Source organism: Sinocyclocheilus rhinocerous, unplaced genomic scaffold (assembly GCF_001515625.1).
Source record: "Sinocyclocheilus rhinocerous isolate Xijiao unplaced genomic scaffold, SAMN03320098_v1.1 scaffold542, whole genome shotgun sequence".
Taxonomy (NCBI): Eukaryota; Metazoa; Chordata; class Actinopteri; order Cypriniformes; family Cyprinidae; genus Sinocyclocheilus; species Sinocyclocheilus rhinocerous.
Genome location: NW_015638928.1, coordinates 471,619 through 525,410, shown reverse-complemented (window position 1 = coordinate 525,410; position 53,792 = coordinate 471,619). Strand labels below are relative to the sequence as shown.

At 38.3% G+C, this 53,792-nt stretch overlaps 1 protein-coding gene across 1 annotated transcript; it reads right to left on the bottom strand.

Moving 5' to 3' along the window:
- Nucleotides 1-22,041: 22,041 nt before the first annotated feature.
- slc6a11b (solute carrier family 6 member 11b) lies at nt 22,042-50,495 on the bottom strand. The gene is made up of 15 exons (XM_016565275.1): nt 50,281-50,495; nt 49,364-49,599; nt 48,515-48,649; nt 48,208-48,348; nt 48,014-48,095; nt 46,928-47,060; nt 43,455-43,589; nt 33,227-33,330; nt 32,183-32,307; nt 30,886-30,998; nt 26,130-26,267; nt 25,225-25,327; nt 24,635-24,735; nt 24,375-24,545; nt 22,042-23,131 (listed from the first exon to the last, which is right to left on the bottom strand). The coding sequence occupies exons 2-15, from the start codon at nt 49,584-49,586 to the stop codon at nt 22,982-22,984; spliced, it is 1,854 nt and encodes a 617-aa protein (XP_016420761.1). The 5' UTR covers nt 49,587-49,599; nt 50,281-50,495; the 3' UTR covers nt 22,042-22,981.
- Nucleotides 50,496-53,792: the final 3,297 nt, after the last annotated feature.

Genomic DNA, 53,792 nt, shown 5'->3' with positions numbered 1-53,792 from the left:
CTGCTTTATCAGACATTACATGCAAGAAGAAATGAAAATGACATCCAAAATTGTCTGAAGACAGTCGGTTTCCTTCAGAAATACAGTGATATAAAAACACCTGCACCGGGTTTCGATTTTGAAACGTGCAGTGCTCATGTTTATTCAACATGTGCTAGCATGTTCCTCTCTTTAAAAAGTCAACCTGTTCTTTGAGTTAGTGGAGAACAGCAGCTAGAGGCTAATTTGGTTAATTTAGTGAAAGAGGCAGAGTAGAGAAGATAACTTACTATGCTTCTCTTTGTTCATCTAAGTTAGTTAACTTCGGCTAACTGACTTTATTAACTTACCAGTTGATGTTATCATCGATACTATGGCATTCACAAGAAGATGATCCAAAATACACCTCGGACATTGCAGACTACTGTACATCCAGACTAGAAATCTGAAAATAACAAACAAAAGAAGTACTAGAAAATACTGTTTAAAATCTCCACTGAAACAGTGGTTTGCCTAACGCACTTTACCTCAGTAATTCACGTTAATTCGCTGTTAAGGACATGAAAAATGACACGATGAATAATGTTAGTTTGCTGTTAACAAGTAAACACATCTTAAAATATCTCAGTTTTGCATAAAACAGAAATAATATGCTAACCGTTTGTCGAGTTAACGGTGCATTTCTCTTTTGTCCTTTTACAGCCACTTCCACCAAACAGTCAAAAAAGCACTCCCTTGGCATTGGTCAGTTTTTCGCGGGCAAGTTCACTACTGTAAATTGATTTACAGTAGTGAGGAAATACAGTAGTGACCGTATATTTTCCCATAATCCTTTGCTGTTTACAGTAAAATACTCTATACACATTTTACAGTATCTTACTATACATATTACAGTAAAATACTGTTCAAATTACAAAAATCGGTTACAGTGTACTACTAATAAGCTACTACTAAATATATTGTAGAAACTTAATTTTCTGTAAAGCTGCTTTGCAACGATTTGTATCGTGAAAAGCACTATACAAATAAACTTGAATTGAATTTAATTGAGTGATGTAATGCTAAATTTCTCCAAATCTGTTCCCATAAAGTAACAAACTCATCTGCATCTTGAATGGCTTGAGGGTGAGTAAGGTTTCCGCAAATCACCTGAGGTTAAATGCCTTGCTCAAAGGCTCAGTGGTGACAGAGAACTTCATCTCTACTAGGGACTGAACCTACAACCAATGATTAGCAGTGCAGGCTCTAAACCACTCCCCCACTACATCCTTATGCATTCTCACATTCTTACTGTTTTCTCTTAATCTATTACAGCATTCAGCCCTCAAGCTAGTAAAACTATTTTCTCATTTCTTATAGCAACATTTTATTATTATTGTTCCACTCATATTAATTGGCATTTGGGAATAGTTTAGATTTAATTATAGATTGTGTTTGTTTCTGTGACAGACACATATTATATAAATGTCTGCGATGAGGCTTTATATTCAAGAATATAATGCTGAAATGCCAAAGTGGAATTAATAAAACATACTGTGATGGTTTTCCATTTCATTGTTCTCCACCGCTCCACCATGTTTGTTAGGAAAGTCGTGGTGCAATGGTGTTGTGGGTGTTTGTTTTGCACCTGTTTTACGGTCCATCAGGTGAAAATGGTAACAGATGCTTCCCTTAGAAAGCACCACTGATGACAATAAACCTGTCGTTCACTCTGCAGATTCTGTGCGCACTTAGTGTTTTTGTGTACGGAGCACACTAAAACATTTATCTAAAATGACCATAATGTTCATTATCATCACCATCATCATCATCATAAAAAGGCCCAGGTGGATTCCTCTGTTAAAATCCCAACACTCTGAATCTATCTTTTTGTCCTCTTTAGTTTCCTGGTTGTAAGGGAGCTATTTGCAAGCCTGCCAGGAGAGATTGTCACAACCCATCATGTTAACCTTTCCCTGATGGAGACATGTGATGACTGCAGCCGCCAGCACTTCCAACTCTCTATGTCCTCCCCTTCTCCATTCCTCTGCCTCCTCCTTCTTTCCCTTTTGGCAAAGTGGCATTGCTTAAATAGCTTTATCAAGTGGTTGTCCTGATATTCAGATGTTAACAAAGAGAAATAGTGATGTGAACATCGGGGAGGGAGTGAATTATGGGGGAATGATGAAGTCAGGTCAGTAAATGCATCACGCTGCTGTGCGGTACACTGCCGCAAATGAGTCTTTGCCACTGAAAGGATTAATTATTGTCATCAATCACCCGTCTGATAACTAGAGTGGAAAATGCCTCTGTTTAGGGAGTTTGGAGGGAAAATCATGGAAACTTTTGCTGTAAAATGTTTCTCATAATAAATGAAGTTGTGTGAGCCTCGGTCAATTGTGCAAACCATACAAAATTAATCACGGCTGTGCCTCCAAAGCAAATCAAATCCCTAAAGGCATATTTTGATATCGGGGACAACATATGCGATAGATCAACCGAAAGCGTTCTTGTTTTACTTTGCTTAAAAATACTACGTGTAATTTTGCAATACAGGCCAAATATTCAGCGACAGCGTGTGTTTTAATGATGCCATTAGTGCTGGAAATACTAGAAATGATCCAAAGTGCATATCAGAACTGCTCATGAATAAATCTGATACAGATTTAATTATTATTGAAATATTATATCTTAGAGGCAGACAGTAGTGAAGTAGTTTTACTCTGCTTTAAAACTAAATTTTTCAAGTGTCTGTACTTTATCAGTGTTTTTCTTTAGAAAACTTTTACTTCACAACATTGCAAAGCATTATATTATATGCACCACGTTTCATATTAAATATCATTTAATACTTGATTACATTAGAAATCTAGTACTTTCTTACTTTTACGCAAGTACAAGTAATTCAAAGTTTTACTTGAGTACAAGAAAGTACTATATTTTTTAATGTTCTTAAGTATTAAAAGTACAAAAAAACACAAAAAAACTTTTATTTATGAAATGTAGTGCAGTGAAAAGTATGACATTATGCTTTGGAATGAATGACAGATACATTTGAGAAAAGCCTTTATATATATATTTATTTAATTATTTTTTTTTTTTTTACTGACACGAAACAGTTCACAAAGGCAACAAAAACAGAATTTGCGTAAAATGTGGCAATTCCACAGAAAGAATGTGATTTTCCACCATGGCCCTCAGATTATTATTAACATCATCCAATGTTTCCTAGAAATACTCCATATGCATTGTAATTTTTAGCACTTGTTTCATTCAGTTTCATTGCAATTTAATTCTAATTCCATAACTTCCACGAATTCTGAATCCCATTCAAACTGAATCCTCAAGTCATTCTAAATTAAATTCTGAATGATGCACAACCCTGTACCATACACCCTACTAAATAACTATTGCTGCATTGGAATGTATAATTATTTATAAACATATTAATGATTATTAATAATTATATAAAATATCATGTTATTTTCATCACATCATTCTTATGGTGGCCTTGGTACACAATTGTCATCTTATTCTGTTGAGTGTGCAGCTCTCAGGAGAGTTCTGTGAACTGGGGACAAAATAAATGTCCTTCAGAAAGACATTATTGTCTAGGACCTCAGTGGCCTGACGTCCTCAGGCATGGTGGAATGGATCTACGGCGTCTGTGGCAGCTGCTCTGCCTCTGTTACGTCTCAGCCAGCTCTCTCATTTATCTGCAGATGACATGCTGAATTACAGTGAGATCAGAAACCTGACAGCGGTGTCAAATCAAATCTGTCTCAATAATCAATGCAGTGCCCCCCACCTCGACAACCACGCAACATTATTGAGAAGTCATGCTCTCTCTCACTCTGTTCAGCACAGCGGACTAATTTACCCATGTAGGCATCTTCAAATCCATCTTAACCTGTTCCTCGTCCGGTGCTGTCTTCTGCAGCAGAGATCTTGGGCTGATGGTAGCTCGTTGTGGGTTGCATGGAGAGTTGCCTTCACTGATCCCCATGAAAAGCCCTTGGAGGCTGTCCTCTTGATCTGCCCTGGATGCATGGAAGATCCTCACCGGGGTCATTTCATTACTGAAGCTGTCATCAGCCTGGGCTCCAGGACCAGAGGGTGTGTGCGGTAGCATGCTTGTTTTAGGGCATCTGACTCATGTTCTTTTCAGTTGCATGTTTTGATTGACCATGGCTTACATTTGACTTTAGTGGAGCAGTCTATTACAGAAGCATTCTATTACAGAAATGGAGCATTCTGTTATAGAAATGTATTTTGTTTTATTTCTCTTGCTCATTTCTGTTGTTAAATGGGTCATTCCTACTAAGCTGGACGTTTTCATTCGCACCTCATGTCTTGATGTATTAGATAAAATGTTAAACTGAAATGTCCTCAGGTGCTTTACCAGTAATTTTAAAAATGGAAAAAGTTGTTTATTAAGAAATATTCCAAATGTTTCTTAATTCTTGATTTGATTTATTCAGTTTTGATCTGATTTGAATGTTTTTTTTGTTTGTTTCTTTAATAAACAGTTTGGTAATTTGTAGGTTTTTCTTGTGTCCTCAACATAACTTTCCGAACAGGAATTGGTGCCAAATCATTTTTGGTGCCAAAACAATGTATTCATAGCACCGTTTGCACATATATACAGTATACAAGTAAAATGAATGTTTTCAAATACAGTTCTTTTTACAGTTAAGTTCATCTTGAATCTTCAGTGATAGTCAGGATTTGATGAAACAGGTTACAGCAACACACACGTGTCAAAAGGGACAATTAACATCCAAAGGAAATCATTCCCTCTTACTGTTAGACTGAAAGAGAAAATTGATAGACCCTTTTCCCTGCAATTAAGCCATAAATAAGTTACCAAGTAATGCAAAGTGTGCCATTCATGTTTTCATATATAATGTAGTCTCATTAAATGTCTCTATGATGTTTTGATGATGGATTTGTTTATCAGCAAGTGATGTAATTCTAAATTTCTCCAAAACTCCTCTCTTTGATGGCCTGAGGCTGAGTCAATTTTCATTTTTGGATGAAATAATCCTTTAAGCATTTTGCAAAGTATTGATTAAAAAAAAAAAAAAAAAACATTTAAAAAATGTAGGCATTTGAAGACATCATGTCCAAAAAGTAGGTAGCAACATTATGATGCTTTCTAAGATTACCTGCTTTGCCCAAAATCTAGGGCTGCATTGCATGTTTTATTTTATAGATGAGGCAATCCCAGAATGCATCACAAAGAGCTTGATAAAGAAAAAAAAATTATGATGATTATGTCAAGACAAATTAGAAATAAAATTTTCATTCAATACCTATATAAAAATAGTTCAGTCTATACATATTTGTGCAAATATTGTGTACTTTGTATTTTAAACTTATGCAATCACAGTGTCAGCTTAGCAACATGCTTTTTTGACACAGAGTTTGTTGTCTGTTTAGAATAATCCAAATCAGTCATTTATGAGGTTCCATACGGGTTATGATGCTGCCTTAGAAGGGAATACTGTATGTACAGTAGTCACTCTAAAAAAATGCCGGGTTAAATACAACCCAGTGCTGGGTAAAATATGGACAAACCCAGCGATTGGGATGTTTTGACCCAGCGGTTGGGTTACTGCCCAGAAGGTTGGGTTAAACATTTAACCCAATTGTTGGTTGAAATTAACCCTATCACTGGGTTTGTCCATATTTTACCCAGCACTGTGTTGTATTTAACCCAGCATTTTTTAGAGTGCAGTAGACGGCAAGGCAGCTAGACTAGGGCTGTAGTCTTTGCAGTCATCCACTGTAAAGCTTCTTTCAAATAATATGCGTTGTGACGAGTGCTATGGTAAACTTCAATTCCTGAAGGCTTAGTCTTTGGACTGTCCTGTCGAGTGTACCTCGCCTCAACACACACCCCTTGCTTCCAGCCACAGTCTGTCTCCCATATCATCTGCCCTCCCCCAGTCCTGCTTGTTACACAAGGCTGACCGACCAAGATGATTCACGAGAAGCAGGCTTTTTTGATTAAATCATCTGCCAAGATGCATTTGAACAAAACCATTGTCTTCGCTTCAAGTGCATTCAGCTGGCCTGCAATTGTTTGGCTTTTATTCTTTTGAAGAGTTGCAATTGCAGATGGAGAACAGGCATGTGTTTATGCAGAAATATCATTTATCTAAAGTCTAAAATCTCTAAGATCAAAGTATTGTCAAGAGACTGAATTTGCAGTCCATGCCAGAGGGCATATAGAGGAACAAAAAATGTATACATTGACCTGGTTGGAATATGATGGACATGGTTGTTTTATGGACTCTCTGTTAAAGCACAGGTTTGGAGTCTAAATATGTGACTTACAGTGCAGTGAATGTCAAATTGGGGTTTGTTAATACAAGAGACAGCTCACACCTTCAAATAATCCAAAGTTAATCAAACAGCCCTCTTGCCAAACTTAATAACATGCCACAGGCTTTTCTGAGACGCTTTCAGAGAGCTTTTAACTGCGGTGGGGTTGCGTTTGTTACATTATCCTCTTAGTCTAGTGGGATGGAATCTGCAAGAGATTAATAACATTTCACACTTGAGTAGGAGAGGGTGTCAGCCGAGGAAAGAGGCACTTGGAGATTAGAATATACACACAACATATACCATGAGGATTTGGATAAACAAATACAGACCAGTTTAATACTAGATTGACTTGCCTCAAGGGATGAAACTAGGGGACCGGTAGAGATGAGCAAGCGTTCACAATATATCAAACTCTGCATGTAAAGAATCGATACATTTGACACGTTTTTGTCTAATGAGAGCCAGATGTCATGCTGAAATTTTTACATTACATAACAGAGCATCATCATATAGGTCACTATCCAAATATGGTAACAATGACAGTCTTAATGTAAATTGTACATCTTTTTATTTAAATACAATTTAAATTGTTTATCATTTTATTTTAAGAAGGACTGCTTTAAAGTGCAAATCAAATGTGATCATTGGCATGACATTGTTTGAAATGCATGTGAAAGATTTTAATTGAAGCGTCTTGAAATTATATTGATGCCATCTTTGCAAAATACATAAATAAATACATTTTACTGAAATTCTGCCACTGCTGGTGTTGCAGCCCTTTCTTGATTTGTCAGATTTTCAGATAGTCAGACAGTATTTTATGAGTAGGAGATACTTTTAACATCAGAAGTTGGAAGGGTAACTAATCTTTGTTCAAAATTATCCTCATATACCATTGTTCATGCTTTTCCTTCGGTGTTTACCTCCTGCTGCACTGTTTGCGGTACTATATATACATGACTGACTGACAAGAGCATAGTAACATGCTACAACAAGCAGAACATCTCAGCAATCATGTAGCATGGCACTAAAAACAAGATTTTTTGAAATTCCTTGTTCATGTTATTGTTTAAAAAGCAGGACTGTCATGATACATTAAGTGGTGGATAAGACATGTAGCCTGATAAAGCTCTGTCTTGTATTTGTTTTAGATATTTCCACCTGACAGCTGCTGTCGTTTCAATAAAAGCATACAGGACTGCAAACGTCTCGGTATAAATCTCTATACCCCTCAGTGCCTCTGAAAGCATAGCTGTCACCAGAGCACTCTTCCTGTGCTCAGTGTTGTGTGTTCATCGCCATTTGATGGATTTTGCTGTGAAATGGTGTGAGATAAAAGACAAGAGACCAGAAATCCATTTCTTGAGGCAGCCAGCTATTGCATTTCCACAACAAAGGTGCCACCATTTTCATGACACCTTTATGGATAAGACACAGAAGGGTGCTTAAACATAAAGATTTTAACACGGCTCACCCCTGTATTGTTTCATCATAAAAGAGGCTTGTGCACTGGATGCACTTGGGCATGAACAGCCTTGATGTGGGAGCAGCAACACTGTCACGTGTCAAAACACAATGACGACTGTATGATGGCTTTTGCATCCGCATTTGTGAATGGAATGGAAAGCAATTGAGTTCGTATGAGAGGCATTTCTCAGACTGTGGTAATTTACACAAGTCACATCTCACCCCTTGAATAGCAAGGCAGCTGGAGATATTCTCACATGCTACAGGACATCATTTAGAGCATTAATGTGTGCATGTGGCACTGTCAACACCACCCAGTTCAGAGTAATCAAATGTTTTTCATTCTACATCTTATACTTATTCTTAGGAAATTCTGATTAGTGGTCAACAAAAATGGGCTTTTATCCTGAGATGTAAATGTGGTTTGAACAGCACCTATAGAAATGAATCATTTTGCACAAAGATTAAAAACTACATTACTCAATCCTGTCACAGTATGTTTGGAATTTACAAAAAAAAAAAGCCTGATGAACTCTGATAGCATCAATCAATTTTGGTGTGCCTTAATAATAAATTAATTGCACATTATTATCTTCATAAGTGAAAATATAAATATTAACAACCCATGACATTTCTCTTTTTAAACATTTAGTCTCAAATATCATTGCACATCAGTCAATATTTTAATTTGCTAACAATCATTTTTATTCAACTAACCTAAAAAAAAAAAAAACCTTCCCCATAACATTTGAATTATTGAGGTTGATGAGGCATAATGAATAAAGATTGTAAGAGATACTAATTTGTATTATTTTATTTTATTTTTTTATGGGGGGATATAACCCACTTTATATATTACTGTATGCTGTCAGAAAGATAAAACCATTATTTTTAAAAGCGTGAATGTCACAGCATAACAGAGTTGAGACAGATGTGAGGAACAAAAACAAATAAAAAGGGTATTTTTGCACAAAAAGCATAAAACATTTAAATTAAAAAAAGAAAAAAATGTATTTTTTTTACACAAAATGTCCTGGTAATTATATCAGTAGTCGATCACAAAGACGTGCACATATGTGTTTTCTGAACATAAGTCATATAGCGAAACACACATGAGTGTGAGCATCAGAGGAGGAAGAACACGACTTTAATAGCATTCACAGAAATTCACTGTGCACATCAGAGAATGAACTTCCTCAGTCCATCTTTTTCATTCCATTTTATCGGAGCTATTCGGGCTTATGTAGCAAATCCCGCTAATCATTAGTGCATAATTCCCTGCTTTGCGTCTGAAGGCACGTGTCTAGTGTGCGTATCTCCCCTCAGCCCTTATCACTTATGACAGCGCGGCCTACAGAGACACAGAGAGGACGGCATTATCATAGGGGGCGGCCGCTGATGTGTCTATCAGACTGAAAATGTGACGCTGCAGACAGAGGTCCATATTCATTTTTTTCCAGATTGGATGTGCAGCAGAACTCGTCATAGGTCAGGAGTAAATCAAAAAGAATTACACAGCTGCCAAAGCCCATTACTTCAGCAGAGCAGAGGTAAATCTACTCGAAATTCAGCGCGCAAACACACACAAACACATACAGTAAACTAAAAAGGTGATAAGGACTGACATTTATGATTTTTGCGTGTGCATATGTGTTTTTCAGCAACAATCTGAATGTCTCTCATTGGGATTTAAAGGTGCTGAGGTCAGAGTGTGTGACCTGTGCGGTGTTATTATTAGCATGATAAGATCCTGAGAGCAGAAACAGAGAGGATTTGCTTTAAATCGGCACAATAAGCCTTCATTCCCCACAGCAAAACCAGTCTAAATTGGATTCCTTTGTTCTTTGTTTTCAAGTATCCTTCCATCCTCAACCACTCATAAACAGTTTATTACCTCAAGGTGAATCAATTTTAACAGAAGAAAAATCAATATGCTCCCCCATACAATCTAAGAAAAATCTTTTTAAGGGCTATTAATGGATCAAGTCCTAAATGAGGGTAATATCCATATCTGCAATCAATAATAAATTATGCCATCAGGTTATGGATTGTTTAGGAGCATGAACAAGCCTGAAAAAAGATGATGATGATGGTGGTGGTGACCATTTTTTATTTATTTATTTTTGTATCGATGATAATGATAGTGGCAATCCATGTTCAAGATCAATTCCATCAGTGGCTGACATTATATCACAAAGGTATTATGTGAAAATGTCACAGGCTGACCTGTTTATTACCTGTGTGACCTCAGTGAAGAAGATGTTACACTTGTTTCTTCAGCATAATGATGGCGTGATTGGGTAAACTCCTAATTTGCTGCTTATTAATAGTAAGGTAGTAGTTAAGTTTAAGATTTGGGAAGGATTAAGGGATCTAGAATATGGTCATGTAGAATAATCAGTGTTGGGGAGTAACTAGTTACATGTAACGGCGTTACGTAATTTAAACATTCATTAGAAATTTAGAAAAGTAATCAAAAAGTAATCAAAAGTAATCAGTTACATTACTTTAACAAAGTAATTGAAAAAGTTACACTACTATTACATTTTAAATAGGGTAACTTGTAATCTGTAACCTATTACATTTCCAAAGTAACCTTCCCAACACTGAGAATAATGCATTAATATGTGCTTTAGAAACACTAATGAACAGCCAATATGCCAGTAATTGCTAATAAGCAACTAGTTAATAGTGAGAATCGGTCCCTAAACTAAAGTGTTACTCATGTTCATGTTAATTCACAGTGCATTAATGTTAACAGATCCAACTTTAGACTTAAAAAATGTATTAGTACATGTTTATATTAATATTAACTAAGATTAATAAATGCTGTAGAAATATTGTTCATTGTTAGTTCATGTTAACTAATAACACTGTATTGTAAAGTGTTACCGAAATCTCAAAGCTGAAGTTAGAGCTGGTATGAACAAAAGCACTCATGATGTACATGAAATATCAAAATGACATATGTTGTGATTTATGTAGTTCACAAATGTAAGAATGATTTCATAAAAAAAAAAAATCAGTTCTTTGAAATACATCTGTCTTGAAGTAACTGACTAACCCTCCATAACAGAGCTGAATTTACACAGCCACTATAACATCTCATTTGTGACCCTGGAGCACAAAACCAGTCATAAGGGTCCATTTTTTGAAATTGAGATTTATACATCATATGAAAGCTGAAGGAATAAACTTTCCATTGATGTATGGTTTGTTAGGATAGGACACTATTTGGCCGAGATACAATTATTTGAAAATCTGGAATCTGAGGTTGCAAAAAAAGTCAATGTATTTTTGGCTATTGCTACAAATATACCCCAGCGACTTAAGACCGCTTTTGTGCTCCAGGGTCACATTTTACTGATGCTCCTCACTGTACTTCAGAATGCTTCTAGTTTTTAATTATGTCTATCAAAAGCCATCTCTTTGTGCAGTCCTTTGAAGTCTTTTGCTTTCATTTACTTAAAAATAGACCTTCAATAGGAATGGCTAGCAGCCTCAAACCAGAGATTTCTAAGGAAAACTGCAGTGTCCCTCGGGCTGCTCTGCCTTTGACCCATGAAGCGGCCCTTCTCTCAGGAGGCGGAGGGAGGTTAGGGGCCTGTAGACATTTCAACCGCCTCTTCAGAAGCACTGCGGGCAACAAGACGCCAGATGACCGATACGTCTCCATCCTGTTACTCTTCTGACCCACAGATCCATAGTTCACCTGATTGTGTAATAACTTCTGCGGATTGGCTGTCAATGGACTGCGCTGGACCGCGCAATATGACACAATAAATAAATAACTATACGTATTGAGCAGCATTTGAATGTTTATCATTCTCGCTGGAAAAATCGGTCATTCTACTGCCAGCCAATCCTTATGAACATGTGCCTTCAGGACCACATTTTAAATCTCAAGCACATGCACAACGTTTCAGTGTTTTTTCCATTATGTGGTAAATTGTATTTTTCCCCGTTTTCCCCCACACATTGTTCAGTTACTATAGAAACCAGAGGCGGTGAATTCACTGCAAACTGAGGGCTGACAAACACCCGTGTGAGGACAATCAACCAACCAACCACAAGTGTCTCAAAATTGTTGTTTATGCCAAATAAATGTTGTGCATACTGTACATTTTCTCATTTTAGCAGAAAAGGACACCAATTTTTTGTCTAAAGACAATGATACCTTTTCTGTCTTTCGTTTTTCTTAACCTTTATGGCCGTGAGTTGGGGCACAGCTAGGAAAGATTATAAATAGCTCTGGATCCTAAATTTGGTAAGCCCCGTCTCCAAATTCAAGTTTGCTTTCTTGTTCATCAGCAATTCATTACCTGACACACTCCATGCCCTGGAGTTACTATAGCAACACTGCACGGACAGTAATGTCCTTCAGTTGCATGGCTTTGAAATCCAGGAATAATTTCAGAGTTTCAGACATGTAGAGGTGTTAAGGGAGGCTTTAATGTGAAATAAAATACTTAGGATGTTACTGGAGAAAATAGTATTGCGTTTATGCCTTTGATGTTGCCACTGCAGGCTTGAAGAGATTGTCGCCCCCAAAAATTGCTTTTTAATAACAACATTTCTTGTGTTTGCTGCCCTCTGCTGATTGATTCTCTGCAGCCTACTGTTTGGAGAATGGAGTCGCAATGAAACGGAATCATTGCATTTGGAACACAAATCCAGTAGTTTAACCATCATGGATACACACACACCTTAATATTCAGACTAATGCTCAATCGATATCTGCTTGGTCCCCTCAGTCTTGAGCATTTGGGTAAATCTTCAGCTTTCATTCTGCTTTGTTTCAAGTAAAAAAAAAAAAATCTGTAAAATATCGAATGGCTAGTTTTGCAGAGGTCTTTTCGTCATTAAAATATCACGCTAATTTGGGTTCCCGAGTGGAAAATTAAATCTGAACAATCTTGGAATGTTTATCAGTGGCCATTGTGATTATCAACGTGACTGTCAGCAAATGTAACAATCAACATCTTCATTATCATAGTTTCTGAAAGATAATAATAATGGGTGGATGATAATCATAGGAATAATAGCAAGTCATCTTTCTGTAAGATATTGCTGCCCAACAAAAAAGACAGAATCTTATTTTCTCAGTTTGCTGACGTAAGCCCTCCCTTCCTCTCTGTCTTTCTCTCTCTCTTTGTCTTTCTATCTGGACGAGTTGGCCCCATTTCTGAGGTGAGCAGAGACGTTACTGTCAAACCTGCACAGAGGCTTTGGTTTGCCAGCAGACATTAGCGTATGAATGAATCAAACACTGTTAACTCGTGTAATTAATTCAGCTTCAGCATCCTTACAAACTACAAATAATTTCACCCTCCTGAGAATTTAGGTCAGGTCTGGGAATAATAAAAAAAAAGACATTTGGATGTATTTGCGATATGGAATATAAAAATGATAGAAATATGGAATATGGAATATAAAAGCAATATGAAAAGAGAGATCAGAGCAGGGTGAGAGTCATGTTGCCCTGGACAGAAATTACATTTATGGTTTAGTGTTACTTTTCCAACAACAACAAAAAAAACACTATTTAATGCAATGATTGACCAAATAGAATTACATAAGCCAAACAGAATTTCAAATGTAATACATTTTCTGTTATGGGTCTGAGGTGGAACAACTGAATGCTATCAGGTGATCATTGACTAACATCAGCATGTATAGGAAATAAGAAGGCAAAGACAGATTTGTTTTGGTTTTGTGACTGAAGCAGTGTGACTCTTCATGTCACCCTCATGTTTTTGCAAGTCTTGCTGAGAGCAGGCAGCACAGAATCTTTTCTCACAATAACAAAAACAGCTGGGACGCAGTGCAATGGGATGGCACAGAAAGCAGGTTTCACATTTTTCAAAGATGAATTTCTTGACACGATATCTTTAAAATACAACATTCATGGCTTGAGATGCTGAAAAACAGCGAGAGGCAACGCAGTGGCCAAAGACATCTGTCTGCATGTGTGCATAGACCAACATTATCACAGATAAAACACATTCTGTGTGAACGACCCATCAAAATGCATCTTTAATACCAGGTAGTGTTCGTCTATTTAATGTCTTACTCATCTTATTGAATAATGTCTTTGAATTATCTTAATTTGAGGACTTTTCTCAGCAAATATTGATATATGTCATTTATCTGATTAAATATACAACGTCATGTAATCAAGTTGATGAATTTGAACCGGTTTTAGTCTATTTTTTTTTTTTTTATGTATTTCTCTTAATTCTGGAAAACACTTACTCCATTACATTTTCCCTTTTCTGCATGTTTCTGTCTATTCTCTGATTGCCCTGTTCTCCATGAACTTTGCTGAGCTCAAGGGCAGTCACACTCTAAAGCGATGTAAGAGGCACTGGGACAGACTCGTCCCGCTGACCCTCTGCCTGCTTATCATCTCTGCTGGATGTCATTTGCATTCCATTAGAGCTCACTCATTCTCCCTTTCTCTGGCTCTTTCTGCAGCCAAAGCCTCATCACTTGCATTATGCAGCAGAAGCATTTCATACGCCTCTGCATACGCCAGCCGCTCCGAATACGCAGTGCCAAATCAAGCACATGTTTCCGGAGGAAAAAAGGGAGGAAATGCTCTGATTAGCGATTATGTATGATTAGAGCCCGGATGTGTGGATTTTGATGCTTTCCACTAAAACGTAGACAGAGCGCTCTTCCTGCACATAGGCGAAACATTTAAACCAAGAAACACATAAAATATTTGCAAAAGCAGTTGTTGAAAAATATGCTTAGTTAGTCTGGTTAAAATATCGGTATGTTGCATACATTTTAAAGGAATAGTTCACCCAATAATCTGAATTCTGTTATCGTCATAACTGACCCTTATGTCTTTCCAAATAAGTCTTTTATAATCATAAAAGGCTAGTCCAAATGACTCATGTGCTATATTCCATGTCCAAGATATGAAGATATGAAGATATGATCAGCATCATGTGAAAAACAGACTTAAATTTAAACAGTTATTAGGATGCAAGTTACCAAATAATTTTGGTAATAAGTTGTGAATTGTCTTTTCACAGCACCAATCAATTGGTGAAACAGCATGACAATAAACGATCTGGCAACACTTTATTTTAATGTGTCCTTGTTACACATGTGACATGGACTTACTATTACAATAACAATAAATTATGCATAATTGTATTGAAGTAACCCTAAACCAAACCCTAATCCTAACCATACAGTAAGTACATGAAGTGAATTAATATTACTCAGTACTTAAATGTATAGTCACACTGTAACAAGGACACCTTTAAAAAAGTCTAACCAATTATCTGATTTATGCCTGGTACACACTGACTCATCTAATGGAATAAGAAAAAAAAAACTTTCTGTGATGAAAGTATGCATCTTTCAGTTCGACACACACAAACCAATTCGCGTCTTGCCACAAACTGAATAATGTTGGGTTATACATTATTTTAAGGTGTCCTTGTTGCAGTGTAATTATACATTTAAATACTGAGTAAATTTAATTAACTATATGTACTTACTATATGGTTAGGGTTAGGATTAGGGATTGTCTTAGGGTTACTTGCATGTAATTATGCATAATTAATTATTATAATAGTAAGTACATGTAATATTTGTAACAAGAACACCTTAAAATAAAGTGTTGCCGAATGTTGACTGTGCACAACAGAACCTTCAGGAAAAACGATTCAGATACGTCAAATCCAGAACTGAGTTGAAAAAAGTTGAATAAAAGTCATTCCTCTTAATAATGAACCTTTCTCTAACAGTAAAATAATTTCCTGAGAGAGACTCTCAGGTTTGAACAAACTGCATCCCTGACAACTTTAGTTCTGTCAGGACTATTTCTGTCCAGGATAATTAGCATAAAGTTTGGTTTGGTCGGTATGGTTCTGTTCTGGGTAAGAACTCCTCACCCATCCATGCAAGAGAAGGGGTTAATTATATCTGTAATACATATGTGACCCTGGACCACAAAACCAGTCATAAGGGTAATTTTTTCATCTAAAAACTGAATAAATAAGCTTCCCATTGATGTATGGTTTGTTAGGATAAGATCATATTTGGCCGAGATACAGCTATTTGAAAACCTGGAATCTGAGGGTGCAAAAAAATCAAAATATTGAGAAAATCGTCTTTAAAGTTGTCTAAATTAAGTCCTTAGCAATGCATATTACTAATCAAACATTAAGTTTTGATATATTTACGGTAGGAAATTGACAAAATATTTTCATGGAACATGATCTTTACTTAATATCCTAATGATTTTTGGCATAAAAGAAAAATCTATAATTTTGGCCCATACAATGTATTTTTGGCTATTGCTACAAATATACCTGTGCTACTTATGACTGGTTTTGTGGTCCAGTTTCACATTTATGGAAGCAATTTCAGAGGCCAAATTATGACTGGACAAGAGGAGGAGCTGGGGATTGAGGAAGGGAAATTAGTTTCTGATCAACACAATGAAAGCAGCTGAAGGATAACTGAAAAGATAACTTAAAAAAGAATTCTGTAAAAGATGTCATATTCCTATAGCTAGACATGGATCATCTGAGCACCAGCTGATATGAGCTTGACTAATGTGGCCTGCCAGAACTGATGCTATACGCTTGATGATAATTATAGGGTACACCCCATGTTCAGAGTTGTCAAAATCCAGACGTCTGCTAAGTTGTTCTTTCAGTACCCTAACTGTTTGGACCCCTTGATGTGGACCTCCTGGTGAATGTCGATGAGGTTGGAAAAAAGCCTTGAACATCTTTAACAACACAAGGTATGTGAGAGGGCTGTGACTGTGGTGTAGTATGCTGCCAGAAATGTTGCTCCTATGTCACATAGCAATGTCGAGCCTGAACTACTTCCATCCTAAAATAAAATGTATGCTGTACCTGTGTCAAGTGGCCTTGGGCAGCTTTTCTCTTTTTCAACAGTTTTGGAGCATTAGGCCCAAATAGGTGCCCAAGGTTTTCTTACAGTCCTCCAGCAGTCGTGTTTGGGCAAACCATACTTGGTTGCAGGCTACCAGAAACTTAGTGGTAAGGTTACCCAATTCATGGGTCACATGGCCTATTGCCAGAGTAGCCCTGTGCAGGAACTGCGAATGAAGGGATTAATGTTTGCTGGGTTCAACGTACTGGTGATACCAAGAAGTAGTTGACAGATCATATTTTCTGTATGAGTTATGTAGATGACAGAAAAGTATCTATCAAATCCAAGCAACTGCATTGCACAATAGGGCATCATTCATTACACCACAGAGGTTTGCCAGGGGACACCAGCAAAGCTGCAATGGGCTCTATTTCCAGAGCACAACTCAACCCAATGGAATCAAACCTCTCCAGCCATGGAAGCTAGTGTACAAACAATCTTTGATTGCTGCTTAGGTAGACCAAAACCTATTAAGGCACATCTGCCACAAAAAAAAAAAATCTTTCATGGTGTCGTGGCAGCTGAGGGCTGACTGAAGAAAAAATGGGCTGGGCAGATTTAGCAGGTGACTTGTCAAGCCCCAGACAAGCCATTGCTATTTGAAGCACAGCCAGAATATTGTTTGAGGACTGGGCCTGTCCTGACAACTGAACTGACCCCCATTAGAGTCGTCTGTTGCTAAAATGGCAGTGTAAACATCCTATGGAGAGATGTCTACAGTAAAATCCACTGCTTCCCCATGACCACAGCAGTACCTGAAGAAAGCACATCCAAGTCAGAATCATGTGAAAAACAGCTGGAGTCAAATGCCAATTCCCTGATTCAGTTCTCAACTTCCTGTTCTCATCCTCCTGTGTTATTTTTTACCGGTGTGGCAAATGTCAAAGTTTTCAAAGGTGTTTGGCTGCCAATTCTTTATTGCAGCCAAACACATTCCAGGGTCCAAGAATAAAACAGCTGACTCCCTGACTCGTTTTTTGTTTCAGAAATTCAAAACATTGGCAACTGAAGTGGACTTAATTCCAACCCGGGTTCCTTCAGGATTCTAGCAGTAATATCGTTCCATAAATCATGCCCTTAAATCTCTCCATAATGGATCACTTGACTCCATAATGCATGTGACATCCAAGAGAACCCTTTAAACTTACTGGACCACTTGGAAATGCTTTAAACTATTTCACTAGTTCTACAAATTATTTGTAGGTATTTATCCATGACCTCTGTCTATCTTGGGAAGGTAGGGGTGATTTAGTTCACTTTTATGTCAGTCACTGCTACTCCATATGGGAACTCTGTCTAGGAGTGACCACTTCTGCAGCCGGAATAAGATCTCTGCAATTTATTGGTAGCTACAGCTTAAATCCCACTTCTCTAGGTGAATGACTCTAGGGTTGCTCTAGGGCAGTGTTTTCCATTTCTGGTCCTCGAGTACCCCCAACTCTGCACATTGTTTATGTCTCCCTAATAAAACACACCTAATTCAACTAATCAGCTTGTTAGTACGGAGTTTGAACCCTAAAATGGTTGGGTAAGATGAGAGAGACATTCAATTGTGTGCTGTTGGAGGAACTCCAGGACCAGGTTTGGAAACAGCTGTTCTAGGGTCTCGTTACTCTGCAAGCTGAACTTGATTTCTTTCTTTATAATCTATGCGCTGTATCTTTTTGAGGCTGGATTTGAAGCATGAATATTTCTATGTGTAAATTTCTACCCCCCATAAAATGTTTCTGTGTTTTGAGTCTAGATTCACAGGAGTGGCATACTAGAGTCTTTTCTTTCGGTATGTCCTCCTTGCACATGCATGGAGGAGACACTAGATCTGATAAGACTGACCAATGTCTGTGTGATGTGTATAACATTTTTCAGACAAAGTGTCAAGAAAAAAAATATTTTCAATAAATACCTTGTGATGAATGTAGTTTAAGTCAATGTAGATTTGAAAATGCATTCCAAGCCGATCACGCCCCCACCCTGTCAATCATTAGATCAAGGTGAGGCTTGCATTGCGTTGTCTGGGGTATTTTGAGAATTGGCGGCAGATATAGAACATGGAGGAGATGGATTTCTCCAGGAATTTTATTTTTATTTCCATTTGATATTTTATTCCTCTATTATTTCCCATGGCAACTAATCGTCCCGCCTGCCTCTCACTGTTTATTATTACAAGTGATCAAATAGACATTGCAAACCTACACTTATTTACCTATTTGCCACCTTACCTCATATTTTATTCCTCTCTTCTAATCCATAACGAAGCACACAGCACCTAAGCGTTGTGCCTGCACCAAGATCACTCACTGGTTACGTTCCTATTGATTGTCTGAGACAATGCAAATGCATCCAATAGCGCCATGCTATAAGAAAGTGCAGAACCAAGCCGCTCTGCGAGCCCAGTCCCAGAGCGCCCGTAATTTAGGTTCCTAAAAAGCATGAGCCAATTATGAGACCCAAGCCACCAGGCTGGAGTCTACATAGCAATACCTTCTCCACTTATACAAGATGATTAGGTAAATTAGGCAGACAAAATCTGTGCCTGAAGGGCAAGGATGTCCAAGTTATAAAACCTGGTGAAAGTAGACGGTGAAGACCAGCCAGCAGCCGTACAGATATCACCAAAAGAAACTCCTCTGGACCAAGCCCAGTAGGAGGCCATTCCTTTGGTGGAGTGGGCCCTCACTCCAATAGGACCAATAATTTGGCCAACTGAAGTAGCTCAAAGGGAGGGCCTCGTAGGGCCCTAAGACCTATGGATAAGTCCCATGTCCACAAGGAATGAGGACGAAGCAAATTTAGTCTCCGAGCTCCACTCATGAACTTAATGACAAGATCATTTTTGCCAATTGACTGGTCAGTCATGAGAATGAAATTCGCCGTGATGGTTGCCACATATACTTTGAGCATGGAAGGGGTACACTCCCCTTATCCAGCAGCTCTTGCAGAAATGTTAGCATGGCTGACACATCACAAGAGGACAGGTCCTTGTTCCGTGCTGCCCACCAGTCAGAAAAGATTGACCACTTAAGGGTGTAGAGACGTCTTGTAGATGGGGCTCTAGCCTCCAAAATGGTGACAGTCACTCTCGCGGAGAGTTGAAAAGACTCCCGTTTAGGGGTTAAACACGAAGGCTCCACAGCTTGGGCTGGGGATGCCAGATCATGCTTCTCACTTGAGAGAGAAGGTCCTTCCTCAATTGAATTGGCCAAGGAGCTGCTGATAGCAGCTGGATTAAATCGGGGAACCATGTCTGATTCCTCTAGAGAGTGGCTACCAGGAGGAATAAGCACCTGACTTCCTTGACCCATCTGATGACCAGAGGGTGCAGGGGAATCAGAGAAGGTATACAGGTGAGCGTTGGGCTATTTGTGGGCCAGAGCATCTAAATTCTTCAAGAAATATGTTGGGCAGTGAAAGTTGTTTTCCGTCCCTGCCCTCCCAAAGACAGACCAAATCATTTGAACCACTTGAGGGTGCACTGTAGTCTCCATTCTCCTGGAGCTACATTGCCCCAAGACAGCATGTCCACTCCTTGGTTCAGTCTTCCTGGCACGTGAACTGCCCTCAGTGAGAGTGGGTTGCACTGTGCCCATAGGACAAGGCGTTTCGCCATCCTGTAAAGGGAGCATGACCTGACACCACCTTGGTGATTTATAAAGGCTACCACTGTCATGTTGTATGAATCGACCAGGGCACCGTGCCATTTTAAGGCTGGCAGGAAGGTTTTTAGGGCTATCACTATCATCACCAATCTGCCATTGTGCAGTGCTCCCCTACCTGAGTTGGAGGCATCTGTCATGACCACCTTCCTTCTGGGGGTCAGTCCCAGTGGGACCTCTGTCTGAAACAGAAAAGGGGCCTTCCAAGGGACCACAGCTCTGAAGTAGCAGTGTGTCACCTTGAGGCGAAGAAGTCCTTGGTGCCAAGCGTGGGAGAGTAATGGGCTTTGAGTCAAAACTAGAGGGGCTGCATGCGAAACAGGCCCAATGGAATCGCAGAGGATCGCATCCTCGCATCCTCTGGAAAACTCTGAGGGGATGAGATGTCCCCATCTGAATAATGCCACTAGTCGCTGAATTGTCAGTGAGCGCTCTGGCATAAACCAGGCTCACATCTGCAGATGAGGGGTGCTGACCCCCACGTATGAAATACACTGGCGAATCGAGGCACTGCATGGGAGAATGAGGCAAGTGGGACCTGTGCCGGTGTGAGTTCACTCAAGCCTGATAAATCAGTCCCGTTGCCCCACTGTATCTTCCTCCGAGGCTCCTCAGAGGGGAGAAATGGGAGAGCAGACGGGGGAGGAGCACCTTCGTGAAAGAAGGTGATCCACGAGTGAAGCAGGGTAAGACTCATGCTCTCGCAGTGAGAGCAGTTTGTCCCAGTGAGTGCAGTCTCAGTGTGGGTGCTGCCCAGGCAAGCGATGCACTCACTGTGCCCGTCTTAGGTGTGCAGGGGTTAACTGCACAAGCCAGTCTAGTGTTAGAGTCCTTTTTTTTTTTAAGAAAACAAGCAGTTAGAAAATGAATAGAGAGTGCAGCTTTCCTAAAACACTACACTTTCCTAAAATCTGTACACTTACATTTCTACAGAAGCCACAGTGTTTACTTTTAAAAGTAGCTAAAATGACTGAGACAACCAAACAGATATGTTCGTTTTTAACTTTTATTTTTAAAAATGAGTAAACACACAATTCATATGTCCTGTGAATACCAAAATTTGTATAAACAGCACATATAACAATTCCATCATATACCTAGAACTTGATTGTTGAATGACATATCAAAAGTCCTTAGAGAAACAGTTTTTTTTTTTCATCAAGAAATAGTACACAAAACAACTAAAGAAATTAAAAAATATACATATAGCTGAAAAGTTAACAAGCTATTAAAACAAACAAGTTTACTTGCACAAACTGATTATGTCACAATGGAACAGACCAGACCAAAGATTGCATGCATGTGCACAGGGCTCACAGTGCATCCTGAGTATACTACGAACAAAAAGTGCTCTTAACTGTGATAGTACATTACAGATCCAGCACTGTTTGATCAAAGTACTTATGGCTGTTGAATTGCAAGGGTCATTAGAACACATTTGTACTGCTTCCTAATGACTTAATGGATATCAATATCTGGGCTACAATCACTTAAAATAGACATGAAAGAAGAACTATTTTGTCGCTTGCACTTTCTCTTAGGGAATGAGCTAGCATCTGATTAGTGGCCTTTTATATTTTGCATGGTATCAATCTTTCTACATCTAATCTATTTATTACTGCATCTATACCATTAAAGGAACAGTTGACCAAATGTCCTCTACTTTGTAGTGGTCATAACACACACACCCTCAGGTCTAGTCTTTGTGTACGTGTTAAATAGCGGTGCATCAGTTCATGATTAATGACTCTGACATGCCTTTTTTGTAATCTGAATGTGAACGCAGACTTATCACTGAATTTACTGAATCAAATTAATTTTATGGTGCTGCTATGAAAAGAACTGTTTAAAATGTGCACTTTTGCGTTCCACAGCATTGCTTTAATGTTGTCCTCACATTCAAACCAAAAGCTTCATCTACACGTCTTTCACCATCAGACTGCCCTTTAACATTGTTACACAAAAATCACACTATTAAGACAGAATCTTTATGAATGTTAATGAGAGGTTCATGACGAGTGTGTTAGGATGACTCTCTGAACCACCAGCCTGAAATAATAATAATAAAAAAAAAATGATAAACTGTGTTTGGTCTGTCACCTTCAATTAAACTCAGTTTAATTGGTGTGAAATGACCAAGAATTCGAGCCACGTAAGACGCCGTGGCGAATGGGCTTGCTACGTCATGCTCGCCCCGCGAGTCAATGCTAGCTGAAGGACAGCGAATCACAGCGTATCTGTCAACACTGAGCCTCTTCTACAAACATACAGCCAACGTTTGGAGTGGTCATAAACATCTTCTATCCATTAGAATAGTACTCTACAGTAATCTGCACAGAGCCAAGAGCCAATGTGTAAAAACATTTCACAGCACATTGGCTTACCTTGGCTTCATTCTACAAGTACAGAAATTACTAATGTGACAAAGAGTGAGGCAATACGACATTTTTATCTAGATTTAGATACACTCTGATACAAAACTCAGTTTTTAATCATGACGTTAAATTGTGATGTGTTACCTGCTTGTGCAAAAAAGCAACACTACAAATGTGATAATAGATCTCTCTTTAAAAATAATGGCAAACATATTTGTTTCTTCACTTTCTGTCTGTTGTGACGGTGATGTCTGTGTCCTGGGTTTAGAAATGTGTCTCTTTCTCTGTGATGGTGGAGATCTTGCCATCTGCCCTCATTTTGGCATCAGCGTCATTGATAGCGCAGGGACCCCTGGAGCTGAGGCGTCCCCTCATTATCAGGTCAGAGCTGGGTGTGGTCAGCTTTTTGATCCTCTGCAATTACATTCGAATGATAATAAACAGTATGAGTGCGTTTGAGGAACGTTACAAAGCACACAGAGCTACTGTCCTGTTCTTACAGTACAGTAGCTTACATTTGTGAGATGCTACAAGAATATTTTACTATATAAGCAAGGGTTGAAGGTTCATACGTTCCCATTAGCCCATGCTCTGACGCTTTTTTGAGAAAAAGTGTATTTCTAGGTCTTTGCTATCACAGCTTGGGACAGTCAGTAGAGAAGGGTTTGAGGGCTCGTGCTGCCGTGCTTCCGCCATTTCATTTGGCCATACCATTTTTCTGCTACTCCAGATGGAACAATCACATGACATTTAACGGCTCAGGTGATTGGCTCAAGACAATCTGTGGTCCCACATGCAAAGATGCTGGACTCATGTGCCAGCTGAGCAGCTGCCATTGAAAAGAACTGGAATGCTTATCCAGGTATCAGACCAACTTGATTATTATTCTGTACTTTTTTACACTGAAAAAAGAGTAGTTTCTAGAGAACACATATACAATTGTTTCTTTTTTTGGATGAATCACTTGTTCCTCCTGGTTTTAAGAATATGACAAACACTTTCCAATGGAGTAAAAAAAATAAACTTAAGGTATATTGCTCTGCAAACAAGTCTTATCTTCTTGCTTGCTTTAGAGGTATTTAGATTGTTGGTGGAAATCAATGCAAAATTTGTGATTGAGACACAGTGTAGTACACTAACCTCATCACATGCTTTCTGAAGCAGACACAATCAATAAGACATGGCACAATGGGGTCAGGTCAGGGCAGCGCCCGCGTCACTCCCGCTGCACCGCAACAACTTTCATCTTTGAAATCATGTCATGGTACCTCAAGAAATATGATGTTTTTTCTCTCAAGTACATGCTGAAAAATGCACTTTCTAGCTTCTATCTAAAATCGTTGGCAGCAGCATGAGAGGTTTAGTCGGGTGAATCAAGGACAGTGAAGGAGGTAGGAAATGATGACTCATGCCTTCAGTGATGTTTATCGGGTACAAAGAGCAATGCAGAAATCTGAATATATGCTAAAAGACTGAATGAATCGAAGAAGGCATGCTCATAACTGACAGTATAGCTTGATTGGAAGCTAATAATAAAAAATATTTTTTTGGAAAATTAAAGAAACATGTAAAATTAAGAAAACACATATTCATATTCATATTGTGCTGTACTATCTACATAATGTCCATGATCACAATAATAAAAAAAGGTCTTTACCTCACGGAAAGTTCCTTCCGTCTTCCAGATCTGAAATAAGATTCCCAGAGGGATGCAGACCATAGAGGACATGGCCATCATCCAGCCAATGCCATAACCCCAGTCTGGATATGTGTACACATTATTATACTTCAGCGGTTTGTACTTGATCAAGAAGAACAGAAAGATGCCCTGAAAAGACAATCATACGGCCAATAATTAACATTTATCACTCACAGCCTGTAAACATCTTGACTCTCTGTACATTCAATTCAACTCACAGCACAGATGCCTGGTGTGAAGTACTTCCAACACCATTTGATGAAGAAGATGGGCTTGTATCCAATCATGTCCTCAATGTTCGAATAAAACCTGTCGCTACCTGAGGATAAAGATTACACTTTTCACTTAAAACGTCACATTTTATGTATTTGCATACTACAAAAATAACACTTGTATTTAAAGGACACTGGAATTCACTGTATCTCTGCTGCAAACATATTTCAATGATTCATTACATGCACTGTCTGGCTCTTGCCAGCAGATGGCATAATGGTTATAAAAATGTGATGATACTGTGAACAGCCTCACCATCGACACGAATAATTCAGACAAAAAAGCATCTACTGGCATGGCACAATGTGTTACAAGACCTAATTCAATAGTAAGTTCGTGGGCTTATTATCGCAGGCTATCACTTCTTCAGGTGATTAAATATAAATATATGCTCTCATTGTATTTAAATGTTTAACATTTGGCTGTTAAAGGGTAAAAACTGCATTAGAGTGAAGATGTCGATACTACAGATGCTTAGTAATAAAGATGTTAAGTGACGAACATTGTTACACACCAAAACAAAGCGATCTCTTACCATAGATCCAGCCAATGCAGATGGACTCAAAGATGGCCACAAACAACAGACACATGCCACTGGCAGCATACGAGTCAAAGAGCTGGAACACGTACATGCCACCCTAACAGAGCAGAGTCACGCACAGTCAGAGGAATACAGGACAAACACACAAGACAACAGAGTATGTAGCCGTGGCATGAGACATAAACAATATCAGGATGCTCACACACGCTCACTGCATTTAATGGATCTAGGAGAGCACTACTGGCATATGGAAAATGGCAAAGCTTTAAGAGCATCCTCATCTCCATCTCATCCTAGTAACAGAGAATGTCTGACATTCCACACCGGAGAGGCTTCGTTCCACAGTCGGATGGCTTTATTCATGAAACGCAGAGTGAAAGTGTTCACCTGACTGCACATTACTGGCGGAGAGCTTCCTCCTGTCTCAGCCTGAATGCAGGCCTATTTTTACCCTCACTCCAGCCATAAATGCAAAACAGGAAACCACAGTAACATGCCAGGTGCTGACAGCAATATGCCAAGACACCATCATTACAGGGAAAAATCCACTACAAATCATGCTTTTTTACACGTTAAAAACTGTTTACCAGCATCGAGAGGCATGCGCTCCATTAACTAAATTAATCCAAGCATGTCCGTAAGGACAAACCAACATGATCATGTAAACAGCAAATATGCTTGTCCTTGACAAATAAGATACCTGGATTTTTCATTGTCGTGTATTATGCTTTTTTTATGAGATTAATTATTGTGTCGACACGTGCTTACAACAGATCCACCTGGAGAAGACTGGGATGGAAAACTGTGTCGCACTAAACATCAGCACTGAGAAACATAAATCAAGGGTGATAATAATGACACTGGAAGGAACACGTTTGTACACAACAATACGACTTTACCTCTGTCAACATTATTAGACCCACGAAGAATGAAGCCACAGACATTCCCAGGATGAGAAGCTCTCGCCGATAACCCACACGGAAGGTTTTGGGATACATGTCCACGATTGCAGTCACAAGACTCTCCACACACACAAACTACAAAGAGAGGAACGTGACACAGGGTTATCACCGTTACCTACAACTAAAACCATTAAAATGATTTGAAATAGAAAAACAATAACTGAAAAAAATGTATGCATGTACTGAATATATATCAGTGCTTTTGAAAACTTTTTTTCTCTCTCCAGAGGTTGACCCAACTCCAAGGTAAGGCTATAGCCTAAGTAATGTTAGTGTAATCTGTTAACAACACACATCATAAACACGTCTTTTTTTAGGCAAGTACCAGATAATGGGTGTCATGTCATGGAATGTTTTTATATGACGGAAACTGTATTTGACGTGATCAAAATTCAATAAAACTGTCTAAGTCAGGACTATTATATAATTGTAATAATTTAATTTCCATGGTTATTCAAGCAACTAATAAATTATATAGAGAAAGCAAGCAAAGAACACCGTATCAGCTGAGCTTTTTGAAACTCTGAATTAGTTAAACCAGTGCGTCACAAAATGATTCACTGTTTCGAAGTGCTCCAATCAGATCATGTATCGCGAATCATTTGATTCAGATCGGGACTTCGGAGCGAGTTCGCGGGATGTTTTTTTTAACATGAATTAAAAATAATTCAGCAGAGTGTCAACAACGGAGTGTCTTTAAAAGCTGTTTTGTGCAGAACTACTTCCTTCCACCACGGATTCAAATCTAAAGTTGACGGTTAAACAGCTGTGCCCAAGCCTCTGTTACTTATTTCAAAACACCACTTTAGAACTAGTAAAGAAGGAACGTTAAGTTGCTTCATTGAAAGCAAGTATTACTGCATTAAAAGTTCACTGTATTATGTATAGTAGAGTATTATAAGAGTATTATAACATTCATTCTTCAGCTCGATCTCATATTCACAATAAAACATTAGTTTGAATGTCCGCTGAGGAAAGCGATAGGCTCTTTGTCGTGCTAGTCTTTCGGTGTTGTTCCAAGGTGTTGTTGAAAGTAAAAATAATTTGTTTACAACCCTGTTTCAGTCTCATCATAAAATTTGCTAGGCAATTCAGTCAAAAGTAAATAGGCAGCGCTCTGATATACAGCACTGAAGTTACATAAAATATAACGTGATGAGATTTTGCCCTCAGCCAAAACTATTTGCTCTTGAACAAATAATAGATTCATGAGACCAAAGACTGCCCGCTAGATTTACCCAAAACAAATTATATCTCATGTTTAACCACTATAGAGACATCAGAAGAACTGGAATATTGAAGTCTAAACAACTGCATTCTTGCCTAAAAATCTCTTAAAACTACATTCTGTGACACAAAAACATTATTATTTATAAAATTATAGTGGATTTGGGTGTCCACCATGATACTCGCTAAATACCGCAAGCCGAGTGATACAAACGGTGAAATAGTAGGAGTTCTGTTATACCTAGAATATCGCACTGCTGGAAAAAGATTCGAGGACCAGAGAGAACTGCTGTATATGTGTTGTAATACATGATGCAGTAAAATGACAAAAACACTTGATCACAAAAACTAAAAATAAGTAATTAAAAGTAATTAAAATTAAAATGAAAGCAGAAAATAAAAATAATATTGTATTCAAAATATTAACCACACCAATAATATATATCAGTGATACTAAAATAACACTCAAGTGTCTCGAGTGCCACAGAATCTTTTTTTCTCACTTAACTTTTCATGTTTTTTTATTTTAAAAAAGTCTTGTTTGATATATAATAAAGTGACATTCATTAAGTGGGACAACAGTGTCCAAATTTTTGAGGCCTCTATAAACAACCACCACAGCAGTTCTATTGCAACATTACAGAAAAACACTAATTTATGTTTGAAATAAGCAGCGGTGTAATGTAACAAAGTAATAATACTTCATTATAGTACTTAAGTATTTTTTGGGAGTATCTGTACTTTACTTGAGTTTTTATATTTCAGCCAACTTTTACTCCACTACATTTCCTAATTAAAATGTATACTTTTAAGGTCATTGCACACTGAGTCTGAAAATTTCATCCGAAATTTTCGCACGTTAAAAAATAAATACGACCTCACGTTATGTCAATCACGTTTACACACTGCCTCAGAAATATTCGTCCGTCACAAAAAAATTCGGATCGGGTTCGATTTTTTCCGTTTTTCGCATCCGTAGCAAGCATTTTGAGAGGTGTTTTGACAGTTCAGAGCCACCTTACAAGCGAACGCCAAAATCCAGAATTGCGATTGTCAAGTTCATCCACTTCATCTCGCAGCACAAAGCACTGTATATAGATCCTTGCACACTGAGTTCACAGAAATTGGTGGTTTTCTTTTTAATATGTGGCTCTAGTATCGCTAGCAAAATCATCAAACTGAGCCACTGACATCCTGAAGTAAACTTTGAACTCTCCTTCCTCTCTATATCTCAGGATTGGATGGACCCAATATTTCCTTTCTTTTTCTTTTTTTAAGAAGCGAGAGGACAACAAAATCATCCTCACTGCTTGAAGACTCCACTTAGTGCTGTTTTTCGAATTTTTTCGCAACGGACTAATTAATACGCATCGGACTCAGTGTGCAAGGTTTCTGAGCATGACAAATTTTTAGGATTTCGAATACGAAAAAACGCATACGAAAATGTCGGACTCAGTGTGCAGAGACCTTTACTCCGATACATTTCCCCGAAGCATATTTTACTACAAAATAGTCAGAAGTCAGAAGAACACGGACTGCAGGAAAGCAGGTTTGACGAATAAGTGGTCTGGCATTTGCAAGTTAGACTCCTAAAAACACCTTTGCTCATCTGCAAACAAGTGCGCACACAACCGCGGGTGATTTCATTTTCCACTCAAGTCGAGTCTGGGGTCTGCGATATACAGTATATCTGTGATAATATGGTAAGTGTTGTTGTAATGATGTGCGATCTGACATTATCAAGTATATCACCAAATCGCACACAGAGTGCACGCACGTGATTTATTAATTTATTAAAACTCAAAATTCAAGGCATTCTAAATTGTAGACGGCAAAAATTATTCTGTATGCTTTTTATATTTATATAATTTAATATAGTTAACAATATATCACACAAAGAGTACAGTTTTTCTGCAGATATCAGCATAAATTTAATAATCATTTTATACAAGTTCAGTAAAGTTAGCAATAAGTGACTTACATTAGACATAATATTGCTAGTGTTTGCTCAATTTTGTCAACGAAAATAGTTTCAAAGATCACAGCACTGTTTTGCGTCTCTCTCTGAGTAAAGGACGGTGTTTACTTATTGAATGAATCAGCTTTTTGAACGAATCTGTTGAATAAATGAATCAGTGATTCACTCATTAACACAGTCAAATACTTTGTTCCTGAATAAATCAGCCGTTTGAACGAATCTGTTGAAGCTCAGTGACTCATTAACTGTATATGACTTTCTTCTTTCAGACGAATCCAGTTATATTAAAAATATATATTGTCTTTGATCTTTCAAGCTCTATCTTTGTACTCAGCGGGTGTTGCATTCCTTCAGTCCAAAAGACGTGAAATAAAAAGCACCCTTCCACAAAAAAAAGTGTCTCACACGGCTCCGGGGGGTGAAGAAAGGCCTCCTGTAGCGAATCGATGCGTTTTTGTAAGAAAAACATCCATATTCAAAACGTAATAATCACTTGAATCTAGCTTGCGCTCACTGTTGTAAATGGAAGCAGTTCCGGGGGAATTACGTATGAGGTCAGCTTTGCGCATGCGCCGCTCAGAAGTGACGCACGCGGAGATCGAAACAAAACAACGGTCACTAATTAGAAGTACAAAACGAGGATTTGTAAAGAAGAATGTCGGAGGATTTCGATGTAAGCCAAGAGAAGACTTGTTTTCCTTAGCTAAAGTAAGGAAACTTTGCTTCTTTTGATCCTGTAAACAAACGTTGGTTTTCATGAGACTCATCGGCGCATGCGCAGCGCTGAACTCATACGTCATCAGCCCGGAGCTGCTTCCGTGTACAACTGTTGGCGCAAGCTACATTCAAGTGATTATTACGTTTTGAATATGGATATTTTTCTTACAAAAACGCATCGATTCGCTACAGGAGGCCTTTGTTCACCCCCCGGAGCCGTGTGAGACACTTTTTTTTTGTGGAAGGGGGCTTTTTATTTCACGTCTTTTGGACAGAAGGAATGCAACACCCGCTGAGTACAACGATAGAGGTTGAAAGATCAAAGACAATTTTTAATATAACTCCGACTGGATTCGTCTGAAAGAAGAAAGTCATATACACCTAGGATGCATCGGGGGTGAGTAAAACACAGCCTAATTTTTATTTTTGGCTGAACTAACCCTTTAAGTACATTTAAGATAAAAGTAAGTACAATAAATATCACATTCTTTAAGACTTTTACTCAAGTAATATTCTAAACGGTGACTTCAACTTCTACCAAGTCATTTTCTGGTAAGATATCTGTGCTTTTACTAGATATTTTATTTTATTTTGATATAAAAAGCTGTAAATATTAAAGGAAAACATAACCCCAAAACGTTTTGTGTGTGTTTGTATTTGGCAGAAACATTAGTGCACATGTGTGACACAACAGGCTGAGTAGATAATGGCATATTCTTGGTTGAATTATTAATTTGAAGAAACTGTTTACAAAATGTGTGCATTTGTCACCTGACTGTCAAGCCCAAGGAAGATGAGCATCATGAAGAACAGGCAGGCCCACAATGGAGACCACGGCATCATGGTCACAGCTTTAGGATACGCTATGAACGCTAGACCAGGACCTGAAATCAATCAAATAATAGTAGGTGGGGCTTACTGTTCACAGAAGCAGTGAGCAAATTCCAGCCCAAAGCACTGAACGAGAGTGAAGTAAGAGGGAACTAGTGCAACATTTCATATTCGACTACTGTTTTACTATAGAACGACCAACACTATCCAGGCATGCAAACAAATTGTGATTCAAAAGTGATTCAACTTACTGAACGTGACAGGACAAAAAATGTTTTGTGTTTTTGACCTGGGTTAAGGCATACAGATATATATTATATATGAATGTATGTATGTTTATTGGTCCCCCGCAATGTTTAAGACATGGTTATGGCCTTGTGTTCTGGAGTGTGTTTTCCAAAAGCATCATTAACTAACTATGGCCGCAAGTTCTATTGAACTACTTGTAATGACAGAACATGCAACCATGGTTGCTTCTGGGAAACACACCCCTGGTTGGGTTCTATGAGAGCATGCATTAGATTGGCAAATTCAGCAGTCTCAGTGACGTTCTTGGTGAAATAGTCTAACCACGCCATGTGGCTTGGCTCTGGTTTTACTGTACAGAGACACCTGTCCAAAAGCAGCAAGCCAAGAGCAGAGATCACTCTGCCATATCACTTGAGCAATATACTAGAATATCAGTTTAGAACTACTGTTCATCAGATAATATTGGCTGCAGAAAAATGCCAAGAGTGGAGCTTTAGTAAAAGCTCTTTAAATAATGTTTATGGATCACTTATTGAAAGTGTAGTGACTGAACATTTGTTTTCCTATATTGTTTTTCTACATTGTACAGGAACAGGTTTGAGAACCAATGCTCTAAGCAACTGAATTCTCAGACATCCTTAACTTAATAATAAAGTCTAAAACCCTTCAAAGTGTATTTCAGTCACTTTTACAGTCATCCTTGCTCTACTGTAGTAAATAAGTAATGCTGAATTGTTGAATAAGTCATACAATAAAAAGCTTTTCTGAGAAGTGCTTTAAATTGCATGAGTCCAGACACACCACACTCAGACATCTCACTGTAGGCTACTGTATCTCAAATAAAAAAATCTCACTCTCACGCACACATATTACTTTTCTATAGAAATGAGCTAAAGTAATTAGAATTACTATAGAGTGACCCAATTTGCAAATTTATAAACTGTTCCCAAAGAAAGGTTTCAACAGATATAGCACAATTCACACTCACCTGACTCTGCCACTGCCTCTATTGGCACATTCTGTTCATATGCCATGAAGCCCAAGACAGAGAAGATGGCAAATCCTGCCACAAAACTCGTGCCACTGTTCAGGCAGCACAGTATGATGCAGTCCCTGTAAAGACAACGCACAGCACTTCACATCCACTGCACCAATACATATGTGTTCACCCCTCTTTTGACTTTCAGCACTGAATCACAGTGGACTTCATTTTTTGCCATTGATCAACAGAAAAATATTTTTTATGTCAAAGTGATCTAAAATAATAATAAAAGTAAAAGAAAAAAATCGAAATATTTGATTCCATAAGTATTCATCCTTAATATTTATCAGGGTAATAAATATCCTTAATATATTTTTGAATTAATTGTTATATAAACATATCTCTGGAAAATAGAATGTCCACCATCTGGTAAGTCAGTCTTCTGTCACTTGCACCATGAAAAAAACAGAACACAAAAAAGACAGAGGATGGAGACGAGAAGAAAAAAAAAAGAATAATTGAAAGACACTGGCAAGGGAAACCACCAGAAAACCAATGAAGGAGTTGGTGGCAGAGACTGGAGAGACAGTTGCCAGCTTTATGAGAAAGTGACAAAATGAAGCCAACATTAAACGTCATATCTCAGCAACAACATTACAGAGGACATGTGGGAAGGTTTCTATGGTCTGATGAGAGAAAAATCAATGATCTCTGTCCAAATTATGGGTGGACAAGTAAACGTTTGTCCACTCACAATCTCCATATGACCTGACTGGGTTTGAGCAGTTTTGCAGAGAGTGGAGAATCACTGCAGTGATGAGAGCAAAGCTGAGAGATGCAAAGGTGCAAACCATGCTGCCAATAGTGCTTCTGCTAAATACACACTTGAAAAGGAAGAATGCTTATAGTAGTAGCTGTATAAATGTATTTCACTTCAACATGAGAGAACATTTTCTGTTGACTAAACTAGTTATATGTTGTACAAGATAAACACAGTAAAAGTTCCAGGAGGTTGTATAGCCACTTATTATCACTTGACTGGACTCTCACCTGTAGCAGTTGTTGTTGTAGCTGTTGTAGCTGCCGAGAGCCGTAAGACAGCCCAGACATATAGCATACGAGAAGAAGATCTGAGTGCCTGCATCCACCCACACCTGCAACAATCACTAATTAATAATAATTTATGTATTTAACAGACGCTTTTATCCAAAGCGACTTACAGTGCATTCAGGCTATAATTTTTTTTTACCAGTATGTGTGTTCCCTGGGAATTGAACCCACAACCTTTTGTGCTGCTAAAACAATGCTCTACCACTGAGCCACAGGAACACCTAAAAACCATAACTGCTATCATTCATTATACTGGTGCTGCCATGCGACTGTAAGACACATGCTCTAGTTGTCATTTATTCTGAGTGGGAAGATGTGGTCAAATATTAATTGTCAGTTCATTAATCATCAATTCTCAGTTCTTTCTGACACTTACCACCCATAGTTTTAATTTTTGTATTTTTAATTGTAACCCTTTCAACTGGAGCAGAGAGGTTATTACAGTACATGCCATTCTAAAGTTCCATGCTCTTCTTTCTTTATTGAAAGACAAAAGAAACAATCACTCTTGAAAAGAAAAAAAAAATCTTGCTTGTATTTGTCCATATAATGGCAGTGAATCACTACAGAATCAGGAGTCATTACATTAATATCAGACGGTAGGACAATCAAGACATGTTAAAAACAGGTGCGCGCAAGAAAACTTGTCTGGAGTTCTACATTATCAACCCATTCATGTTCAGTGACTGCGAGCTGCATTACACGCGGCGCTGAAATGTTGGCTATCATGAAAAGTCTCTAGATGTAAGCAGTGTAAGCAGCACATGCCCACATAAAAGCAGCGGCGCAACCGATGTTTATCATAGCAAAGGCTGCATGTAGGAATTCCATGAGTGGTGGCCGGGAGCTTATGGAGATTAGAAGAAATCTAGCATTAATTCTGATCATGGCTTGTCTTGAAAAACGAAGACAATTTGACATTTGTCGTAGGAGAATTCACACTGCAGGACTTTGCGCCAAATCTTCTGACACTGCCAGAATTTCATCGGAGGTAAAATTTGATTGCAGCGGTCATTAATCGGCTGTAGATGAACATGTAAAACTAATGATTGAAGACAACAGATTTTAACCTAGGATCAGAGGAATCTTTTAGGATTTGCGAAATTTGTCTCAGACGGCCAAATCGTGACCAAAATCGTACAGTGTGTGCATGGCTTAACATGCTGTTGATCCTTCGCGTGCTGCAAAAACAGCACCGACCTGCCAAGGCATGGACTCTACAAGACCCCTGAAGGTTTCCTGTGGTATCTGGCACCAAGACATCAGCAGCAGATCCTTCAAGTCATGTAGGTTGTGAGGTGGAGCTGCCGTGGATCAAACTGGTCCACCACATCCCATACATGACCAATCAGATTGAGATCTAGGTAATTTGAAGCCCAAGATATCCTGCCGAAAGAGGCGACTTCCACCAGGGAACACCAATGTCATGAAGGATGTATGTGGTCTGGAACATTGTTTGGGTACTGTAGGTAGCACATGTCAAACGTATGTCCACATGAATGACCGAGCATTGCCCAGACTCCCTCCATCAGCTTGTCATCGTCCCAAAGTGCATCCTGGTGAACTCATCATTGGACTAGGCGACCTTCTTCTTACTGCTTTCGACAGTGGACAGAAGTTATCACAGTCACTCTGACTTGTCTGCAGCTACACAACCCCATACGCAGCAGAGTGCGATGATGCACTGCGTATTGCGACACTTTTCTATCATGGCCAACAATAACATTTTGTGTGACTTGTGCCACACTAGTGGTTTTGTCTGTCCTCGGACCACTGTTGGTAAATTTGCAACACTGATGATACAAGTGACATAATTTGGCCCTTTTCAAAATCATTTAGAACTTTATTCCTGCCTATTTTCTCCTGCATCCAGCATGTTGACTACGAGAACTGAGAACCATCTAATCTATCCAGATCTTAATATGTGACCTTGTTAAGAGATGATCAATGATAGTCGCTCCATATGTGACTGGTCTCGGTGTTTCAGCTCATCAGTGTATACAGGTGTAAACGAAATGTAATATAAATCAAGGAGTCAATTGTTTTGGTTGAACTCTTCCTTTAAAACACAAATAAGCATTGTAATGCTATCTCTGGAACAGCATAAAACCAAAGTTAGATTTAGGACATTTAGTTTTGGTTTACATGGGCAACAGGAAGCTTCACGCTCCCGTCTACATCAATGCACACAGCAGTTACTAGATATGTTTCCATCACCCTGTTTTAATGCACATTTTGAAGTATCGCATCAGAAACGAGTGATGGAAATGCCAAAAAAGGTGAGGTGGTTTTTGTCTTGTGCAAAAAAAAGGGTTCATGCGAATAATGGGAGATGGAAACGTATTTGCCAATTAGATTCCTCCATATGCATCATAAATTGTTGCACAGCATCTGAAATGTTGTTATGGTCATTCTGAAATGCCAGAGCAAAGGCTGTCGTCAAAGTATTTCTGTATAACTGCCTTCCAGAATTGTTACACAACTGCGTTCCCGTACAGCAAGCATCCATGAAAGCAATTAAGATCGCTTTTTAAAAGTAATTTACTATATATGAAAATTATTATATTCAGTGGTTTCTCCCACTTTTATTTGTGATATTTAGTGCCAGTTCATCAGGAAGTGATGATTTTGTTCTCGTTCGTCGAATGGAAATGGTGCTTATTCGCAAATGTTTTATGCGACATTCTAATTTTGCGCACAAGTTAAATTCACTTTGGATGGAAACCCAGCTATTAACTTTTGAGAACAACCACTTTCTTGGAAAACTGATCCTGATGAAAGATTCTCTCACCTGCAACTGGCTAAAATGATCTCGAAGAGCTTGAACGCTCTGAATAGAGTCATTCTGCTCCATAGAGGCTATGTGTAAAAATGTGGCCATAGGGGATCCATGTGAGTAGGTGGAAAAGAAGCCAGCACCTCTTTAAAATGCACTCACATAACCATTGAGCCACTAATCTCCTTTACTGGGAAAACAATTGACAACTCACAGTATTTGCTTCCTCCAGTGGGTAACCAGGGTAACCCCTCTGACCTCACAAACACAGAGCAACTTCCCTCCAAGAACATCCATTCTATGGGGACGGTCATTTACGTATTTTCTGTTTAACATTCGGCCGGTGCAAATGCTCTGGTTTGGCTTTACTCGGACACGGCCCTATTCTTTAAAAGCTGCTTATTGATGCTGTGGCTAATTTGGAGGTTTGTTTTGTCTTGTTTTAGCCAGGAAGTGCATCCTAAAGAAATATTTTCATTGCAAACTCGTCTCTGGTTGTCAGTTAAAATGTGTGTTTATGATTTCAAAATCATCCAAAAAACATGTTGTTCAATGCGATTCTAACACTACATTGTTGTCAGTGAGGGAAAATGCAATGCGAAATGCAATTCATAGAATACAGCTAACCATTTAAACATATACTGAACAAAATTATAAACGCAACACTTTTGTTTTTGCCCCCATTTTTCATGAGCTGAACTCAAAGATCTAAGATGTTTTCTATGTACACAAAAGGCCTATTTCTCTCAAATATTAAAAAGAAAAAATTCTTTCCTTTTTTTTTTTTTTTTTTTTGATGTCAAAGGGTGTGCGTCCAACACTATGGCATTTTGGAGCAAATCCATCTCTGCATACTGTTGGGACTATGAAGTTCATGGCAATATTAGTAAACTTCAATGTTTGATTTTTTGAAGTTTCAATGGTTTCAGTGGTTTCAATGGTTGTTTTAAACACTTTTGGTACAGTGCTCAATTGTAACTTGATGTCAAATATAAAATGTGAGATTTGAAGCTCACATTTTCTTGCAGTTAACTTCATTACATAATACATAATTGTAATTGTAGAATGTTAGAAAAGTCTTAAAATGATGCTATATGTTTCTGATGACTATATTTCATGAAGTCCTCCACATTACCACAGAAAACACCAAACACTAAAAGTTGATTTTGTCCAAATCGGACATACTTTTATAGTTTTCCGTTCTACGAATATGCAGTTTTAAACAGCAAAGGAAACTCTCTGGCACAGAAATCTGAATTGCGTGGTGAGATTTTAAAGGAAGATGGTGAATAGAGAATGTGAACAGACCTCTTATTGTGTGGCATGAAAGCTAATTAAACATTGGTGTCGGAGGCGCCCCCATCGCCAAACACCACCCTTTAACACCCTTTCTCTTTCTCGCGTTTCCTTTATGTCGCTCGCTCTCACAGGCTATCGATGCTACTTCACATACATTCCATCAGTCCTGCTTTCTGTTCACTGGGATGATGGAGCTGTGGAGCATGACACACTGATCTCCACGTCTGAGGTTTAGCCATGTGTGGACATCCTGTAATCCCACCAAATGACCTGAGAGCTCCCTGCTTCCTGGACGACTTGGCATTGCTTCCTTGTTTTCCATTTGGAAAACAAACTTTTTTTTAATGTCATTCTAAATCCCTTTTAGGTGGAGAACACTTGTTTAGTTTTGAGTAATTATTTCTTTTTACATTTTCCATGATAACACGTTTGTGGCCTTTAGAAGGTTTAAGTTGCAGATGTTGTGGTTATCTTTGATTTTTTTGTAAGTTTGATTATGTAAAACTCATTCTAGAAATGTAAGAAAAAAGTTAACAATCGACTGGGACAATTCAATTCACCTTCAGCAGCAAAACAAACCTTTCGGCTCAAATGCAAGACAGATTTTCACAGTCATTCAAGAGGATCAGCAAATAGTGTCACAGCTGAGAAAAGAGTCTAAAGAAAACTATCTAAAAGGATTTACAGGGAGAACTGCATCTACACGACAGCTTAATACGACGGTTAGTCAAGTCTTGAGTTTAAAAAGCAGCAAGCATTTTCTCAGTCTAACAACTTCAGATATTCACTCAGGAGATCAAATCTTAAATTCATGTAGGTATTTATTTATTCTGAATAACAGATCTCCACTTGCAAATCGAGCTCGAGCTTATGCTATTTTTTGATGCAATGTGCATTCAAGTGATTTTAGCCAATAATTGTATTTTTAATGTATTTGTTTATTAGCTCTAATGCATCAAAATGAAAAGCAGTCTGAGAAATGAAGTTTGGTTATGCACGCCTGTCCCCTTATAAACCAGGATAAATGATTAGTGTTGTCTGGGACAATGATTAATGTTTATGATTAATTAGCTCGGAAAGTCAGGACTTAAAGAAAATCTAGAGTTTATGAAATTGTTCACGTGTGTTCATTGCATAATAAGAATCACAAGAATCGTTTTTAATGATTCTTCTCTGTGCATGTCCTAGTTAAGTTCTGTTAATATAATCGCAGTGCAGGGTTGATACTTTTAAATAGGAACGATTTTCGTTGGCTGTCAATGTTTTTAAAGTTTATCAGTTAGGAAAAATTCTCTGAAAGTGATTCCAACTAAATTGTTCCTGTGTGTAATTATTTATGTGGACTAGAGTTAGAGACTATTCTCTTAGAGTTAGAGCCATTTTTAAAATGTTATGGTCATAAAGTTTCATTACGGTAAGAATGGGCCTTAAGTCTTCAAATTTTCACCTTTTGTGTTCCACAGAAGAAAGAAAGTCATTCTGCTTTGGAATGACAAAAGCGTAAGTAATTTAAGTGCAAATCATAAAATAGTAAAACTATTTTAAAGATTCATGCTTGTGTTACTTATATCTCCAGCTGTACCAAATCTTTTCATCGCTGGTGTCACTGTCATACATTAAGGTAAATTAAATTTTTACAGACTGAATTTCTCTGTCATAAACGCATAAAATAAAGCAAAAATAATGCTCTATAACCTACTACACTGGATAATAACTGAGCACAAAGTCTGCATGCAAGCTTTTATTTTGCCAGAAAACTGCAGGGAGACCGTTCATTTCCTGTGACAACAGGTTTACAAACAATTCTCATTATTGGTGAAATTATTAGTGTAATCTTCAAATGTGGGTGATTATATCAATGTGAAAACAAAGTACATTTGATGCAAACATCTGACGCATGTTTGTTCTGAAACACACAATGCAACAGACTATAGCCTATACTTATTTAACGTATTGGCCCGAATATAAGACGACCCTGATTATAAGACGACCCCCCTTTTTCCAGATGTACCTTTTGGAAAAAGGCTTTTAAAAAACCAAATCTTATTTTTTCTCAGTAAAACATTTTGTCTTCAATTATTTTCATATTGCATATTTTTCCTATTTTAATTTTTGTTTTGAAAGTATGATAAAAACTGGTAAAATGTACCAACAAATCACATTTAAAAAATATACACTTTTTGATATACCATTAAAAAAAAAAAAACAGGTAGCCCATCTGAATTAGGACATTTAGGCTATCCATCTAATAGTAGCCTACCAAAATCTTATGAACAGTAGAAGTTAAATCTTACTGTAGTCTTCAAATCTGGGTACTGTCTTACGTTTTAAAATCACAAAGGGAGTTTGGTCCCATCAGGCTAACATGACAGTCACGACTCATGCAGCTGTAAGGTTTTCTGCTTTTGTTTTTACTCGCGATCTTTACAACACGCATTACATTACGTATTTCATGGCACACTCATTTTATGCGTATTTGGCGCCACCTAGTGTTGTGGGTGTATTATTGACATGTCAAAGTCTAGACCCTGAATATAAGACGACCGCGTTTTTTCAGATGTATTTCCAAGAAAAAAATATCGTCTTATATTCGGGACAATACGGTAAAACCAACCACTGAGTGATTTTAGAGAAAAATAAAAATATAATAGCGATAAAAGAGAAGACCGCAATAATAAAGATAACTTCCTAGACCAGGGGTTTTCAAACGGGGGTCCGTGACCCAAGGCCAGGGGGTCCGCAAAATAATTTGCTATACCGTATTTTCCAGACTACAAGTCGTGTTTTTTATCTTCTGAAACGTGCTATGATTTATATTCCAAAGTGACTTATATAATGCATTTAATATCAAATAAGCAAAACAAACACTTAAAGCGGGCACTTCAAGGTTTCTATAGCTGAATATATTTCTCATTTCTGTGTGACAAGTAGTCAGTATCGTTTTTCTTAAAGGCACAATATGTAAGTTTTTCTTAAAAAAATATTCACTTTTTGATATACCATTAAAAAAACAAAACAGGTTGCCCATCTGAATTAGGACATTTAGGCTATCCATCTAATTAGTAGCCTACCAAAATCTTATTAACAGTAGAAGTTAAATCTTACTGTAGTCTTCAAATCTGGGTACTGTCTTACGTTTTAAAATCACAAAGGGCGTTTGGTGCCATCAGGCTAACGTGACCGTCACGACTCATGCAGCTGTAAGGTTTTTTTCTTTTGTTTTTACTCGCGATCTTTACAACACACATTACATTACGTATTTCATGGCACACTCGTTTTATGTGTATTTGGCGCCACCTAGTGTTGTGGGTGTATTATTGACATGTCAAAGTCTAGACCCTGAATATAAGACGACCGCGTTTTTTCAGATGTATTTCCAAGAAAAAAATATCGTCTTATATTCGGGACAATACGGTAATTAAATTACAGCTTTTAGCGATGACATCGGAATTTCAATTTTAGATGTTTTGCCAATGCAATGGAAGAAGTATAATGAACAATGAGAAGTGTAAAAATATTTGCAGTTCAATATGAAACTGTGATTCCCATCTAAAGAAACAAAATTTTTAGGTATTTGATTTAAAAACTGGTGGCTTAGGCATTCACTTAAGTTTAGTTTCTGGTTCTAGTTGTGCATGCCTTGTCGAAATGTCAAAAATGCCTTAAAAATTTTATTTAAAGCAACTGTACACTGACTTCTAATCAGATGAATGACTTGTTTTTTTTTTCTTTTCCCCAGACGTCTGTTCTGTACGACGGCGTTTTAGTGCAACGTTAAAAAATAAAAAAAATCTAAAATTATGAGATTAAAGTTGTAATATTTCGAGAATAAAGTAAAAATTACGAGAATAAAGTTGAAATACTACGAGAATAAAGTCGAAATATTTCGAGAATAAAGACAAAATTACGAGAATAAAGTCGAAATAATACGAGAATAAAGTCGAAATATTTCGAGAATAAAGTCGAAATGTTTCTAGAATAAAGTCGCAATATTTCGAGAATAAAGACGAAATTATGAGAATAAAGTCGAAATATTACGAGAATAGTCAAAATATTTCGAGAATAAAGTCGAAATTAAGAGAATAAAGTCGAAATATTACGAGAATAAAGTCAAAATATTTCGAGAATAAAGTCGAAATTAAGAGAATAAAGTCGAAATATTACGAGAATAAAGTCAAAATATTTCGAGAATAAAGTCGAAATTAAGAGAATAAAGTCGAAATATTACGAGAATAAAGTCAAAATATTTCGAGAATAAAGTCGAAATTATGAGAATAAAGTCAAAATATTACGAGAATAAAGTCAAAATATTTTGAGAATAAAGACAAAATTACGAGAATAAAGTCAAAATATTATGAGAATAAAGTCTAAATGTTTCTAGAATAAAGTCTAAATGTTTCTAGAATAAAGTCGAAATGATTCGAGAATAAAGTTGAAATGTTTCGAGAATAAAGTTGAAATGTTTCGAGAATAAAAATTAAAGTTATAATGTTTTGAGAGTATATTCTAGCCTTTTGCGCATGCAAATGGCCCAGATTGGGAGCACCGGGAGATATTCCAAAGTTTCAGCTTTCAAAATCTGTCAGTTTTATAGCGAAATACAAACAATAGGCTATGTATATTACAATAATGTGTTTTTTCACACTCTTTAATTTGGCGTGACAGATCGCTGTATTTGCTTCAGTTTAAGCGGCATGTGATTCAATCATCTTTCTGATTACAATAATGAGACTTTATTTTCATTATACTATTTTGTCATGCCTTCTGATGTTCCTTCACTATTATATCTTGCTATAAACTTGAAATAAAGAGGAAAAACACCTTTATCATTTGTATTTCATGATACAACTGACAGAATTTGAAAGCTGAGCTGTGTTATATTAAAGCAACAAAGCACAAAATTATTGCGATTACTGGGTGGCTGGCACACTACAAATAATGAATGAAAGACATTAAATATTATGTCCAATCATTTACTGTAGTATTATACCATGAATAAAACAGCTTGTGAATAGTCACTTAACGTTATACAGCCTACATCAGAAAAAAACAACAATATAACTTATGTTAACGAGTTGGAGTCCACTTAGTTAAACACGTAGTTTGTGTTTCGCTATAAAACTGATTTTGAAAGCTGAGACTTTGTTTTATAGGCTATTAAAAGTAACAAAAGCACAAAGCTTATTGCTATTGGGTGGCTGGCACACTACAAATAACGAATGCAATGGAAGACATGAAATATTATTTCCAAGCATACTGTCCTGACGTGTATGACACATGGTATGATTTCTACTAATAATCCCACATTTATTTGTAGTGTATTAAAAATGGGTTAAATAAGAGAGCTACAGCAACCCCAAAGCAATGTCGATTGGGTGTGTGAGCTGATGTTAAGATAAAAAGTTGTTCCTGTTCAGTCTGTTATTACATATCATATTCTTGATATTAAGCTGTTTCCGCGAGTCCTTAAAATGGGCTCTTCCTCATCCCAGTAAGATGATGCAGCCGCTTGGACGCAACAATATTTAGATAAATTCCAGTGGCCTGGCAACTTCTCCTGGTGCTCTCAATCCGGGCCATTTGCATGCGCAATATAGGCTATACTCTCAAAATATTATAACTTTCATTTCTACGATTTAAATTATCGAAACATTTCGACTTTATTCTCGAAACATTTTTACTTTATTCTCGTAATATTTTGACTTTATTCTCATAGTATTTCGACTTTATTCTCGTAATTTCGACTTTATTCTCTAAATATAACGACTTTAATCTCGTAATCTTAGATTTTTTTTTTTTTTTTTACGTGGCACTAATACGCCGTCGTAGTTCTGGGAGTGTGTAAGTTTAATGAGCGAGTACGAAATTCCGTGAAAAGTGCATATTACTTTATGTCAGAAACAAATGCACATGTACAGCTACTTTAATACAACAGTAGTATATTTACGACAGCAAATTCCACTCACTTAACTGTAGGGAGCTCCAAAGTCACAAAAAATACTGTACATACAGTTGATTTACTGTAGCTATAAAATAACAGCTGGGTGTTAAATCCTTAAGAAGTACAGTGACACTGGATAAAATTGTTCGTACCTGAGGGTCTGACAGACGAGAGATGTCAGGATACAGGTAGAACTTAATTCCATTAGCAGCTCCTGGCAGCGTTATTCCTCGAAGAAGTAGGATCAACAGCATGAAATAAGGAAAGGTTGCAGTGACATACACCACCTGCAGAGGGAAAAACAAGGCTTAGTTTCCACCGGCATGAATAAAGGTCAAAGTAGTTGCAGCGACATGCTCACATTCTCCTGCATATAAACATTTAGATAAAATCTGGATCTATCCAAACCAATTAGTACAAGAAATCGCTGCACATTTACACCAAGAAAAATGAAAGTAAAAGGAACGGTTAAACTAAAAATCTTTATTATTTATTCTTTCATATAATTTTAAACCTGTATGACGTTTTTTAAATGTAGGATAGAAAATAAATTTTGAAGAATCATCATGCAGCTCCTTTCCATATAACAGTTTATAGTGAATGCATCTGTCAAGCTGCAAAAAAATAAAATAACCAAAAACACCATTAGGACCGTTATAGTACTCTTTATGACTCATACGCTTTTTTTCCCCTTGAATATGGTAGCTTACTGTATGTGGTACAAATTAGCAAATTAGATACAAATACAGGGGTCCTTGTAATGTTTAATCAAGATCTGGTTAAAACAACAGAAACTACTTCCATTTCATCACAACTTTATATTAATATTACATTCAAATGCTCAAGCACATGCTCACACCGTGGCATGCATATAATTGCTACACAAAATAAAAACAATATAGCTAGATCTAAATTTGGAGGATCATTTGTATCATTGTTATATATCACCAGCTCTAAAACTTTCTCTGTGGTAAAGCACTACAGACATAACAGTTACAGTATGACTTTCTGTAAAGCTGCTTTGAAACCATTTGTATTGTGCATCCCCGGAATCTTAAGTTTTGAACCATTGCTTTAAAATGAAGTTAATAGGATGAACTGTCCGCGATCTGAAGACCAACAAATGATTTTTTTACCCTCCATTGTGATGGGCTATGATGTGCAAATCAGCTGTTTAGCTGTGCAACTAGTATACCTTTCAGAGAAAGGGCTGGAGCAAATGAATGAGTGAGCGAATGAAGCAGCGCACTTAACGTGAAGGGGTTACGGAGTGCTCTGAGGGTCTGCCAGAGGGGGCAGGTACTCTCCCAAAGCCTTAATTGGGGGGCCGATTGAAAGAGTTACTGTCAGGGGGAGGAAGGGATGCAGGTCCGAGCCAGAAGTTTTGATGGAGAAAACATTCAAGCGTGCAACACAGCACATCAAAAAGACAAAAATAGAATAGCCAGCCCACCATCATGTTGTGAATTGTCAACATGATGTTCACAGTCTTGAATTATTACCAAGTCTCAACCAAACCAGTGTAAGAGTTTTGTCTACCAAGACACATAGAGGCTCGAATCCTCAGCGCAATCACGCCGACAGCGTTAGAACATCACGGCATGATTCTTCTCCATTATACATTCAAGTTTCAGGTCCTAAGATGCTTTTGCAAAAGCCATTCATGGTCCACAGAAATGAGTTCAACATTTTGAAGCTCTTTCAGTCCCATGAACAAAACCACCCTTGGGGGTGGCACTAGGTTCTTGTTCCTCTGGCACCCGGTCAAGACCACGCGAGAACAAGATAGGGTTCAGACACAAAAGCTTCTACCCTGTTTCCCTCTAGAAGGAGCCCAACTGGGTTGTTTTGGCAGTGTGGGAAAATGTGTGGCCCAGAAACGTACAATTGCCGACGGTTTCAACCTGACCTGGGTAATTTACTGTACTAAATGACAACAAACACTTCTTCGCGTCGGTTAACAAACGCGTCGCCACTTCGAAGTGAAGTCTTTTAAAAATGCTTCTTTAGTCAGGTTAGGCTGCAAAATCAATCAATCATTCTCTCTCTCGTTTGCACCAAAATGCTTTGAACTGCGATGCGAGATCACTGCACACCTTTGTTAATGTTGCTTAACCACGTAATCCAGTGGAGTGAAACAAACCAACCGTGTTAAGCAGAGATCTGTAAGAGTGAGCGCTTGGACAAAGGAGATCCTTTAATCCAAACGCACCTCGCAGTATGAGCAAGGCAAAGCTCTTCCAGCTCGCTAATTCACAGCTTTTTCAATTAGTCTCCTAAAATGATTACATATCCATATCCAAAAAACTATGGCCACTGCAATAAGCGAATCCCCTGCTAGGCTTTCAAAGGCATGCGTGTGGTTTTTCTCAATGAATGGGGCAATGTTTAAACTCGCCGTGAGACTTTGACACACACTGACTTTCTCCCAACTCTCCCTAGTCAAACATTTAAGCTCAACATTCACAGGTCAGCCCCATGCCATAAATCTACCGCTGGCTTATGGGAGAATCGCAAACAGCCACAAAAGACCTGCGGTGAACAGCTTAGCAAATGTCCTGAATGCTGCAATCTGTATAGCGGTCAAAGGAAAGGAAGAAAGCAGTTTGCTATCCGCCAGACATAATTCTTTACAGAAGGGAAGAGGCGAGTGGAGGAACTCTGCATGCTCCTCATGAACGCTCCACTTTCCCCTTGTGAATACAGAAATCAATCTTGGACAGGCTGCTAAAGCCTCGCCATGAAGGAGCATTCTTTCCCCTTGCTTCACGGCCAAACAAAAGACACTTCAGGAGATATAGGCCTTGCTGCAGAGCTTTTCTCCTGGACCTGTACAATGTGAACCCATTTATTTTTCCCCACACATCCCGCTTCCTTTCTTTGCACTTTCTTTCTGGCTCATTGAGTCCGTTAAACTTTCTTAAAGGCTGCTGGAAGAATAGAATCCAGAGGAAGGCTAGTGACTGAGTTGCAGAGATTGGCAGAGGGACACAGGCCCTCATAATGCAATGGATTGTGGGTACAAGGCGAAGGTAGAGGAAGGCCAGAGCTGCATTTTGCGCTCCAGACACAGGAATAATGCAAACTATTTGTTTTCCAAAGGCACTTTTTCACAGTAGGTTGGTTTGAGTTTACCAATAAACCATTTGGTTATTGTGAGGATGCACCTACGTTTCCGTTCACTTTCTGGAAAGCTGCCAAATTCTGTTCAATGGCCTTTCTGATGCCTGTCTGTCTGATATGTGAGTCGGTAGATTTGACAGCTGACATTCACTCAACTTATGTCTAAAGTCTCAAAGTGCTATTGTCCCCTCAAAGACTCAAGACTTTATGCAGACAGTGTTTGCATTTGAGCCCTTTCAAATCGTTGGATCCACATTGTAGCTGCACAATTCCGCATACTGTATGAGCGCTCCACAAGTCAGAGTTGCGCTGATGACATCATTTGCAAGGATGGAATGCACGTCTCACTCACTAAATTGATTTCGTGCTGAACATTAGGGCACTAAGTTCCCCCATTCATGCAAGTCTCTCATTGAGACATCTCCAACTCGACTTCTCACTCTTTGGTTAACATCTACACACATTCACTACCATTTCTGGTCACTGGACCTTTTGTTTTTACCTTTCCAGTTGATTTGGGGCCTTTCCAAATGCAGAAATAACATATGACCCAGGCTATAGCAAGACAGATAGCAAGTTCCCAGCGAAGGCTGCCAACTTCTTCAATTCCAGAGGATATGCTGAGAACACGGCGTCTAGAAGGGAAAACATTCCGAAATGAATAACCTTCCGAGCAGTCGTGTAACACATGAACGCAAGTCAAGTGGGCAATTACGTTATGCAAGTTTAGCTCTAAATTTGAGTACATTATGTGAACCCCATGACACTTTATGATGCACGCAGTGTACAATGGCTGCGAAACAATGATACGGTTACATTGATTTCCATCAAAATTCCAAGCGCTTCTGACTTCCAGGAGAGTCAGCTCCACATGGCCAACTATTCATCCTAACTTTAAGGTGGTCTGAAGTTTTGTTTAACATTGGTTGTGACGCAATAAATTGTGAGATTGTGAGGGAAAGCCACAATTCTCTTTCTCGCAATGCCATTTATCATCTTTGACATGTTCTTGGGTGACATCCACTGCCTATGCCATGCCCCCTTTGAACAAACCTTCACCATTCAACCTCAGAACTGACAGCTTCTGTGCCTCTCAGTACTAGAGGCCCGCATGCTCAGTGTGCGAGGCTGAGGCCAGCAACACGCGAGAACTGTCTGACCGCTAGGACTTGACTTGCTTCCTCTGTATTTGGCCTTGAATATGAAACTGTGTGGAAAAACAGGCCAACGGTGGCCAAATTTGTGTCCATACCATTCCTAGCTGTGCAAGTGCCCTTTTGATGCTTGTACAACAGCAATGCAAAAAGAATGACAAATTATCAGTGAAAAAGGTTATGGATTTCCATGGATAATAAGCAGTGGTCGATTGCTCTGCACATGTACTGTGCCAAAAGTTGCCTGGAAAGTCAGTGCGTTACTGTGCATATTAATTGTTGTTGTTGTTGTGAATTGCTGGTGATCCCAGAGTTGCTGGGTGAATTCATAGACTGATCTCTTTGGGACTTTGCCCTAAACAGCTGTCAAATACTGATGTTCCTAGGAGTATGTGCAATATGTAACGCTAATAAACAGTCAGAATCATACTCACTCCCAAAACTCCATGACTGGTGATGTGGCATATGGGTTGGTGAAGTTGGCAATGCTTTCATTGTTAAAATCCACACAGTTCTCTGGAAAGTTAAAACAGTTCTTTTACACCAATTTTGTCCGTTTTTCATGCATGCATTAAATTGTTTCACTTAGTTCTAGGTAATGCTTTCTTTAATCCTCAAATGAACCAACCCGTGTTCCAGTAGTGACCACACGATGCCCAGGGCAGCTCTGTTGTAAAGCAATTTAACAGGTAGAAAATGGCCCAAGCTAATATAACCACATAATAAACATTCAGGTGGGCCTCGATGACTTGTGTCGCATAGCCAATGCCTATAAGAGAACACATAACCAATACTTAAAGATATGAAACCATGCAGTTTTGCATCCCTTTTATTCTCATTCACTGCTGATGTATGTCCAGTTCAACAAGCAGGAATTTAATCATGAGGGGAAAAAAATATGGTTTTAAAATGAACTAGAGTGACCTAAGCCTTACCTTCAAAGAGCGGGCAGACTTTTCGCCAACATGTGATGCCTCCTTCACTAGTGAACTGACCTAGCGCTGTTTCCAGGAAGAAGACTGGGATTCCACAGCAGATGAAGAAGATAACATAAGGCACAAAGAAAGCACCTAAAAGAGACATATAAAGTTATACCTCTCAAGCAAATGTATTGAATTCATGCATTGATTAACAGCCAACTAGCCTAACCCAGTTAACCAAAAGAAATAATAGATGTGTGACCAGTACTCATAAAACCTGTTTTGTTTTTTTTGCGCTATAAGAGTGTCAAATAAAAATATGACAATAAATATTTCAGAAGTTCCATTAGTTGTTGGATGTTTCCCAGATAGTGTGGTTTTATTAGTGCTAATGTCTCTCTATAAATTCTCTTGTACTGCTCTTGCACTGTTGGAAGTTGCTTTTCTGACTTTAGTAATATATCACAAGGCCACAACTAAAATTCACGCGACCCAGGATATATATATATATATATATATAGTATATTTTTTATGGCCGTGCACCCTCTGTATGTTTTTGTAATCTACAGCTTCATAGCTGCCCATTCAAAAAACAATTCCATCAACAACCAAAAAGTACCATGACATTACCATGTTTTTGTCGTGTGTACTTATAGTTAATTTAACACCACAGAAGTTGACGCAAAGTGTTGTCAAGCAAAACCTAGAAGCAAATCTAAAAGCATGGGTGGAAAAACAAAATATCTGGTGCATAAATAGGATGCCTGTTCACATCGGTCAAGAAGGGGGGGGACAACTCCATCAGCCTTTGACAGGAGTAGGTGAAGTGTGTCAGGGAATGAGAATAAATGAATAATCTCTCACCTCCGCCGTTCTTGTAACACAGATATGGGAACCTCCAAACGTTGCCAAGGCCGATAATCTCTCCAGCCACTGACAGCATAAACTCAATCTTATTATTCCACTGACCCCTCTCATTCACCACCTTCTTATCTTTGCTGCGCACTGCGCTCGCGCTCGCCGCTTCGGGGTCCATCGAATCGTCCGCTTTTCCATTTATTATGGGAATCGTCTTTTCGGCTGTCATGACGTCCTACAGCCTGAAACATAAGGATTACACCTGTAGCTGAAGCACGTGTCAGCACTGGAATTGGGAGCATTTTATTGCAAATGTCGGGCATAGATGCGTTAGGGCCGTTTGGAATACGACTAGATGGAGCGCCATATGGAACAGAACACAGGGCACAAGACGCGATGCCACACATGTCGTATCATCGTTAAAGGCAGTGTTCTCTTCTGTCATTGCGACGCATTTACTCGGTTCAAGACGCAGTGTCAAATTAAAATAAGTTAAAGTCTGAAAGCTCGTCTGGAGACCCACGCGTCCTGATCCATTCTGCTGCGCTACATCTCGTTATGGGTGCAACAACGCGTTCTGTGCGAACGGCTGCTTAACTCATTCTAAATGACTCGATAAATGTAGGCTAATTGAAATGCGATTGTGATTAAAGCGTTCCGGTTTGTCGCATCACGTCTCGATTATAATACAAGCGTTCCAGTGTCTTGCGTCGCGTCTAACGGGAGCGTTACGTTCTGTGTTTTGGCTATTGAACGCGGAGCGTTACTGGTTTGAATAAGAACAAAGCTATTCAGCAGCAGTACAGTATCACCAAAAGTAATTGTGCGAATTCAGGTAAACAAAGTGTGTCGACTTACATCGTTTCATCCCTCACTCATGAGCACCCACTCCGCTCTTAGTGACTGAGCCGATCCTCACTTACCGGTACAGGGGTGCAGTGAACCTCCTCAGATCACCGAGTAACCACCTGCTTTAGGGGATGCTTCAGTCTGAACCCGTTTGATAGAAAAAAAGACAAAAGAAGAAAGGTGCAAATCCCTGATGGATGTCACAGTGCTGTGACTGTGGCAGTGAGCAGCTCACTACTGCTGTGATCAGAGCTCAGATCTGATCTCCACCGCCTCTCACTGGACAAGAGCCATGTGTCCACCAGCAGTTCCTCTAGAGCTCACACCTCCTCAAAACACTACACTGCTTACCGTTTATACCAACTGTGTGTTTGTAAACAAGTAACATTCATTGATTTATTTATTTACTGCTATTTTTGCTGGGCAGTTGGTTGTAATATTTCTATGGGAGTAGTGGTATTGGTTGTTTAATTCTTTATTGCTATTTTCTGTCAGTGTTGCACTGAATCTTGATTTCATGATATGAGTTACAGTAATATAATTTATTGGTTGCATAAGTATCATTATTTCATTTCATTATGCTTTGTTTTAATCTTTATATTTGTCTCAGGATGTAAGTGAGATCTTTGACTCATTATTCTCAGTTCCACCTCTACAGCATTATTCTATTACCCACTGCTTAACTTGACATCTAAATGAAGGTTTCGATTCAAGTGACTTGTAGATTATCAGCACTGATGTAATCACCCATGAAAGAATCAGTAAGGGGTCTTTGGCATATTAGTTGTACTGCTGTCATTTTGAATATTAACTCTCTGTGTTAGTGTTTTCATACAAATATTGTGGCAGTTTTCTTCTGTTGGGTTTAGAATTGCACTCAAACTTTGAACTTTGGCTTAAATTGCTAGTTATTGTACTGAATTTTGTGTTTTGTGTGACAAGGCCTCTGTTTCTCTGCTGTGACATAATCTGGTAGATCTCAAGAGCAACTAGCCTCAAGCGGCAACTGCTACAAAGGCTTTCTCCATGCAGCCTAATGAGTCTCATGGAATGTTTTCACTTTATTCATTCATTTATTTATTTTTATTTTTATTTTTTTTTCCACACTCACTTGCTTGGTCTCTCAACAGGAAGAATTGCTTGGATGGCGGGAGCTCTCAGCTCCCCTAGTGTTCTGAGTAGCATGGAAAAGAGTGACCTACTCACTATACACCCCTCAATTAAGGGTCAGTTGTCATTTTAACTTGAATGAAGCAGGACGCTGCATAGAGAGAGGCCACCAAAGATGCTGGCAAAAACTCCCTTGAGACTCAATTAGCTGATATTTGCATTTTTTGTAACATAATAGGAAACCTACATTTAAAAAAAAGTATATATGTATATATATATATATATATATATATATATATATATTTGCTTGAATGCTATTAAGTGCAGGGTATTTGCTTTCAGTATTAAAACTGTTCAACAAATTGTGTAACGGAAAAGCATGTATTCAAAATATTAATGTGTTTGAGCTAAAGATGGAGCGAGTGACTTCGTTATGATATATATTTACCAACTGTGATCAATTTCAGTTTTCTGCTTTAATGTGACTCAGATCACACTGGCCTAGTTGTGATAGCATGTTACCCAGCGGTCTCTAAGGAATGCCTCCAGTGCTTCTAACAGAAGTACAATGAATTATTCAGCAGACATAAAAACAAACCACATTAACTAGTATGACAACATTACACCACTCTGAATACTCTACTCTCCTTGGTGCTCACCAAGAGACCAACATTTAAACAACATTTGGATGCCGATTTTATTGACAAGTAAGACTGGGAGAAGAAAATTAAATTGTAGGAGGAGGAAAACTATAAAGTATCACGCAATTAAAGAATGCTTTCAGGTGGCAGAAAACATATGAGAATAATTACAATGATTAGGGAACTAAAGAGATGGGGGTGGGGGTAAAATTGTAAAAATGCTTATTCAAATAAATGGTCCATAGGGGCTCTGATTTTGAAATAATTGCACAGTGCTAAATGTAGAACACTTGCAATTATGACAGATAAATAATAAATAAGTGTCTTCAAAGAAACTAGGCTGTTCTCTGTATGTGGGTGAACACCCATTAAACCTCCCCCCATCCATTATGATTGAAAGGTCAGCATGGATTCATAATGGACTCTGCATTAAAAGGATGTTAAGCTTGCGTTAAGCTCAGTTGACTGCATTTGTGGCATAATGTTTATTACAACAGAAAATATTTTCGACTTGTCCCATAGTTTTTTTTAAAGCACAAATTACGGGTTAAGGCATTTTCAATGGAAATAAACAGTGTTGTGCACCATTCATAATTTAATTAAAAATACCTTTTGAATTCCTGAATTCGATTTAAATTAGCAAACATAAATCAGAATTGCATTTTGAATGTACAGTAAGGAAGCATTCAAATTAATTGAAATAAAATTAACTGAAATTCAAAGGTTAAAAGTTAAAATTGGAGGTTTGAATGGTTGAAAGGTATTTAGTTTTGTATTGCATCATATTTAATCGTTGAACTTTTGTGGACCAGGGTTAAAGAAAATTGAATTTTCTAGAATGCATTACATGTGCTTAATTTTTTTTTTTTTAAATTGCATTCATAAATTATTCTTCCTGTCTTTCCAACTTTCCGTGGAGTGTGGCCAATTTAATTTAAATTCTAACTCATGAGTACTTCCATTGTAGGTGCACAACTCTAAAAGCTGTCAATTGAGCTTAACTTGCATCGAACTCGCAATATGCCTTTAAGTTGCAAAAGGTGTATTAAATAACAGACACATGTTCTTTTTTGGCAAACTAGAGATCCTCACCTGTGAATGGAGCTGGGCAAAGACATTCATAAGGTGGGAGATCTGTGTAGGCTGTTCTCTTGCTCAGGCAGGTGCCTCCATTTAAGCATGGCTGTTCATAGCATCCATCAATGTTCTCGCAATAACGTCCTGAAAAGTGTTTGTGGCACTGACAGCTAAATGAATCATCTTTAAATGTAGTTCTGCATTCACCATTTCCCGAACACAGACGGAGAAGAGGTGAGCTCTGGCAGTACTGAGGCTTTACCAGAAGTGCAATGCGTAGGCCAAGTCTACACATATGACTACTGCCTCTATGAACAACAGTGAAGTAATTCATACCGGTCTTCAGCCATTTCGTTTCCACTTGCAAAGTACCATTAATACTGTTGGCAAACACCAACTGCTCCTTTCGTGGCTCTAAAATCAAGCAGTTTTCAAACTCCTCTTTGGACACATTAATTAGGTGGATACCATATTGTTCCAGCGTTCTGTCAGCAGAAACAAACATCACATCTCCAAGTTGAAATTCCAGTGGGCAAAGCTGAGGAAAGTAATATGGCCCAGTTGTCCACAAGTGTCCATTTGTTTCTGTTTGTCTACTCCAGCACTGGATCAAGCTGCTGCAGGTGTTCTCCATGAGGGTCCACTTCACGCTGATGTTCTTTGGCTGAGTGTGCCATTCATGAGACGTGGCTCTGCGGCAGGTTACCTGGCTATAGACAGTGCCATCTATTACACAGCTGAGCAGCAAGGCAATGATA

Coding starts and splice junctions, on each gene's coding strand:
- slc6a11b (XM_016565275.1), bottom strand. CDS start 49,586: ATGACAGCCGAAAAGACGATTCCCATAATAAATGGAAAAGCGGACGAT. Junction 48,650..49,363: donor GTGTTACAAGAACGGCGGAG/GTGAGAGATTAT, acceptor TGTCTCTTTTAG/GTGCTTTCTTTGTGCCTTAT. Junction 43,590..46,927: donor GCCCCAAATCAACTGGAAAG/GTAAAAACAAAA, acceptor TTCCCTCTGCAG/GTGGTGTATGTCACTGCAAC.